General features: G+C 40.7%; 1 protein-coding gene across 1 annotated transcript; it reads left to right on the top strand.

Moving 5' to 3' along the window:
• Positions 1-15847: 15847 nt before the first annotated feature.
• On the top strand, positions 15848-69722 carry LOC144933090 (transmembrane protein 132E-like). The gene is made up of 9 exons (XM_078857607.1): positions 15848-15920; positions 20285-21203; positions 38973-39122; positions 39654-39840; positions 49779-49922; positions 61504-61700; positions 63899-64151; positions 66386-66577; positions 68455-69722. Exons 1-9 carry the CDS (start codon positions 15848-15850, stop codon positions 69472-69474), a joined length of 3135 nt encoding a protein of 1044 aa, XP_078713733.1. The 3' UTR covers positions 69475-69722.
• Positions 69723-72089: the final 2367 nt, after the last annotated feature.

The raw sequence follows: 72089 nt of genomic DNA, 5'->3' as shown, positions 1-72089 counted from the left end.
GCAGCTTGTGTATGGGTGCACATATAAGATGGAGATGTAGGTCAGCAGCCTTCATTATTAAAACAATATTGTTTGTGTAGTTTTGTTATTTTGAGCAAGCATCACTTTTTCACTTTGTTTAAAGCACATAACTCATAATTCCAGTCGAGGTTTCACTTCAACAATTTTTTTAAATTTTACCAGGTAAGGCCCACTCAGCTATATAGCTTTTTTTCAGAAGCGACCTGGTCACAAATGATAGCTCAAGTGGCTTATCATGTGGACATTTATAGCAGCCAAATACTCTAAACACATAATAATAAATGTGGAGGGAGAACGTGCAAACTCCAAATATACAGCAGGCGTCAGGGTCTGGATCTAACCCACGATCTTCTGTATACCAGGCGAGGTATTTCACATCTCACCACCACTTTATCAGGAGTCAGCAATGATTGTCGATTTGAGAATCTAGCACCCACCATGGGGACGCAGAAAATCCGTCACTGACTAAGGGTTGCCAATGGCAATGATCGCCCATTGAAAGGGATACATTTTGACTTTGATTCTTGTACAACAAAAGGAATCATCTCAGTCCCAAACATATTTCCCCATCACTTTGTTAATCCACTTCTAGATGAAGCCCTCCCAATGCCAAGTCGGTCATTGGAGATTGTTTGATCATACTCCATCATGCTAGTGAGCGTGGGTTGGTTAAGGGGTGGCCAATACTGGTTCAGATGTCACTCACCACGAATATTCGGCCAGGACTGGAAATTAAACTTGGGTAACAGGTTCATCGCGCAAGAATTCCATCACAAATCAAATCAATGAACATTCCTTCATCACACGAAACAAAATATAATGACCGGGTGGTATATCTGAGCTATGGAGTGGACGTTTGGAGTTTTGAAAGCTTTCACAAGCTTCAGTGTTGAAAGGTTTTAATGAAATTGAGCACTCGTGAATTATCGTACTCATTGATTTGTTTCCAAGTTTTAATTAATCTGCTTTAAATTTGGAATAGTTGAGGTAATTGTGATTAGATTGTGAAATACGTTTGGCTGACTTATACGCTATTAATTCGCATTTTATGTGCATTGCCGTATTCTTTCCCTGTTCCATGTTATGTGTAATAAAACAATATTTATAGTGCTGATTTGTTACTTCATATTCTGTTGAGATGCTTATTTGTACTGGGTCGAGGACACGTAGTGTTATTGATATAGTCTATATTTTAAACTTTAATACAACAACATTCGCCTCTGACCAGATATAATAGTAGAGGTACCGTTCTGAGGGAAAGTTACAACAGATATCTTAACATGTTTTCTCATGTTTAGTCAAATATTTGTTTGGTAACATGTATCTGAAAATGAGCAACCAATATTAAAGTAATAAATATCTGCAGTTTCATCAGTGACAAGGCAAGTAGACCTATATATTTGAACTACTTATCCATGTTTCTCTTTTAAAGAACAAATTCCAAGTGGCAAGCCACACACATCAATATTTTTGCTATGCCTGCTGAAATATTACTTTACGTTTTTAAAGGTTTAGTAAAATTACGATTTAAAAAAAATAGTATGGCATATTTTTTCTCTTTCTTGCTTTAATTAGATGTAACAAATCGGGGTCAATAAGATTTCAATATTGCTCAAAATTAACAGCGAATATTGATTTTGGTATGTCATGTATTTGTTATATATTAGTACCGTATTTAGTATTCTTGTCGTGTTGCCTCAAAATATATATTTTAAAATATTTGTCTTTTCTCATTACATTTTCCAAAGGGGTTATTTTTTTCAGTGCAGCATTAATATATATTTAATTACAAGCATCACTAAAGCAATTCAGGATTTAGTATTCATGAAATTTCAGAGTGCAGTCATGCTTTTATCTGAGTATATTTAAGAAGTCACTCACTTTACAGACTTAAGCATAATTATATTTTAACATGTTTTATTATTACCATTAAAGGAACACAAAGAGCCCATTTATAAAAAAAAAAATGTCATGCTTTTGCAATGTTCTTGTGGATTTTGATTAATCACAAATTTAGAATTGTCATTTAACATATATTGCTTATCTAACTGTACATACCAATTATAATAACATAGTGAGGCAGCTTTTTATATTAATTAACTGGGTTTTGAAGAATGTACTGAACAATTTGGAGAAAAAATTGGTACAGGGTTGTAATCCAAAATCGTATATAATTTACAGCCTTTTGTCCAATCCACTACTGGAATAAAGCCTCCCCAATCAATGGCAATCGTAGGCTACACTTGACCACACTAGTCAGTGTGGGATGGTGAATAACGGGCCCAGAAACAGTTTGTGAATCGCTCACCACTGGTGTTATCCGTGGCCAGCAATATATCTCGGTTTTGCTGGGTTCATAGCAGTGGCGGCTCCTGCTAAATCTCTCAGGGGGGGGGGGAAATGTCTGGATGATTGATAAGGATAAGGTCCACCCATGCAATGGATAAATTAACAGCTTAAGCATGTAAAGGCAACTTCACTTCTTTAATATTAATGAAAAATAAAGTGACTCTTACAATACATCTTGTTTGTTTCTATACTCACTATTAATATACAATCCACTCAAGTTTATTTTATTAAAGATTCCACTAGGTGGCGACAAATTATATTGTTGGATGAAACGTGCTTACGTATGATGATGTAAGCACATTAGGGCGAGCCCTCCTGGAAGCCATAGAGAATGCATTGCAGAGCCCCCGTTCGAAAAAAAACATCTTTGAATGTAAGTCTATGGGGCCACTCGGTGCGATTCTCAGCCGGAGTGAAATCGCCCAAAAAGAGGCGGTACTCCACAGAACGTGACATGACGCTGATTGGACTATATCCAGAGGCACAGTGACGGCTAGCGTGACTCTTTGGTTGAATGACATTGGTGGTGCGTCGCCCAATCGCCCTAATGAAGAAACCGCCCCTGGTTCATAGCATAGCGCGTGAACCATGGCTACGCTGCTCTACCGCAGACTTCTGAAATACCATTGCCTAACAGGCATTGGGCTGTGCCGCACAGAGCAGACCAGAAAGCCGGTCTAAATTGTTTATGCCACTGCTCCTGCAGAAATGCACAGACAGCTGAGATGAGCTTGCCCCCGCAGTTAGGCAGTATGAGTGTACAAAAAACTCAACACGTTCGTAGTTAATAATAACGCGTGTATGTGCTATGAAGAAGAGCCATTTACCAAAACGTTGCCTATTATAAATGTTACCATTGAAAGCGACAGTGTTATTGGCAAACGTATTGGTTTTTTTTGTGCTTGTGTGCCATAACAACGCAGTATCACAAAATTATGCATTTAATATGGGCAGTATATGTTTTGTTTATATGTTTTACACAAACATTTTCTGTGCAATGGTGTTCATAATCATCATCAGCCATAATCAATTCACTGCTGATGAAGGCGTCCCCATCCATCACCATTTCTCATGTTGCGATCAAAGCGTCGTAGTTATTTTCTTTGAACCTATCTACGTGACTTTACCGAAAGACCCAAGAAAATGTTAACAGATAACACAAGGAATGACAGCTCTCCTGGCATTTGCATATACGAAAATAATTGATAAAGAGATATGTGATTCAATAAAAAAAATTGCTGTGCATGAGCTCCCAAGCTTAAAATTTGTGTTTAATAACACATTTTGTTGAAAGAAAACGGACTTTCAGAAAGAGTCCGAGAAACAAATACCCTAAAGCTTCATGCGCTGTGTGGAAAAAGTTAACGCCTCATGTCATAAATTCACGTCATGGTTGCTAAGAGCATTAGTTAGTTGAATGGCAACATTATCAACAGAGAGAATATGGATTTGTGTTGCATTAAACCATAATCAAATGCAAGTCGTTAATTAATCTGTTATAATATGATTCATTGTTGGGATGCCACAGGGACACTATTATGAACAATTGAAATTGCAAAGCAGTACATATTACACTCTAACAATCGTAGACTATGGTCTTAAAATAATCCCACGGCTCGTATATGAGCTCACTATATGAGCCGTGCACCGCTACTAAAGAAGATATTGCATGGTTTCAATGGCATGCAAATTAACGTTGTGTCGTGCATGCTTCTCGTTTTAAATTTAAGAAATTATAATTAAATATTGAAATTAACACTCCTATAAAAGCACCTGGTGGTTATACAGCGGGTTTTTTTAATGTAATATTTCAGGATAAGTGCTCATGAGGGAAGGTGCATGGCCTAGTTTGTTATGTACCCTGTCACTTCTTTATTAAAATATAGCAAACCACTATTAATTTCCCAGTCATGGAGTCAAATAATTAGTAATACTTAATTGGAGCTTCCATGTCTGGGTAATTTATGTTGAGCACTTCAATTCCCATAGCAGGCAGTGAAAGGGTCTGCATGCAATCTCCTTTGCCCCAATAGTTAACCCTTCCTGCTCTCCTTTACCACTTACCACCACGAGCTGCGGTGTAGAGTACGTCAACCGCAATTGCAGTTCGGATTTATATATAGCGTCTGAATACGACCACATCTAATTATGCTGTGGAGAACTCGTGGTTATATAATGTGTCTAGAGAGAGCGAGAGGCAGTCGTGCATTTGCAAACGAAAAAACGACGAACTTAAATGGGAACAGTTGGAGTGCACAACACTGAAAGCCGGGCAAGGGAGTTCTAGGCTGTGGGGGATTTAGAGCCTGCTGGATAACTCGATGTCTGTTTAATTGCTTCACTCTTACCTTTTGCGATGCTGTTAGTGCTGATTGTTGCTGGCCACTGGACGTTTTGGACCGTTGGGTCTGTGCTCAGCACAATCTATTGATTTATCTACTGACTTGGTGGTTGTGTTTCTGTTCTATATACGTATTACATATACTATATATGAACAGGGATGGCAAAACAGAGCACGGAACGACAAAAAAAGAATGTTCTAGAATGTCTAAAATTCGTGTAATTGAATATGACATGGAAAGGCAAAATAAATTAGGCTGTAACAAAATAGAGACGAGAAAACTAGAAATTGTTTCAAAGCGTTCCAAAGACATGTTATTGTGGCAATTGGGAACATTCCAAATATATTAATAAAAATGTACACGTCTTAATTTTAAATTTTTGCATCACCAAGGCACTTTTCTTCAATCATCATTTTGGAGATTCTACAAGAACAAGATGAAACAAGAAAGAAGGTTGTAATTCCCCCAAAATCTTATTATGCTCAGCACACCGTATTTGACATGTTTAGTTGATTGATAATAAAAGTAGATTCAAAATAAGGAATCATCAAAAATATTTTTCTATAGATGCAGAATCTTAAAATATGTGGAGGAATTGTATGCAGTTCTTTATAACAAAAGTGTACAAATTCCCAGAAATGCTTTTTTTTGCACGACAGAGAGGAAGTTCCAGATGTCAACAATGCCCTTTGCAGCATTAAAACATGGATAACTGCTGGACTCGTCTAACTATGGATGTCATCAAAGCAGTGGGACCAATCACTGGAACAAAACTATCAGACGTTTTCTCTAAATGTTTAAACGTAAATTAAATACTATAATTAATGGAATGATCTCTCAAACATTTTTGTACTGAATAGGGTGATTAAAACTGACTTGAAGAATTATACACCAATTTTCCCCTTGGCACATAGATCATTGAGAACAGAATAACAGAAGATTTAGAGGCCAGCCAATCCACAGGAGGATGCTGTTTTTAGAAAAGGTTTTTCTGGAATTGATTATATTAGTACTAATTCATATAAAAAAATGTAAATGACGAATTAATATCAAATACCTCTATGCTTGACTTTTATAGGTAAGATAAAAAAAACATTTCATTCACGCAGTCATCAAAGCTCTCTCAAACCCCTCCCCATGTAACATTAATTATACTCATTGACTCATTTAAGGTCTTCCTGGGTAAGTAAAATACTCATTTAAGGTCTTCCTGGGTAAGTAAAATACATTATTATTGTTATTAACATAGAAGTACAGTCCTAACGTTACATCCCAAACACAGATTTATCAGAATATTTACTTTTCATTTCCTTACATAACATGCTGACATAACAAAGAAATATACGTTTGGATTGAAGAAATAGATGTATGTAATTTCCTGGCATCAGAAATACATTATTAAGCATCTTTATCATTTTTTTGAGCTTTTACTCTGAGACCCAATTAATAAAAGAGTGGGGGTAGGGGGTTTGTTATAATTAAGCCCTATTTTGGTAGAATTATGTTCCTTCATAATAAAAGACAAACTGGTAATTATTCTGAAACGGTTGTTCATTAGCTGCTTTTACACTACTCATGGAACTCTCGTTACCAAGCCTCAGTCTCTGCCTAATCTCTCCCATAAACATAATTCGAATCTCCCATTGACACTGCTGTTGTACGCATATGCGGGGGCGATACTCTTATGCGGCGACGGAAGCTCATTTCATGCTAATCTCTCTCCCTTAATCTCTCTCCCATTAACACAACTGACGTGCTTGCGTGCGGGGATGGAATTCCTTTCCAGCTCAGACCCCGCCTGCTTGCCCTTCGCCACGTATATAACGTCTTGTTGTAACAGCTCTCTCGCTGTGTTCTTCCTGGTTCAGCAGTTCCACTGCTGGATAATATTTTCCGCCTGAGGACGACTGCTTGTGTTGCGATCGAAACATCGTGATATATATGTTTTTCTTTTTCTACCCACACGGTGGAATGAGTGGGACGCCGGAATCGCAACATTGTCGAAACCATTCTGCAATTAAGTTTTTTGTACCTTGCAAAATTAGTAGTAAACTAACAACCTAAGGGTATATCTCAGCTAAAAGTCTGCATCGAAGTCGGCATTTTTTGCCGAGTTAGCTTCCGAAGCAGTCTTGCCCAGAGCTTTGCAGGAGTAAAAAACAATTACTACACTTTTTACGATCAATATATGCACGAAGCCTGCCTGATGGCAAAAGGACGAGTTGTTCTGTGTTCTGTTTAAACTTAAATCGGGTTTCTCGACTTGGCTCCCCAGAATCTTAACTTGTTTATTTATCCTTAAATCTACCCTGGTTCCAAAACCATGCATTTATGGTAATTTCCTTCCTCAATGAAGACACATTTAGAAGGTTCCCTGATGGTGAACCCGCACGACATGAAGTGGCCACATATAGTTGGAAACAGCCTATGCTCCAGACCTGATGGTCACCCTCCCCTTCAACAAGAAATAACAAACGTGAGGTTATATATATGGGTGCGATCTCAAACACATTGGAGTCGCATATAGTTATAAAACGAAGATGCCCCGTCCTAATGGTCACTCACTTCTACAGTTAACCAGCATGAGGTCATGTGGGCACGGAACTCACAGTTGTGTTCCATAATCATCAAAAAGACAACAATCACAATGTTAATATATGGAAATTGCACGCATACAACATCAAGAAGAGATAATCTGCAGGTAGGAGTAATGTCGTTTTGCATAAATCATAACATAAACTACTTTAAAAGGGAATACCAGTCAACCTCGGTGTTCGTAAACAGGTGTCTGAGACTGAATGAAAGCTTGTGTTTACGTATGGGTCAGAGAGATGTGCTTTAACTATGCAGGGTGCATAGGATTGCATGGTATTTGGATATAACTACTTAAAGGCGAGGCTTGGGAAGTTAGGGCGTTTGTGAGTGGCGTTTGACAAGGAAGCATTGTTTGATGTAAGCAGGGAAGAGGAGGTTGTGATGTGCGCATCACGTGTGACGGATGGCAAATGGCAAGTTACTGAGAAATGAATCGCGGTGGTTTGCCTCTGGTCATTGACGGGGTGGGGGGGGGGGCTTGAAGACAGACAGTTTGTTACTGTACAGGCAAACCTTGTAGGGCAGGTGAGGACTTTGTATTGTGTGTGGTACCTTGCAGAAGGCAAGTAGTCGTGGCAGATGTGCGTCTCGATCAACAGTAGTAGCTGTCCACTTCGACCTTGAGATAAGGAACATGCGCAAAGCACAAATGTACATTTGATGAATGCGAGTAGCACAACAACAACAACACCCTCCCATGACGTGAAATTACGGTCCCTTAGCAATAATTCTCCACGCGTTCAAGATTTTGACCATGTCACTCTAAAGAGGGCATTCGGCACTCTTTACCTTTTGCAGAATGATTCTGTGATGATTGCAGAACCATTCAAACTCTGTGTAACTTTTGTTGTTGTGTAAGCATATTCTTGAAAAGAATATGCATACAAGAGGTGTTCTGGACAATGACCCTTCTTCACAGCACATACAAGATGCCAGAGAAGTAAGTTAGACCCCAATTTTTAAGACAGTGTTGTTGATAAATATGTTGAATTGTAGTTTTTAGCTGTGCTTGTGCACCACTGCCAATTGAGAAGCAGCATCAACAATTCGTTTTTTATTACAAAGCAAACGAGACGCGCACCTGCACGAGTAGGTTCGTGCGTCTTTGTGTGCCAAACTGATTGAGTCGCTGATTGGTCATCTCTTTCTCTGTCTGTGTGGGTGGTGATTATGTCACGAGGCAACGATGCTTCAGCAGAATTACCCTCACTTTACACCTAACTTTGCCTTAGTGGGTGATTGTGGAGCAGATGTCTGTGCCACCTTTTTTTCAGCAAAGGTGTCATTATAAAGACTACCCTTGATTACCAGAACATTGGCTGTGGGGAAAGCTGTTGCCAGTGGAATGTTCATCAAGGCCCCATTTAATCCAACAAAGTAAACAGAAGTAGCCATCCACGTAAGGTGGAGCGCATCCGTTAGGTAAGCGTTGCATTCAACTATCTACATTATAAACATAGCTTTCATTTAAAATACCCCCCAAAAAAACCTGCCATGCATTCACAGGCACATCAGTTCAAAGGGGAATACCATCAAATACATTTACTATTATCTGAACAAAAATGCCTAAGCCTTCACAGACATATTATGAGCAGAGAAGTGTTTCGTTTAATGGTTTAACCAATGTTGTCCATAAACTTCGTTAAGTTTTGCATAAGCATAACACATACCGTGAAATTATACCGCATCAGTAAGTTCTTGTTTTAAATTCCCCCCGTTTTTTTCCCTTGGTGCACAATGGTAGCTGTACTTCTCAGAGTACCTTTAAATAAAATAAAAACATTAAAAGCCACTTTTCCATCAATTTACGTTACACTTTTGCCCAGGGTCTATACCATGTAATATTTAAATCCCCAATGTGCATGAACATAACATTCATATTCAAGCCTCAAGGAGAAATAAAACCAAATACCTGTAAGAAATCCTCCCCAACATTTTAAAAGCATTTTGCAGAAATCAGCTGCTTCGGACTTATATATATCTATCGATAACGTGCATTGAATATGGTAATAATTGTGATTCTGCGGAGGCGTAATAGCAAGCCCTTTTATTCTGATTATTTTTACACGCTTTTTATTAACTCACTCTGTTGTTGTATCCTCAAATCTTCTAACTAAATTTTTACCCACTTCCCAATGTGGTATCGACTGCAAACTTGGTATACGTATGTCATACTGATGACAATAGTATATTTTATCATAAAAAAAACACATAAAAAAAAATATTTTTTATATGTTATGTTTCGGCTTGGCTCTAATTGTCCACGGTCAACTGACGTTGGCTGTAATTGGCCACGCTTCCTTACGTTATGGCAAGCTTCGGGGCCACGTCCTGAAGTCGTGGGGTTCTTCCATTGCTAGTACGGTAATTGCATTAAAGCGTGTTTAAAAAAAATGTGCTTATTCAATTGAGAAGTCGCCACAAACATTCGATCACTCGGCGCAGCAGTCGAAACGATGGGGCACGTTTCTGAATCCCCCCCAACCCCCTCCCCCCTTCCCCTCCCACCCCGCCACCTCTGTTCATCATCATCACGATCTATGGGCAGATATCCCGCAGGCGTCCACTGCACATTTCTTTATTAGTTTCAACTTTCCTCTGTCTTGTGCCAATATGCTCAAGCAGTGCCACATCTTTCAGGCACCAATCTCGTGATGTCGTCGTCAAGCCACTACTCAGTGAGGTCTCGCTCTCTTTCCGGTTACTTTCATTTTTCCGAACAACGACACTTCTAATTGTCCTGTTGTTGTCCATCCCACACGTGTGTCAAAATTATGCCAGTTTTCTTTCCATCACTGCCTGCATCATCAGGTCTGCCTCTATGTGCAACCTCTGTTCACCCAGCAAACGTCCGGTCAGCGTGGAAGAGTAGGCCAAACACCCTCGAGAGAAGTTCTCTAGAGCTCCCTCCAGGGGATGCCCTTCTGCCAGCCGTGACGTAAGCAAGCGGTTGCAGGGCTGCACCTTTATACATTATATATACGGCTATATTTGAAATGTATTACCAAATTTTTCATGAGGATGTTTGCATGTTGGAGGAAACTAATGCCTATGAATAAAAATTGCATATAAGAGTGTAATACTGCCTGTTTGAAAGGTATCTCATGTAGATGATGATGATGGAGATGATGTATCTGCTACATTGTAGGTATGTGCCACGACGCCTTTTTGGGTGAAGGATACTGTGCAAATTTTAAACTGCATAAAAGCAAAGTGAACTTGTATATTACAGTTATACCGTGTGAAAAATAAACTGAATGCATTCACACTTCCAATGACAAAAGCACCTTGGTAAGACAACATACAAATACAATATCGAGAAATAAGAACTGCTTATACGTACAGTATTGTATTTCTTTAATTGAGCAGCTGATGTTTCACAGGCTCAATGGCTCTTTAAACACCATATCTACTTAATTGAAACTACTGAGGTGGCAATAGTGGTGCTAATGCTGCAATGGTTGTCACACTGCACGATGAAACAGCACAACCTGAGTTTGATTCCTGGCTACGGCTAGGCATCAGTCATGAGTGGTATGTAAACTGATGCTGGGAACCCCCACCTTGCCTAACCTGCGCAGACAAGCATGGTGAAGTATGGTCAAACAAACCCCATAGCTGAAATGGCGTGGAGAGGTTTTCATCCAGTAGTAGATTGACAAAGAGGGGTAAATAGATTTAAAAAGGTAATCAACTCGGAATGCATTATTTTCTTTGCTGTTATTGTACGTTTATGTAATGTGTGTTTACATGATGAACCTGGAAATAAATCATTGTTTATTTATTTGTTTTTAGGAAGATTCTGCATTGCATTTTTGTATTCAGATGTTTCCGCCTATTTACAAGAGTTTATACATTTTAGAGGAAACATTCTCAGAACACTCGACTCTGTGGCAATGGAATTCAAAGAAACGAACAAATATGTGTATGTACAGGGTGGACACGCAATCCCATTGCATGAAAAAACAACAATGTACCTCTCTATTGGAACAGCTCAGCGTGTTTCCTTCCATTCTCAGCACACAGCTGGATTCGTGCCAAAGTTCTCCTTGACAGATTCTTCCAAGTGGATGGCCGTATACAGTACCGTAAAGGCAGTTCCGGAGAAGCTTTTTTGAGTTCCTCAATAATCGTCAATCGTAAGAGTAAGAGTGAAATATTCTCATTGATAATTTCCCCAAGGGAATCATAATTTACCAATGGGATCATTCCAGACAGCTGTTTTGAGTTCCTCAATATTTGTCAATTGTAAGGGTAAGGGTGAAATATTCCCTTGGGGAATTTTCAATGATCATGTGTTGTTGTCAGATCTGGGCTCCGGGCAGCCACATCATATCCAACTCTCTCCCAATGATTCGTCCACTGAATCCCTGATTCAAGTATTCCTGAAATATTCCTGCAATTGCGAAGGCATAATGCGCCGGAGAACATTAATATTCCAAGCACTATGTCCTTATCATAGTTAAATGTCACAGGAATAAGCTGTCAGATCTTGCCTTCAATCAATCTGCCACAAGGTACTGCATATGGTCAATGATAACCTCTGATCAGCACGGTTGGTTACGTACGGTGTGAAAGAAGTTCAACATATATATAGTACATAACCAAGGAACTTCAAAATGAATACAGCATCAGGAAAGAGCAATGATAAACACAACTCCATTCTGTGTCACCGAATATAAGTAAACATGCATTAGTCCATCAAATATGATCAAGCATCATATGTTTTAGCAGAAATATTATGAACCGTTTTGGACCTTCTGAATCTCGTTACCAGAGCCAGACTAAATATGTTATTGGCAAGAGCACTCCGTATAAAACATAGAACCCTGATCAATACAAGGAGTAATGTAGTACACAAAGTCATTATGTGTTGCTGTGGAGCGTCATGGGTAAAAACAAATATGAACATAATCCCATTCTGTTTCCACATGTAAAAAAAAAGTACTTCATCACATTCCCAGGGTAGTATTTCAATATCTCATTATCAAAACTTATTGATACATAAATGCATATGCTTTCCAAAGCTAGAAACTCGTGGGCTCATATTGCAGGGTTTGCCTTTGAGCCAAACAGCTGCACCAATGTTTTATGTATGAATTTTGATTTATGCTTATAATATTTCCTCTCCAAAACCATTCAATGTCCAGAACATCTATTCACAAATGGCAACAAATAATAAAATACATATTTTTATTGTGCCTTCAAGAACTTGTCATACCAGTCTAATTATGTTTGTTTATTATTCTAATTATCATCAGGAAATTTCACATTAAAACATATTCCTTCTTGTAATCCTTTGGGCTTTTGCTGAAAATTGGGATTTAGCAAGATTAATACCCAGTACATGCCTAGAAAATTAATTCTGCACAGAATATATTGGCCAACAGCATTGACTCAAGGTTGCTCTTTGCATGGTGTGTGTGCTATTCCTGTGCATGGATGGGAGTAACATGGCAAAGATAGCAGCATTGTTTGGCTTTCTAGAAAAATATATATAAACAAACAGACACGACACGCAGAGTTTGCCTGCTTAAACAAATGCTGCTGTAAAACATTGGCCTTAAATGATCAGGGGCTGATGCACTAACCATTTATTTTGACATGGAGAGGATGGCCTATTGTTTTATGATGTGTTTTTGTCACAATGGCCGAGCACAAAGGTGCAAAATTATGTTGATGTTGTTGTTGCAATTTTTTTCTATGTTGGGGTGGATGTGATTCACAGCATAGGTGGAGAGGACTCTTGATAAGAATGTCAGGCAACCCAACGGCATCTGCGAAACAGGCCTGGCTGCTGTATAAACTAAAAACTGGTCTAGAGTTTGCCTTCTCTAATGCTTTATGCTGTAGATGCCTGTTAACCGTGATCTTTAATGACATCCCATAATAAATATTAAATTTTTGTCACGTCTAAAGATTTACAGCATTATGGTTTCCATGACAATTACACGAAAGTACGTGGAGCCTGCACACAGAGAAAAGGCCCTCATAAGCATTATCATCACTGCCATCTCTGTGTGAAGGCAATTTGGAGATAAAGGAGTTGATTACTCCCAAAAATGTACCATTATTCTATTTCATTGAGTGCACTTGATTTGGAGAAAGTGCGCGTTTTCCTTTAACCGAACAAATACTCATTTCAAACGGACATATACATTTGGAGAGGTCTATACAGAAATAACAAAAGCCAAGCCATTCAAAAACAAGAAAGCATAAGTTGGCCCTAATCACGTTGTCCTGATTGTGTCCCAAACAGAGCTTAGAAGGAGTCGAATGCTTCGTTTGCAGTACGAAGTTGATGCAGCACGATAACACATTTCACTGTGGCAATGAGAGCGTCGCCAAAAAACCTCTTCCGTGGAACAGCTCCTATTTGTGATGATTACGATGAGTGTAAAATTAATATGCATGGATGTGTGGCATCAGTAATGTAAAACGGAATAGAAATTATGCACTTTTCAAAAATGAAACCATTTAATGGTTTCAATAACGGTGATCACTATCACGTGTCTAAATTATTTAGCCTTAAAAACACACAGGCGGAGACAGCGAATTTAGTGCAATACAGCACGCCTATCCTTGGTTTTGTCATGAATGCAAGAATGTTTCTAATTAGCTGTTTTCCAATAGTAGATCATAATGTTAATTTTCCATGACTGTTAAAACGACATTCATGAAAATAATTCACATTAACTCAATACCTTTGTGTATGGTTTTGGACATACATATATCCATACAAACAAAGATCCCCCGTATAGCCTAAACAGACTGTTGGGGCAGGTGCTGTTAGCGAGCACGCAAGGGGGTGGGTGGCCAGCACCACGCTCGGCCGCCTTTGTCTCCCTAGTGGTAATGTTTAAACATTGCACCAGGTACTCATTTGAGGCTGAGTCGACCGCGGGAGGCCCAGGACCGGTTCAGATAATCGTCACTGATGTTGGCCATGAGCGGCAAACGAACTCAGATGGCCAGGTTCGTAGTGCAGTGCGCTAACCGCGACTACACTACCAATCCACAGACACACGAACTTAATAAATTCTTACAAATTCAACTACAGTACTCACATTTTGTTTCATTGTGCAATTTATAATATGTTATCTACCTAGAAATATAAATGTATTTTAAATACCAGTTAGTCACGTTCCACGTCATATTTTCAAATTACAAATTGGTATTCCAATGTCAAGGATCATAGATTTTGCATTGTTACAAAGTAACCGTTATTGACAAAAAGAAGCATCTTAGAGGGATATATACGATTTGCTTGTAATTCTAAGTAATGTAGTAATATAAAATTGCAGCCCTCTTTAAATCCACTGCTAGATGAAGGCTCCCTCACACTGGATCATTCATGGGGGTTATTTGACTATATTTCACCAGAGGACGATTTTTGCGCCTTTTGGCGTCCTCTGTTCTAACACCGTTTGAGACGAGGCTCAAAAGAAAGCTGTCTCTGGTGTGGACCAATCAGTTTCAAAGACAATGCCTTTATTATCAGAGATGTGTTTTTTGTTTGCAGTATTGTGGTTAATGCAGACATTATTCCTTGTTAAAGGTTTCAGTTTGGTGTTTTAACATCTTAACACCTGTTTTGTTGCCAGAAAAAAGGGGAAAACCTATTCTCACAGTACATGCTATGTATTTGTAATTGTGCATCCTTTACATTGCGACTATGGATGATAGGCATATTTATTTTTGCCAGTGCCTTCATCTACAAAGCCAATATAATCCGTATACCAGGATTGTATCACATTCGAATTGGATTCCGTCACTTCGTGTGTCGCCTACAATTGTATTATTTACATGCTTGAATTTTTATATATATATACGACTAAGCAATGTCAAAAGTACTGCTATCAGAGGAAGAGACCATTCACTGCAGAGCATTCCCTCCGACCGAGCATTGAGGACTGCCGAGCGTACTATCCTGCCATTGAAAGCTGCTGGTGCACCGTAAACTGTTAACCGAACGCTAGAGAGCAGCCTACAAAAATGCACTGCACGATTTCCCCCGTGCGCCACCCCCCCCCCTTTATTCCTTAAGCATTTTTAGGTCGTGCATATTCAGGCAGACACGCGCGTCCTGTTCTCGGGCTGCCCGTCAAGAGCGTCGAATGGACCCAGACGGCAAAGCATTTTTTTTTTTGCGCGCTCCGAGTTGTCACACGCAGCGTTGCTCGGGCCGTGCGTGTCTCGCCGTTGCGTCTCGACGTGCCAGTTTGATTGCGTCCCGTGCGACTAGTTTTGAAGACACGCTCCAGTGAGCGGTCATTGCCTTTCTGCGCGCAAGAGAGAGAGAGGAACGAGCGAGCGTCCTCCCGAGAAGAGCTTTCGCTGTTTTTCCCGTGGATGTTAGTCTGTAGTGGGGGTTTTTTTGGAAGGGGGGGGGGATTATCCTTTTTTCTTCTGGGGAAGCTATCCAAGCTGCATCTTCACCGGGTGCAATAAAACAAAAAGGGTGGGCTTTATTTATTAACTTTGGACATTTATACACGGGGGGGGGGGGGCTGGGGGAGATTAGCGCAGCTACCTTAAACATGAGAAGTGTACGCGTGTGGTCGTCTCTTTTTTGTTGCAGTCACCTACTGCTCTGCGTGCTCCTTTGCAATGGTAAGTAGCTTTGATCTCCGTTTAGCATTTCACATACGTCGTTACAGTTTTTTGGTTTGATTAATTATCACGGCAAGTATGTCTGTTATATACGGGGGTTTTTTTCCCCAAAGTTCGATCTCATTTAATGTTGCAATGAGAAATTTAATTAAATGTTACAATGGCAAAAGCAGACACGGCATGCCCAATTAGATGAAGAGAGACGCATGAAGCAGGGGGTTCAATTTTTGACACCAATATTAACCGTGAACATCAGGCTTGTGGGTTGTCTCCAGCAATGATAGTTCCATAAATAAATACGCCTGGAATTACCTCGCTCATTGCGTTCCTTCCACTGCAATGCAATAACGAGACATAACGAGAGCAATCCTCAAGTAGGACTGACCAGAGCAAAGGGTAAAAGTCAATCGAAGGTAAGCGTTCTATTTCTTTTTTCTCCATTCGTCCATTGAACCTATTTTTAGCGAAACAAACGTTCGCCCCATAAAGAAAGCAAAGGGCGTATTGCGTCATGTTGAGTATAAATCATCGGTCTTGTTTTTAAAGTGTGTATCGATTTTATTATAGCGTACACTATTTGTCACTTGACACACGGCGAACATAATTGTTTCACGCGGTTGTTTTTACTAATGTATTATTTCACGTTTCAGAGCTCAATGGTTAAATACATTTAGGGGACTGATGTATTAATAAGACCTCTTCAAATGGGATTATAATGGCATGTAATTTGCATTATTAAACTGTCGGTGTGCGCAGAATGTGTGTTAAAGTAGGGCTTTAATCAATTATCATGAAAGCACTATTGGCAGACACATTATAAACAGTGTAAAGCCCTGTCGTACATGACTAATGCAGGACAACGATAGGATATGGTAGTATGTCATGAAACTTTTTGATGATCACCTAATTGACATACTGTAATTTGCTAGTGCAAAACAGGTTATCGTGGTGGTTTAATTAACGGTAACCGTGAAATATCAAGGGATCCACCTAGTTAGTAGTCAACAAAGAGATTTGATCTTTTCACGTGTCTGCAAAGAGTAGTGTCACGCTAAGGCCATTTCGCTTTTCCACATTGAAAAGTAAATTATACGAACATTTAAAACTTCATTATTTTGACAGCAGAAAAAATGATTTTTTTCCGGTGCCAAATTGAAGAAAAATCGTAAAAAAAAATGCTTTAAATCGCCTTTACCCGTCACTGTCCTTAAATCTTGCAGCAGCGGAATATCACGTGCAAAAGATTTTCATTAAAATGCAATTGTGAGATATGCATCGTAAGTTGAGACTTGTCAAAATGTGAGTTTCAATCATCAACTTTTATTCCAACCACGAGTGTGTAATGTGCAGCCCTGTTCAATCCACTGCTGGATGAAGGCCTCCCATATATCATGTTGGTTATGAAGATTGTTTAATCCTACTTCGCGCGCACTCAGGTGCGCTTCTGTGACCGTCTGGAACGCTCTTCCTTCAAAAAATTAGGAAGCCGCTGGAGTTATGCACTTTTAAATCTCGATTGAAACTTCATTGCTTTAGCACTGCGTTTTGTATTTCATGTGTTGTCCTTCCCCTCCACCTATGATGTAACACGGTTGGCTACGTACAGTGCAAAAGAAGTTCAACGCATATACTACACACTGCCCTCGCCAGTGTGGGTTTGAAAGGGGTCGGGGGGACCCAGAACCGGCTGAGATATGTACAGTATGTATGTATGAGGATATCACTCGCCAATGATGTTAGCCGTGGCTGGGAATTAAACTCGGGCAGCTGCAACTCTTTCTCCTCTCGTTTTAATTATATTTTCATATTTTTGTTATGTATGTTTTACACATACATTATACCAGTTTGCAAGTATGGAAATGATTTACTTAGTATTGTATGGTTATGTAAAACCTTTAATAGTTCGAAAACTTAATATTTATTTGTTAATTGCGTCAAATACACAGGCATATATTGTACGTACGTGGGTTTGTTTGTCCACGTATGCTTGGGAACAGTGGCAGTGGTTAGTACTCTGTGCTACAATTCTGCTAACCCACGGTCGATATCTGGAGATGCACATCGTTGGCAATTGGTATCCGAATCCTACCAGAACTATCTTCGAGGCTGCTTGATCTGTGGATATGCACCTGGTATGATGTAAAACTATCGGCAATGTGACCAGGAATTGTGCTGTCCACAACACCCCTTTTAATGAGTGCTAGCTATCAGCACTTTCTCTCTGTGATAACTGCCGATTAAAATGTTTATCATTTAACATGACAGTGGATGTGTATGAATTTTACACTGCATTTATGTAAACTAGCATTTATCCAGGTCGCACATTAGCTAGTGAGTCGATCCCAGGAAGAAAGTTGTAAATGAAAATCTCAATTGGGAGCCAAGTCAGTGCTTAATCTCTCTGGGGCAAATGTAATGAGGACGACTTCATTGATAGTATAGTCACACCCACTCCCCAAATATGACACGTGGAATTTTCCACATCTGGTTTGAGCTGTGACCACCAATCGATGTTTGTTAGAGTGAGACGCTGCTTTTACCTTTTTTTCTACTTGGTTCATATTGTTAATAAACTCTCCACTGCTGCCAATGTGATGTGGGACACGCATCGAATGCAGCGGTTGTAACGCTATCTCATTTTTAGAGATGGTCAATGCCTCATTAACTTGTATATAAGACTAGGCCATTATGTGTTGATACCGTGACTAAGAGTAAGCATGTAAGAGGACACCAAATGCCCCCTTCGAATGGCTCTCTCGAGCTCCCTTCAGTGGAGAGCCTTCTGCCAGCAGTGGCAATGAGCAAGTAACGTCAGGGCTGCACCTTTACCTTTTTAAATCTTGACGATATTTTTATAATTACTTACAATAGTATCTCTCCAAAATGAATTTTTGGGGCTTGATGTATCTATATTGAGCCCTTTGTTACGTACCTGCGTTATAATCGTATAAGACAATATTTAGGATGAGCGCGATGATGATAATGATATAATCATATTTTATTATACGTATATTTTTTTGTCAATATATGTTTAATTGGCCTGACACATAGCTTTCTGGAGAAAAAAAATATATAAAACGCTCGCTGCCGCCATCAGCTTCACTTGTTAGAAAAGGAGAGAAGCCCAGTTGTGTTTTCCCAAACAGATGCCTAATTACAAATAAATTGAGTTCAAATCAAATGGTCTAGTGATGCGTGTAATTGTGGCGAGAAACTTTCCGAAGTCGGCCTTCCATTTCACTGGCAGTTGAGCGCCTTCTATCCAAGTCGCATAAAAAAGATAAAAACATTGAACACCACCCCAGCTAAAGGTCCAGATTCTGTTCAACAAAATGAAGCCACGTGGTTTTTTTCTCTCTCTCTCTCTCAGTTCAAACAGGGTCCAATATAAATTGTGCCAGAGATACAGTTCTTCCCTTTAAGTTGGATCTGCAAAGTGATTATCAAAGGAACACTGTGCACACATGAGCAGTCGTTATCTACTCTACCCCCAATACCCCTATGGCAAGTGCTTGATACAATTAAATATTGCTGTGATTATAAATGAATCAAGCTAGAAAGGTGATTGATTCTCTAAAAGGAGATAACTTTAAGAAATAGAGTTTTAATTAAAGCGATCTAGGTGATATTTACAAGTCGGCTCGTGTCTTCAAACGCGCATTAAGCCCCCCACTTTATTAACAGTGATTATGATCAATCATTGTGACTATTTCACGCAGCTGAATTAACGTGTGCTCGATATAATTTCCATGCATAAATAAGTGGGTATAGTGTGCTTTATATGCACTTAATCTTCAATGTGCGTTATTACTTATCTGTGCTGCGCATTGGCGTTATTACAGAAGTCATTGAGCAAAGTGTGCCTTGAGCCACGTGTGTGTTATTTTAACATTTCAAGGCATTCCTTTTTTGATTTTGTGAAATGCTTAATTTCTCACTCATACTCATTACTGCATCTGGAATAGCCAACTAATATGACAGAGTGGACGTTTAATTTTACACAACCGTGACATAATAAAGACACACTTATCATATGTAATTACCTCGACATTGTTACGCATAATAGTTTTTTTTTAAATGAAAGTAAAACAATATAGGAATACAGTAGAAGTAATAATATTACGGAAATATAGTGTAGCGTTTCATACATTTTTCAAACGTACCCGTGAGCTGAAGTGAGTGCATAACACATCTGTTGCCATTTTCTTCTTCATATTTGGAAAACTGCTGCTCAATCCCTGGATTGACAGGAATGACAAGAGTTCGTTTTGTATGCAAGTTGATAAAATTGCCTATTTGCGCGATTATCTGAAGCGTGTAAGATCGTTTAACGTTTTAATAAAAAATGCCTTGTATCATTTCAGGTCCTTTGGAAAAATGTGCTGCTGGAAATAACAATGAACATTCATTTACAGAATACCCGCTAAACTACAAACTGATAGGTTTGGAGTCTGCATTCTTAGTCAAGGACTTGAGGGGACATGATACAGCGTTCAATTTCAGCCAAAAGTCGTTGACCCAACCGTTTCTACTTCTTGGCACAACGAATGCCAATTGTGGAATAGGTGTCAGCCATGGTCCACTTTCGTCCTGGCAAAGTCTGCACGAAGACAACATCGGAGCCGGCGGCCCCACGCCGCTGCTGTCACAAATCCCGAATGCAAAGTGGAGAGTTGAAGCCTTCGTAGCCGAAAAGGACAAAATGTCCGACGCACCAAATGTCCAAGTTTTGTTTTACGTGACTGGGATCGATTGGAATGACAAAGACGCGACGAACAAACTTCCCTGTGTTAGACTTTACGCGGTTTATGGCACTCAAGAGGTGAGGGCGTCGTGTCACCTCCAGGGTGAACTAGGAATGTGCTTGGCTGAGATAGAGCTGCCTTCAAATTGGTTTAACCTGACGGATCAAGCAAATAGCAATACCGGTGATGAAGATTTAATTACGCGGCCCTTGATTAAGTCTCCGATGTTTCCTTTCGACTCTTCCCTTGTTAATTTGTATTACACCCTTCATCCGGCCATAAAGCAATACACCTGCACTACTGAAAATAATTATGACGAAGGATCAAGAACAGAAAATGGTGAATGGAAAAATAGTCATCGTAATTGGATAACCACCATTAAGCTGTATTCTTCGTCGTCGCTCAGAGCAAAGCTTGAAGTGAGGCTCGATTCAAATCTACTTATTTATTTGCCAACCAAAGCCATCACACACGGGCAACACATCAACATTCCACTGCTCATCATGAGAAATTCCACAGTGAAGGACTTTGTTCTCAGGTACGATTTTTTTAACACTAATTAACTGTAATCTGTAATGTTAATCGTGTTTTTAAATGCACATATTTGGCACTGCAAGCTACAGGTAAAAACACTTTTGTTGAAGCAGGTCCCTGACCTAGCCATCATCATTCACAATAATAATTACGAATCACATTACGGAGAATATTTGCACGTAGTGATGTACCTTTCAAGTGCATTCAAACACTCTGAAAGCAAATAATGGATTTAGAACATTTGCCATGAAATGTAAAATACCCAGCTTCATGAATATTTAAAGGGCATTTGAAGTCATGATTGCAATGTTGTCTTAATTGTTGAGAATTACAGCACCATAAGTATTTACCTGAGAGAATTATTATAATATATATATGCCATTGTGTGCATGTGTATGCTTAACTGTATAGTTAAAGGTGCAGCCCTGCAATTTCTTGCTGGGCAGAAGGGCGTCCGTTAGAGGAAGATCTAGAGTGCATCTAGAGGATAGTTTGACTTACTCTTCCACACTGGCGAGATGGTTTAGAAGAGGTGGAAGTATTGACAATTTACCCCACCAATATTCGACTAACCAATCAACTGCCTCAACTCTATATGTTTTGAAATTTCAGTGCTGCCATTTTCTTGGCCACTCATAGCAATGATTGGAAATTCCCTGTGAATTAATCTGCTTTTAAGTTGGACTTTGGTATCTGCTCAATTTTTCTAAAATAGTCATGTACGTGTCTACTTCCCACCATGCAGGACTTCCGACGATGCATACTTGTGCGTACACTGTATGTGTAAGTTAATTAATATGCACGATGGCTAATTCGAGACGGTTGGTGCTGTGGCAAAATGCCTGATATGCAATCATATCAGGCCCATCATCTCCCTGGGGTCAATGCAATGATTAACACTGTGTGAGAAGTTTTCCTGCGAGGAGACCGATCTCTGTAATATGAATATGAAACGTTCACTACCGCTTAGGGCTGCCAACGGAGATGGCCACTCCCCAAACCTCACTTCAGCAGTGGAGGCTGTGATGATGATGGGTGCCTTGGTGGAGAGATGTTAACTCCCTCGCCTGGTATACAGGAGGTCGTGGGTTCGATCCCGACCATTAAGCCTGCTGTATATTTGGATTTCGCATGTTCTCCCCGTGGTCGCGGGGATTTTTATCCTCTGGTTTTTCCCTCCAGATTTAGAAACATGCGTTTAGAGTATTTGACTCCAGTACATATCCATGTGATAAGCCACTTTGTTGAGCTATCAATTGTGGCCAGGTCACTTCTGAAAAAATTTACCCGTAAAAACAAAGTTTTTCACTATAAATCCTTTATATGCGTGGCGGCTAGAGTCCTCTCGTCCTCTGGCTTGAGATGGCTGCCACCTATGGGTCAGATGATTGCCTGCCACCATTAAGCAATTGGTAATTAGATATAATATTTTTGTCCTAAAAAGTGTAACATTTTTGAAAACAATTTTCACGAAAATAAATTGTCACGCACAACGAGTCTGTGTGCAAAATGTCAGCTCGATTGGATCACGGGAAGTGGGTTAAAAAACGACCGAAAGATTTGCACGGTCGTAAGCGCGCAAGCAAGCAAGTGAACTTAATATAAAGGATTTAAAAATAGCTTTATAGCTCAGCAGACTTTACCTAGTAAAATAATAACTAGTAATAGATTCGCAAAGCCTCAGTCACACCTGAGAAGCAAGATAACCATGAACAATTGACTGATAACCAAGATGGAAATCCAAGATGGGCAAACTCAGCTATAGATTAAATTAAATATAATGCAATGCACAGGACTACACATGCTATGACATATGGCTCAGTTCAGAAACATGATGATGATGATAATAATTAACAACAAAATTCAACACAAACTGAAAAAGCATGGTAGAGATGCATTCTTCAAATTATACCGTTGAGGCAGAAAGAGGAAGACCTGTACGAACGAACATAATTGAACCTTATGGCGGGACCCCGGGGTCCCGAATAAACGGAAGTCCAAATCGTAATTAATAAATGTATTTTTGTCGACTCCGTCCCACCAAGTACATAAACGCCTCGACCCACCTGGCGCGGATCATTCTGTTGTCATGTCGTGTCCAAGCGCAGCAGCGAGGACGAATGCGCAGAAGAGCTGAACAAGCGAATGCTGCACTCCATGCTCGGGTATGGGCAGGATCATGAGTCTTACCCAAAGCTGCTCAAACTGCCTAGGCGACTTAAGTCCTCTATTTGTCATAACGGTATGCATAATATAGTGAAATTGCTCTCTTATCTTAATTATTATTTGTGACCTACCATTCGATTACAATCCTATTACCTGCAGATATTTAACAGATGAGATGCGTTACACCGTTAATTCCTCCTGTTTGATAATTAATACTTCTCTTGTCCGTATGCATCTGTGCAGATAGGTTTTTTTTTGCGGTTAAGCCAGTCCCCACATACCGCTCGTATCAATGTGGATAAGAGAAGCGGTGACCCACTACTTAGTGGAGTGACATTGGTATAAACGTTTGTGACAATATGAACAGCGCATTGAACACGCGTACTATTTTATGTACTGTTTACAAAGTGTGTTCACAAATTCACACTAAGAAGCACGACGATTAACAGAGGGGTGTAAATACATGTTTCGATAGTGTATTTAAATAGAGGTACTGCGGGTAAGTAGTTTTCAGTTTTCAAGGTATAGTTTAACAAGACAAACACTTTACACCATCCTTCAACCCCATTCGTGAACAAGTATAACCCGTAAAAACAAAGTTTTTCACTATAAATCCTTCATATGCGTGGCGGCTAGAGTCCTCTCGTCCTCTGGCTTGAGATGGCTGCCACCTATGGGTCAGATGATTGCATTGCACCATTAAGCAATTGGTAATTAGATATAATATTTTTGTCCTAAAAAGTGTAACATTTTTGAAAACAATTTTCACGAAAATAAATTGTCACGCACAACGAGTCTGTGTGCAAAATGTCAGCTCGATTGGATCACGGGAAGTGGGTTAAAAAACGACCGAAAGATTTGCACGGTCGTAAGCGCGCAAGCAAGCAAGTGAACTTAATATAAAGGATTTAAAAATAGCTTTATAGCTCAGCAGACTTTACCTAGTAAAATAATAACTAGTAATAGATTCGCAAAGCCTCAGTCACACCTGAGAAGCAAGATAACCATGAACAATTGACTGATAACCAAGATGGAAATCCAAGATGGGCAAACTCAGCTATAGATTAAATTAAATATAATGCAATGCACAGGACTACACATGCTATGACATATGGCTCAGTTCAGAAACATGATGATGATGATAATAATTAACAACAAAATTCAACACAAACTGAAAAAGCATGGTAGAGATGCATTCTTCAAATTATACCGTTGAGGCAGAAAGAGGAAGACCTGTACGAACGAACATAATTGAACCTTATGGCGGGACCCCGGGGTCCCGAATAAACGGAAGTCCAAATCGTAATTAATAAATGTATTTTTGTCGACTCCGTCCCACCAAGTACATAAACGCCTCGACCCACCTGGCGCGGATCATTCTGTTGTCATGTCGTGTCCAAGCGCAGCAGCGAGGACGAATGCGCAGAAGAGCTGAACAAGCGAATGCTGCACTCCATGCTCGGGTATGGGCAGGATCATGAGTCTTACCCAAAGCTGCTCAAACTGCCTAGGCGACTTAAGTCCTCTATTTGTCATAACGGTATGCATAATATAGTGAAATTGCTCTCTTATCTTAATTATTATTTGTGACCTACCATTCGATTACAATCCTATTACCTGCAGATATTTAACAGATGAGATGCGTTACACCGTTAATTCCTCCTGTTTGATAATTAATACTTCTCTTGTCCGTATGCATCTGTGCAGATAGGTTTTTTTTTGCGGTTAAGCCAGTCCCCACATACCGCTCGTATCAATGTGGATAAGAGAAGCGGTGACCCACTACTTAGTGGAGTGACATTGGTATAAACGTTTGTGACAATATGAACAGCGCATTGAACACGCGTACTATTTTATGTACTGTTTACAAAGTGTGTTCACAAATTCACACTAAGAAGCACGACGATTAACAGAGGGGTGTAAATACATGTTTCGATAGTGTATTTAAATAGAGGTACTGCGGGTAAGTAGTTTTCAGTTTTCAAGGTATAGTTTAACAAGACAAACACTTTACACCATCCTTCAACCCCATTCGTGAACAAGTATAACCCGTAAAAACAAAGTTTTTCACTATAAATCCTTCATATGCGTGGCGGCTAGAGTCCTCTCGTCCTCTGGCTTGAGATGGCTGCCACCTATGGGTCAGATGATTGCATTGCATCATTAAGCAATTGGTAATTAGATATAATATTTTTGTCCTAAAAAGTGTAACATTTTTTAAAACAATTTTCACGAACATCAATTGTCACGCACAACGAGTCTGTGTGGAAAATGTCAGCTCGATTGGATCACGGGAAGTGGGTTAAAAAACGACCGAAAGATTTGCACGGTCCTAAGCAAGCAAGCGAACTTAATATAAAGGATTTTAAAAGAGTAAAGTTTTTGTTTACATTAAAATATGTTTATGCGAGGGGGCGAGGGCTCCCGCCATAAGCTTCATATACAGGTTAAAGGCATAATTCAAACTGTAAAATATATGTGAGAGCAGAGCAGGACGCATCGCTCAGAGGTTTGGTGGCTGATGGTCAAGTATAAGGATGGAGTGGCATATTCTTAGGTTTTTTCACTAAAATCACGTAGGTAAAAAATTAAAATTAATAAAAGTAAAATAAAAATCACGACGTTTCGGAGGCAACACAAGCTTCCGTCTTCAGGTGGAACCGTCACAGCACGATAGCTGTATCAAGTGAGAGACATTCCAAGAACACTGTTTGTATATATACTGGTTGAGGGTGGGAGGAGCCAAGGTAGGCCCTGAATATTATTTTTGTGAGGTTCGGTGCGGCTGAAGCACGCTGTTAGGAATGAGCCTTTGTTGTGTGGAGTGGCAGTCGTGAAATCAGCTCGTTGCGCAGGTGCTGGGTGATTTATCACAAACCAGGATCATGAGGGCTACAGTCGGCTTCGGGAGCCCTTTATCAAGCAGTGGATAGATTATTGCTGCTGAGCATGACAATAGATTATTTAGATATTTTTTGCTGCTCGACATTTAAGCCACTTCATTGGGCTATCATTTGTGGCCAGGTAGTGTCGGAAAAAGAAGTTAATAGCTCAGTGGGCTTTATCTGGTAAGATAAAACAAATCGTTTTTTATATTTGTATATTTTTTTCAGTGATTTGTTTACGTTTCCTATACTTTGTACTCCTATTGTGTTTTTGTATAGTTTTCTGTTGTCACGTTCTTACCCCGTCCCTCAACTGGATATCTGTGAAAAGAGCTTCATAGCTCATCAGATTCCTTCAGTATAAATACAGGTTCTGATTCAGAATAATAATGCATAGTAATTAATGTACAGAATACAAATTCACCCTCCTAACCAAATACCATTGATACAGTGTATAACCTTTGATTGACTTTTATTTACTTGTCAGCTGTCAGTGCTTAAACAATGTTCGTAAACATCTTTGTTAAATATGCACATTGCACAATGGTAAACATTACTTAGGACATACTGTGTATGTGTCTATTGTGTTTATTTTACTTAATGCAAAAGTGTTATATGATTATTAATATTAATTTTTAAATACTTATTGTAAAGACGTTCATAGGAACCTGAGAAAAAGTATAGCATGTAAAATATATAATACATTTTAAATTGCATTGCCATGTAACACTTCCAATGATGCATTACTAAATTCACACTGTGTCAGCATGATGCATGGACTTTTTAAATTGTGCGCATCATTATTTTTCAAGTAAGCCATATCTTTCAGCTACACATAGCTTTGGTGGGGCTTTTTTGTAATTTGCATTTCATTCAATCTTCAAACCAAACCTGGTGTGTTCCAGAGATTATAATGTGCTTTTTAAAAATTCACAACTTGAAGGATTACTGCATTTCATGGCCAGGATTTTAAAGCAACAGAACCATAATCTAATTGTGCAATTTGTTACACCTGCCGCCTATGCGATGCCATTTGATGCATGGGTCTTTTTAAGGGCCTCCCTGAAAGTTAATTGGCACAGTAATTTAAACATTTAATACTTTAACATGCAACGATGGCTCTGTGACTTAACCAGTGATTACTTAACATCAGGGGCACACACAGGGGCTCCACGTCATTTAGGGATGCATTATCAGGATTATCTACGGACACACGTTGGAGGTATCCTATTATAAAAGTTTAAGGTACAGCCCTGTAATTGCTTGCTAATGCCACTGCTGGCAGAAGTGCCTCTATTAGAGAGCCCCTCTAGAGGGTAATTTCACCGACTCTTCATTATACCCCAGCACACACGACATGGTGATCGGCTGTGTTATACCGATTTATAGTGCTGGGTGGACAGAGGCAGGACGATTTATTAAATGTGTTCAATGTTTCAACTTTCGCACTGAAATATCAAATCGGTGACGTCTGCTGATTTCCCTCCCTTGTATTTAATTCTCCCAGCATCATCCCAACTTTTTCTTATTATATCGGACCCAAAACTTGATGGGGCCGCCACACCGTGGCAAACAAGAGCCTGAGAAAACACTCAGACCTTGTGGAGAAAAGATGAATAAATTGATGAAAATATTATTAAAATAGGGGCCTGATTTATTTTCTAACACACCAGAAGCCTGTTGATTTATATGTTGCCAGAAAATAAGATAAAGTTTTCGTTAATTTTTGATGAGGTGAAAATGGCCAAATCAGCAGGGAATTTGCACAAATTTGGCCATTGTTTTATGCACAATTCAGTGGAAACCACCGCTCTACCAAAAAAATAATTGAGATCTAAGTGTTTTGTCTTCCTGAGGATTTTTAGTGAATGCTTGGGCAAACGACAGATTGTGCTCTTGTGAATCATTTATGGCGTTACTACCGTGGCATCTACATTTACTTTACCTTCATTATTGCTAAATAAATAAAAATTATTCAACACAAAATAAATAGAATAATTATGTGATTTTCTACACGTAAACATTTTTTTAATTAGCATAGCAGTAGCAATTAATTTTGGCTGTCGTAAAGGTCACGGCCAAAGCTACTGTTATAATGCAGCACTCTCCGCTGCATATAAGTTTTCTCTGAAATGCAAGCTACAAATAACTGATTTTGCAACGTGCCCAGCAGCATTTAAATGACCCAGTTTATCCTCCAGCACAGATAACCTGGAAACGATCTGGCTACATCATTTATGTAGAATTTTAATTGTTTACACAGATAACTTAAATAAGAAAATGTGAATTCAGAATGTGTTTCCCTCCTATTTATATTAAAATACATTACCGCGTGTTCTGACATTATAGTTTTTTGACGACGCATATGTGTAATATATATGTATGATATATATTTTTTAAGTGTGACATCTAAACATCAAATTGCCATGTCGCAATTAGACATATTTCTCTTTGTAAGGCTCATTCACCATTTAGCGAGTTCTAGAGATGACAAACTGGCTTGTGACACCACCATGGAGGAGCAATTACAAATATAAGTTCAAGAATGAAAGTGACAGCAAAGGAATGGAACACGTCTGAAATATTGCCCACTAAGGAGATGGAGCAATGAAATCAGCTCGTGTGCAGGTGCTGGGTGGGTTATTACATCACAGATTCATGGGAGATGACAGTGGCTTGGGGAGGCCTTCATTCAGCAGTGGGTGCCACGGTGACAAGATGTTAACTCCCTCACCTGGTATGCAGGAGTTCGTGGGTTCGATCCTGACCCTAATGCTTGTATATTTAGAATTTGCATGTTCTCACCGTGGTCGCATGGATTTTTCTTCCACATTTAGAAACGTGCTTTGGGAGTATTTGGCTGCTATACATTTTCCACGTGATATGCCACTTTGTTGAGCTATCATTTGTGGCCAGGTCACTTCTGAAAAAGAGCTATATAGCTCAGTGAGCCTTACCTGGTAAAATATATTTATATATGTATATAAATAGTTTACTTTATGGGATCGACAATGTATAGTGATGATGATTATCATCATCATCGTGATGACTTCATTAACCATTTCACCAATTTAGAGATGACAATCTGTCTTGTGACACTACCCTGTAAGGGGAATTAAAAATATGGGTCGACCCAAGCTTTCTTGGGTGAACAAGTGAAATTGCAAACAAATAAGTACAAATACGATGTAGTTCAAAAAGGTCCAAGCGTATTTCCACATTCAAACAACAATTCAGTGACATGTTGCATCGATAGTCCCAATGCCAATTTTTTAATTACGGCTACTTGTAATTAATCAGGTATATATGCATTGCGATTTTATGGCTGTATGAAATTTATAGTCATTGATAACGTGGAAATTTAAAGCACATTTTAGAAAAGCATTTTTGTGCTTGCCATACAATGGTGATTGTGATTTGTAACCTTGGCTTCACGTGACCCTATTTTGCTCATACATTGGGAAAAGGAAATAATGTTTTCAAGCAGCATTCTGTCTCTTAAAGCTCCGTTAGCATTGCTTGGTTTTACAAAATGGATGCAATTAATAGCTATAACCCAGATCACAGATCAGTGTGTAATTCAGTTAATTAACAATGGAAAATGTATTAACTTGTAGAAGTTGTCATGAATGTACTACAAAGCTACTTTTAAAGGATGATTCGATCACCTAACAATATAGTTTAACACGTAGGCTTTCGCGACCAATATCATCCATAATACAGGTATTTTTTTGGGTTAGATCGCATAAATATAAACGTGTCGTTATACCCACCACCACCCAACACAGCCAATTAGTAAAGTGTGTTACGTAGACATAGCATGCCAATTCGTTACTAGTACAGCACACCGGTGTGTTGGATTGGCATGTTCTGTTTACGTGACAAACCTTACTAATTGGCTGTGTCGAGTGGTGGCGGGTTTAACAACACATTTATATTTAGGTTATCTAACCCACAAATCCCTGTATTATGGACCTAACAATATGTACATCAGATATCTTAAAGTTAATTAAGCTTATTATAAAGGTGGTGCACTCAGATAAATGTACATTAAGGTCATGCTAAACCCATTATAGCATGAGAATGTGGGGTAAACCCCACATTCACCTACTGACCCTGTGCGGTTTTTTTTATTCGTGAAAGGTCACCAGAAGTAAAGCTTAGCATAGCAATTTGCATTTACATTGGATGACCTAATTTATTAATTTACAAGTAAGTGCCTTTATCATGCACTCCAAAATGTTCAGCTATTGCTACTTTAAAATAACCACTTGAGTGTATGATAAACATTGCATGTGTCATTCTTAATTAATATCGCCGATACATTTGTTGCAGGGGTCCATTGTTATTCTTTGCAGAATGGAACAATGCTTTAATCCTGGGACAAACTAAACACAGCAGAATTTAGCATAAAACTACTTCATTCTATCTCCCGGCATGACAATTGAATAAATGGGCTTCTCTCTTTCTTAACCCCCCCCCCCAGCCCCCCTGCAAGCTCTGCCCAGTCAGCAGTTTCAATGGGTACATCACAGTGAGTCAATCGGCAGGTCCGGGTAAAGTGTGGGTACTCTTCTTCCAAGATGACTTGCCAGCGTGGAAGAATGGGCCAAATGCCCTCTGGAGGAGATTCTCCAGAGCTCCCTCGAGTGGAAGCCCTTCCACTAGCAGTGGTGTAAGCGAGCAGTTGCAAGGGTGGCACACTTCTTCTTGGTTCTTTCGGTAAAGTCACGTAGAAGGGAAATAATAAAATAATAAAAATAAAACATAATAAAATATTATTTTAAATTTCGATTTAAAGCTTTCGTGACTGCAGGGTTTCATCTTCTTGGTTCTTTCGGTAAAGTCACGTAGAAGGGAAATAATAAATTAATAAAAATAAAACATAATAAAATATTATTTAAAAGTTCGATTTAAAGCTTTCGTGACTGCAGGGATTCATCTTCTTGGTTCTTTCGGTAAAGTCACGTAGAAGGGAAATAATAAAATAATAAAAATACAACATAATAAAATATTATTTTAAATTTCGATTTAAAGCTTTCGTGACTGCAGGGATTCATCTTCTTGGTTCTTTCGGTAAAGTCACGTAGAAGGGAAATAATAAAATAATAAAAATAAAACATAATAAAATATTATTTTAAATTTCCATTTAAAGCTTTCGTGACTGCAGGGTTTCATCTTCTTGGTTCTTTCGGTAAAGTCACGTAGAAATAAAAATAAACATAATAAAATATTATTTTAAATTTCGATTTAAAGCTTTCGTGACTGCAGGGATTCATCTTCTTGGTTCTTTCGGTAAAGTCACGTAGAAGGGAAATAATAAAATAATAAAAATAAACATAATAAAATATTATTTTAAATTTCGATTTAAAGCTTTCGTGACTGCAGGGATTCATCTTCTTGGTTCTTTCGGTAAAGTCACGTAGAAGGGAAATAATAAAATAATAAACATAAAACATAATAAAATATTATTTTAAATTTCGATTTAAAGCTTTCGTGACTGCAGGTCTGTCGGGGAGACAGCGTCTGAATGACCTGGTCTTCACCTGAGGACGGCTGCTTGCGTTGTGGCCGAAACGTCGTGAGAATTATTTTATTATGTTTTATTTTTATTATTTTATTTCCCTTCTACGTGACTTTACCGAAAGAACCAAGAAGATGAATCCCTGCAATCACGGTGGCACACTTCTACAATTTAAGTTAGACATTGGTTCCAGATGGTAGGGACTGCCGTAATCACTTCATGCCGTTGTTTGTTCATCTTGTTTTCTGAGAAACTTGTTTGCATGAAAAAAAGAATCATCATGGAAATAACAGCGAGTGACCCTCAAAATCAGTCAGAATGCAAAGCAAAATACAAACGCATATTTTTGAGTTGTAATCGCCAACCACTACTGCTGTTTTAGTTTTGTTTGTGTGGGGGGCGCAAAACCCCAGCAAATAACATCATGCATTTGCCGAGGAAAACTGCTTGATAGATCACGACTAAATTAATGAAATAAATAAAAGCATTGCTCTTGGAAGAAAAACAATCTAATTATGTCACGAGGAGCAAATGCCACCGTGAAAATAGAAGCCAAGAGAAATAATTGCACGTAAAGGAATGCGAACCAAAGTGAGGGGGGTTTGATAGAATCGGGACATATGTGAGACTGAGATGGGTTGCACACATCCTGGACTGTGGGCAGCAGCCAGCAGCTGCATCGTTTCTCTCTCGCAACGCATCTGATAAATCATTACTTTTATGGTTTCATTTTCTGCCATCGCCACGTTAGGTTCCCAATTGATGCCAATTTCATATTAAGAAAAATAGAATGTGCTTTGTATTAATGTGCTTTGTGTCAATGAACCAACAAACCACATTGACATACAGTGTACATTGCTGCAGAGGGAAAATATCAAAAGTTGCTAATGCCTATGCCAAGGTCTCGTTGAATGGTAGCAATTGGGGATGATAAAGCCATATAATCCCATAGGATCAAAAGAATGCGCATATGTCACAGTGAAAGCAAGCATAGTTGGAGGTAGAGCACAATATTATGCCAGTGGCCTGTTTTTATTTTTGCCCAAGGCAACCATAATTTCCAGTTGACATTGCAGCCCACTTTCATATCAGGAATGCAATATAATTTGACTATCCTGAGAAAGCATGTTTGGCATTTCTGTTACGAAAAGTGTTTAATCTCGACAGCAAGACATTTAGATTGCGTTTTCATTTCCCTTTGATGTCCAGTGAGTTCCACAGGACATGGCTAAAACGTGACTGATATAAATATTTGATTGTTGGACATTCCTTCTGCACCTTGTTACCCAATTATAAAATATACATAAATTGTCTTTGAGTGGACTGCTAATATGTAATATATGCAAAACTGTCTGAATGTAAAATGTGTTTTGTTTAAAATATGCAGAGCAGTGAGCTTTCTATCTAAATGACAAATGTGCTGTCCAGCTAGCCTCTCCTGACCTGCAGATAACGGCTATAAATGTAGATAAATCTGTGTACAACGCAAAAGGTGAATTTGTGTGCATTCCTACTTTGAAGAAATGAAAATCAATGTGTATTTTTGAACTGCCCTGCTTCCTTTTTAAATACAGTATTTGCTTGGTCAGATATGTTCGATGTAAGCTATTTATAAATACATAGTTGTGCTTTGCTAAAACGAAATGGTATTTCCTAAGAAAGTTGCAAAGCGTGTTCTGAAAGAGTATTAATTAAAACATAACTAAGAAATTGCAACGGCAACAACGCCGTATACAGCGTGAATATTTGACTTGTTTTATGGAACTTTTATTCTCAACACGGACTTCTGAGAGAATATATTTGAAAGCATTGTTACACAGTATTACTATCTACATTCGCATGTCTATTCCTATAGGGCCACCATTAAACACTCCCTTCCATCGCCCGTGCCAGCAAGGATGGTTTGTGCGCTTGAGTGCATTTCCCTTCATAAGCATATTTCGCTAAGGATGTTTGTCTTCAATCAACAGTTACAAATGGCATAAATTAAACTCCCATCGTCTTTGTGATGCACTGTGCTGTACATAGCTTATTTTTTATATATATGTGTGTGTGTGTTTTATAACTCTTAAAATATAATTGGACAGCCTCTGTGCGCAGTTGACTTCCAAGTGTGGCTGTTCATGTCTGCAAACCAGCGCTGCTAAGGGTCGGTTGTTGAGACACTCATCCGGCCATATTATAGTTCCTTCATGGCTGCTACCGCCTTTCAGTGTACTGTGGTTGTGTGCCAATATAGAGGACTTTTAAGGCAGACATGAATGTCCACGAATGATAAACTAGATTACCAGAGTTTGGTGGTTTTAATGTTAATTCTTGAACATGTTCGGCCCACGTGTTAATCCACTCCTGGATGTGGGCCTCCCTATTTTTCTCTATGTTGTGAAGGCAGAGAGGGGTTATTTCACCATACTTCACCATGCCCGTCAAATTGGGTTGATAAAAGTGCGAGGAGTTCAGAGCAACAATGGATTTTGTTGGTTGCTATATTAACAAATATGCCTTATTCTTGTGAAGCCATCAATAAGGATTTTGTTTATGTGTAGTGAGTCCAACTGAGTCGCAGACGTTCTTCCTTTTAGAGGCAACACATTTATTGTAACACCGTGACACAAAGAGGTAACTGCCTCTTTACCAGATACAGCTTAGGGTGGGGACCACCCAGCTAACTACCCTATTCTCAGGTTTTTTCGGTAAAGTCACGTAGGTAAAAACATTAAAATTAATGAAAGTAAAATAAAACAAAACAAAAATAAAATTCACGACGTTTCGGAGGCAACACAAGTCTCCGTCATCAGGTGGGACCGTCACAGCCGAATTAGCTGCATCAAGTGAAGCAATGATTCAAGATGTAATCCCTTATAAGCAAGTTGAAGGGAGGTGGAGAGGGGGGGAGAGCTTATCAGGCTGTGGTAGCCAATGAATGGAAACGTATCGGGAGGGAGGAGGAGCGGTGATCAAAGACTGCACGCAGTGCTCAACACAATGAATGGAGACGTGTCGGGACGGAGGGCGAGCGGCGATCAAAGACTGCACGCAGTGCTCAACACAATGAATGGAGACGCGCCGGGACGGAGGGCGAGCGGTGATCAAAGACATCACGTAGTGCTCACCGCTCGCCCTCCGTCCCGGCGCGTCTCCATTCATTGTGTTGAGCACTGCGTGCAGTCTTTGATCGCCGCTCGCCCTCCGTCCCGACACGTCTCCATTCATTATGTTGAGCACTGCGTGCAGTCTTTGATCACCGCTCCTCCTCCCTCCCGATACGTTTCCATTCATTGGCTACCACAGCCTGATAAGCTCTCCCCCCCCCCTCTCCACCTCCCTTCAACTTGCTTATAAGGGATTACATCTTGAATCATTGCTTCACTTGATGCAGCTAATTCGGCTGTGACGGTCCCACCTGATGACGGAGACTTGTGTTGCCTCCGAAACGTCGTGAATTTTATTTTTGTTTTGTTTTATTTTACTTTCATTAATTTTAATGTTTTTACCTACGTGACTTTACCGAAAAAACCTGAGAATATGAATCATTGCAGTCACGAAAGCTTCAAATCTAGAATTAACTACCCTATACAGAGGAGTTACTGCTACAAAGGGTCGGACCCTCACTCGGGTCTCCGGTTGCCTCGTAGGACGAAGAGCTTCAGCTTGTAGATGTAGTGCTTCCCGCTTGTAGATGTAGAGCTTCCCGCTTGTAGGTGTAGAGCTTCCAGCTTGTAGGTGTAGAGCTTCCAGCTTGTAGGTGTAGAGCTTCCCGCTTGTAGATGTAGAGCTTCCCGCTTGTAGATGTTGAGCTTCCAGCTTGTAGATGTTGAGCTTCCAGCTTGTAGATGTTGAGCTTCCAGCTTGTAGATGTAGAGCTTCCCGCTTGTAGATGTTGAGCTTCCAGCTTGTAGACGTGGAGCTTCCAGCTTGTAGGTGTAGAGCTTCCCGCTTGTAGATGTTGAGCTTCCAGCTTGTAGATGTAGAGCTTCCCGCTTGTAGATGTTGAGCTTCCAGCTTGTAGATGTTGAGCTTCCAGCTTGTAGACGTGGAGCTTCCAGCTTGTAGATGTAGAGCTTCCCGCTTGTAGATGTTGAGCTTCCAGCTTGTAGATGTAGAGCTTCCCGCTTGTAGATGTTGAGCTTCCCGCTTGTAGATGTAGAGCTTCCCGCTTGTAGATGTTGAGCTTCCAGCTTGTAGACGTGGAGCTTCCAGCTTGTAGATGTAGAGCTTCCCGCTTGTAGATGTTGAGCTTCCAGCTTGTAGACGTGGAGCTTCCAGCTTGTAGGTGTAGAGCTTCCCGCTTGTAGATGTTGAGCTTCCAGCTTGTAGATGTAGAGCTTCCCGCTTGTAGATGTTGAGCTTCCAGCTTGTTGATGTTGAGCTTCCAGCTTGTAGACGTGGAGCTTCCAGCTTGTAGATGTTGAGCTTCCCGCTTGTAGATGTAGAGCTTCCAGCTTGTAGACGTGGAGCTTCCAGCTTGTAGGTGTGGAGCTTCCCGCTTGTAGAATGCAGCGACCCCGGTCCCTCTCAGGGACCCGCCTTATATCCCCCTATGGTCGGGACCACTCCGCCCTAGGCCCCGCCCACCTTCTCGAGCATTCTCGTTTCCTCTCCATCCTTCTCAAGAGCTCTCCCCGGACACGTGATCACCCACTAGTCCCCCCACCTGGGGCCTTCTCTGTGTGGACATTCCAGATCACGTTTTCTACGGGGTCAACCAGAGTGCCACGGCCCGGGGCAACCCTGCCCCTGGGCTGACACTCACCCCCTCCCCCTCGGGGGAGCCCCCACCACACGCTGTGCGTGGTGCCCGCACTATCCCAGCCCCGCTAGGGCTGTTATTACACACAACCACCCCACACCGTGCTGTCCACGATGTAGGAACATCGAACGGCACGACCCTTCCGGGCCGGCACCATACAGTGACATCCCCGATGGCACTACAGTTGCACAAGGCATTGTACACAAATATCATTGATGAACAAAATACGTATAGGTACAGATATATGCATTTCCCCAATTTGAAATGCAATATTGTGCTGGACTGACATGTGTGTTTTAAATCGATGACTTCTTTTAGTTGATGGAGAACTCCTGCTGCCTTGTTTATAAACTAATATCATAAATGGCAGGAAAAGTTTTGATATTTTATTGAAACGAAAAAAAACAAGTATAGTTTTTTTTTAAACGTAAGCACATGGTGATATTTTGGAGTGCGCGAAGTAGCCCAGTAGATTTATTTCATGTGCATGTATTTATCGCGTTTAATTTCATGCTGTGTGTATTAACAGTAGGAGTTGTAAAATTGGCATGCAGTGCAATTCACAGCATCAAAAGATATCTGCGATCTCTAACGGGTTGTTTTATGCTGAGACGAATCAATCAAGATTTTGTCTGCGTATTTCGACAATACTGTGGATGAGCCAGTCAAGCCAGCTCTTCAGCTGTTAATCTGCATTGTTGTGTTTTTTGTTTGAAATATGGTGTCATTCAGCCAATGACTAAAATCAACCGGCATGTGTCCAGTCTTATCAGGTTTTGAACCTGGTAACGATGAGCTCGAATTGGTGACCGCCTTGCTCAAGAGGTGCCACAGGCTGACGTGGGCCTATGTTGTCAGCAGATAGTAGCTCAGAAAAATTCACAATTGCAATTGAATTATGCTCCCAACCCACACTGTCCAGTGTGGTGAAGTATGGTCATATAACCCCCAATGACTTTTGAGAAAGTCTTCATCTCGCATGAAAAAAGGGGCTATACACATGCGTGCTGTTATAATGATCCACAGGGTTGAGTTGTACGCATGGTCATGGAAAAGTTTATATTCTCAGTGTATATGATTAAAAAAAAAACATCGTTGGACATTACAAATGTTTACTCATGCAGCAGGCACAGACATGTGTGTGCATTCTATGTCACATACATTCGTATTGCACACACAGACAAAGCACAGCGAGTGTTGGTGAAGGTCGTGAGCAGAGTGCAGGACATTCACAATACATTTAAAAGTATGCACGTATGGTGGTTATTTCCTTATTAGGAAACAAATAACTAACATTTGCAAGCAATTGTAAAACGAATTATAAGATGTATATGTAGAATATTGTATATATTCCACTGGGGGATAAACGGTAATGGTAATTGACAGTAGTTTGTCATGCATTGTGGTGCTTTCATTCAGCCCTTTCTGCAGGGCTCGGCATACCGAGTAAATGTCAATACTACACATTTGGACACCGTTGTTTACATTCGCCATTTCACTGTCATGTCATTTGTGCTGTCAAATTACATTAACTGACCTCATTTCAGGCCAATTTCCATTTCACCAAAAGTCAATAGGATATGTATTTATCTTTTTTATAATTCTGTGTTATTTAAAAAAAAAATTGCAGTAAGAGTTGTGGTATTTGTGTGTGTTCAGTCTTAATAGGAAAGTTACAATGAGCACTGTACGAGTATATGTTAGCTCTAATCAACAATTCTACATTTAAACAAAACGTTCAAATAGAAAAACAAAGCGGCAATGCACAATTGAATAAATAATCGCTGAATACTGTGTATTTCCCAATGTGAATATCAGTCCATTCTCCTTCACGGTTATTGCAGAAATGTTTGAAATGTATCATTTATTCTGGCAAGTCAGCCCTGAAAAGGTGACATCAATCTGCAGTAAATGAAATGGAATTTGTGCAAAAACAATATTTCCTTCGGAATAGGAAAAATGTTAAACGTGGTCCATGGAACACATTACTGGATTTATGCTCTGCAATGTGCAAACATGAGTTGTACAATATTGGCACTAGCTGCTCAGCATTACATCCGATTGCAGGTTAATGGCGATTAAAACTTCAATCTGCGTAGCATACACACTTTTAAAGGCCTGTGTTATTGTGTACGTTACATCAATCGTTGTATGCGTGAGTCCACGTAAAAATAGTGTTCAACACACATGGCTAAAGGGGTAAACATTGGAGAAAATGCGACACCCTTTTATCGTGTTCAAAGCAGAAACACTCATGAAGTACAGTAGAATGGCTTCGCTGAAGGAAATAAAGAAAGAGTGGATTTTCAAAACCATATGTCTCAAAGCCAATGCCAAAAACTTGTTACCGGCCATGATACACGTTGATTAAAATGTGAGAGACAGATTTTGATTGCTTCAAATGTGGCAGATAAAAAAAATCAAGATTACTTGTTGTATGCCTTGCAGAGTGAAAGGGAAGAAAGGGATGACCCTGCAAGCGGTTGAATCGAGCAACCCTGGTGTCTGGGATGCAGCTATGGACGACGACGGGGGAAACAAACACACGACGATCAGGATTCAGCTCCACAAGAGAGGGAGCCCGACGGACACCAACAGGTACATTGCCAACGTTTCACATTTGCACGCCACCGGTTTTTTTTTTTCGCGTGAGATTTGACGGGTTTCAGAAAAAGACTGAGCATTTGGGTGTGATTGATATCGATTTGTTTGCAATGCACAGTGACATTGTGGATGCGGTTAGGGGGGGGGGGCGAAAGTGGTTCAAAGCACACTGGCATGAAAACATCCAACTGACAATGACTTCCATGAAATTATTACTGCTGTGTTACTTTGAATTAACTGAAAGTTTTAATCTGCAAAATATACACGCTGCTCGGTGGAACTGTGCCATAAACATTTGTGGGTGGGGGAGAAGGGGGATTCTAGTAATTTTTGTGAGAATATTTCTGTACGCATTACAAATCTTAATTGTCAGCTGAAATTACATAATCTCAAAGCCACTCGCTGTTGGGTTAAGCCAAATCGGCAAACAAATGGTACAGATGTGATATTTGAATGCCGGGTAAATTTCAACTCGGGAGCATTTGTGTAATGTTTGACCTATCTTCATTTCCTATGTTTGTGCAGCACGGGAACAGAGGAGATTGCACAGCTGATGTTTGAGATCAGCAGTGTGAGCAGCCTATCCGCCACACGCCGAATCCTCTGGCAGGTGGACTACGTTGACAAGTCCGTGACAACGGGACAAGTCTATGTCACAACTGAGCTCACGGTGACTCAGAAAGACATTTCTGCCATCTTGCCTATTGCAGAGGTAAAGTATGGCCTGGTTTCTTGCATATGTACAAAATAAACGGTATTACGCGAAGGGCAACATCATGGTATAGGCCTTGGCATGATCTACACATGTCCATAGAACACCTAAAGTTGCCCCAATGTACAGCCATCGGAATGTAAAAATGTCCCAAATGTGTCTGTGGTCATATTAAACGTGCGAGAGTAATATCTACCTCACATCTAATGCCTACCTAATTGTGTCACATGTGCTACACCTTTTCTTATGTATTCTGTTCAATGCTGAACTCTTAAGTGAAGTACAAAGATGTGTGCTCTGAATGGAGGGACATTGTAATGTGAGTATGATGAGATGTAACATCAACAAGAAAAGGGGCTGCGCAGCATCAGTGAGAGATATTCACCTTTACGCTGGTATATCATTCATGAAAGCTAGATATTGTACCACTGACCTCTATCTCTGTTTAGCAACACTGCCCCCGTTATTTGTTACGATGAGACCAGCGCGCATCAGAACCTGGGGACTTTATCTACTGCTAGTTATATATACAGTATAGGCCTGTCCCTTCATTGAAATATAAAACCATTATTTCGTCATCTGCTTTTAAATAATTGCTTCAATAGTGAGCTGGTGTATAACTAACGAGGATTTTTATCAACACTAAGGGATAGTTTTTTTGTTTTACAGAGAAGATATGCAACAACATGAGCGTTAGTTTTTCTTATTGCGTTGTTTCACGTACTGTAATTGACTTTTTTTGGACAATGGTTCTGGAATTCAGTAATGTATTACAGCTCGTAATAAATGTTTTGTATGGGGTTAGATCGCGTAAATATAAATGTGTCGTTAACCCACTACCACAGAACACGGCCGGTTAGTAAGGTTTGTTACTAAACAAAATGTGCAAATTAGTTACTACTTCGTGTGTTTGAGAGTAAACCCACAACATTTACAATTTGAGTGCAGCGTTTCTCTGGTGATTAGAATCAGCCTCATAAAGAGAGTAATTTGCCGGATGATGCTGGATGAAATTGCCAGCGAAACGTCGTACTCAAATTGTATATGTTGTGCATTTACTCTCCAACACACCGGTGGGCTGAAGTAGTGACGAATTGGCACATTTCGTTTACGTGACAAACCTTACTGGCTGCGTCGGGTGGTGGAGGGTTACGGCAATTTTTACTTACGCGATCTAACCCAAAACCCTTTATTATTAATAATATTGGTCGCGAAAGGCTACGTGTTACACAAAGTAAGGTGATGTCATCATCATGATCCTATCGGGTGCGAAGATCAGAGGTGGGTCAATGGTCACTAAAGCCTCCGTGTTAAAATGTATTACAAGTTTATCTCATCTGTGGTAGAACCCTCACCATCGATTACTTGTAAAGTACCACTCGAGAGATACACACGATATCCACTAGGTATCTCTATACATACACGGATATCTGAACTAACGGCTTCACAGTCTGAAGAGAAAAAGCACCAAACACAAGTTGCATATGGGTCTATTCCAAACATTGGTGAGCTTCACCAGTGCGAAGACAAGACAGCAGATTCAAATGTTACTCTTTAAGTTACATTTTTTAATTGGCGAAAGAAGCAGCAGGGGTTACCACAAATCTCTAAGCCCAGTGACATGAGTGTTTTTGTCAGCCAAGGCTAATATTAGTGGTGGGTGATATCTAAACCAGTACTGGGCCGCCTTCACCAACCAGCACTGACATGCGTGGGTCAATCAAATCCCATGACTCACACGACATGGGGATGCCTTTATCCAGCATTGGAGTGACAAAGGCCTGTAAATGATTGCTGTTCTGGTTAAGTATTCAATAAATTACATTTATCTTACTTTATCGTGCCAAAAATATTAGCTGCGTTAAATTATCACTGTATGCGGTAATGTACTTTGTTCGGTTTCTGCAATATCAGCTGTGAAATATTTAGCATAATTTAACGGACAATCGGCTGGATAAACAGGCAGATCCAGAAATAGAATTTCAGTACATAATTCCGTTCGTGAATTGCCAAAGGGATAATCATTATGGCTTGCGGGACTACATTGATCTTCTCAGGAGTGTATCAAATGAAAATGATGGATAATGTCAGTAACTAATTAAAAATGATGTGGTTCACATTCCATGGTAACCTTTAATAGAGCCATTTTAAACGTTCTTTTGCCAGGCAGCAACTCATGATTGAAGCAAGTGCCAGAAGATGATTAATAGGCGACTGCTCCAGTGTCTTGACCTACTCCCTCCCCTGCCTCCTTTAAGTGCTATTCTAGTGGTGGTCACAAACTGACGCTTTTCAATAGACCATGTTCAATTGTCTCTTCAAATTCCCTAACTGGGTTAAATTTGATGAATTAGCATTCTATCCTTAGACTATTCAATTAACGTGTAACTATTGTTATGGCAAGAGTTGTTTTTCATTCAAAGCCTCACTTTTTGCAGCATGTGCGCAGATATTTGTGTCCAAAAAATTGGGACTGCGTTGAAGATAGAGTGAAATAAGTAGTAATAATAATATAATAACATTTATTCTACAAAGCACCTGTGGGCGCACATACAGAGTGTTTATCTTGTGCATCATCCTGGCCCGGGCAGCCTGGCGCGTCGGACGCATCAATCACCGGCCATTCCGGAAGTGGGGATGAATCAACAGAGCGAGGTGGCACATGTCTTTTCAGCCTAGACGGGTGTACGATCCAGTGCCGGCGACAGAAGCGAATGCGAACACATTGCGAGCGTCGCACCTCCACGACCTCAACAGGGCCCTGCCAAGGACGATGCAATTTAGAGAAAGTCCCGACAGGCACTTGGGGACAAATAAGCCATGCTTTTTGCCCCTTTTCCCACGGAAGCCCGGAACCTTGGTACCTCGGAAAGCGCTCGTTGGCTGCTTCTCGGCTGGTTGAATTGTCAACGGCCGCTTGCCGTGCCTCACACAGCCTTTCGAGCGCGACTTTCATAGGAGAAGGCACTGCGGATCCCTTTTTCGAGGAACCCAGGTCCATTTGGACCTGAATCGGGGGTTCCGGTTCTCTGCCATACATTAAATAAAAGGGCGAGAACCCCGTCGAGGCGTGAGGTGCCAGCCTGTACGCGGCCAGGACCCCTGGGATGAACAGGTCCCAGTCGGACTGGGACGTGCTCACATGGTGGCACAACATAGATGTGAGGGTGCGGTTCAACCATTCAACCATCCCATCGGACTGAGGGTGATAGGGTGAGGTGCGAATTTTCACAGACCTCCTTGAGCAGTTGAGAAGATAAATTACGTCCCTGGTCAGTTAATAGTTGTTCCGGAGCACCCTTGTCAAGAACATACCCCTGTACAAATGTCTCGGTGATGGACGAGGCCAATTGGTCCACCAAAGGCCACGCCATAGGCCAACGCGTGAGGTACTCAACACCCACAAAGAGGTACTTGTGGCCCCGTTGGGATGTTGGGAAGGGCCCCAAAATGTCAAGTGCCATTAACACGAAAAACCCGGATAGACTGCAGTGGCACCCGATCACGGCCAACCCGGGCCTTCCACCACGCACAATCGTGGCAACCCTTCAATAGCAGTGCCACGTCACTCTCCACACCTGGCCAGTAGTAATCCCGTTTAAGGGTCAGCAAAGTCTTATGGTAACCAAGATGCACGAGTTTCTCGTGAATCGCTCGGGTCAATTTTTCTCGCAGGGCATTGGGCACGACCACACAATATCGCTCCAGTTCCGTATCCCAATGCATAAGGAGGCCGTCGTGCACAGCGACAACCGGGGCAGCCGTGGTGGTGGGAATCAGGATTCAAGTAGGAAGATTCTTACTTGAAACCTGATTCCCACCACCACCCATCTCAAAAGAATTATCTCATCAAAACGCTATACCACAGAGCTCATGGCATTTTTGACCAACACCACCTGGCCAGTGAATTAGGACATGTACATCGGGCCCTCAGGATGAACGGATACTCTGACTGCACCATCCGCCAAGCTGTTTCTTCCACCATACAGAAACAGCCACTTGAAACTCCGATCAAAACTATCACGTTGCCATACATAACAGGCGTGACCAAAAAGATCTCCAAAATTCTAAACAAACATAAGATCCAAGTCCGATTCAGTACAGTACATAAACTCCGTGATCTAATTCCAGCTGTGAAAGATGTCATTCCTGACTTACAATACCCTGGAGTCTACAAACTGAGTTGCAGCTGTGGTGATTGTTACATTGGAGAAACGAAACGTCATATCTCTGATCATGTCTGCGAGCACAAGTCAGATTTGAAACACAGCAAAATTGAGTCTTCTGCCATTGCCGATCATTGCTACAACGCTGTGGGCTCTCATGAGATTGTCTTTTCCGAGACCAAGGTACTCTGCAAACCTCCTGGCTACCATCAAAGGTTTGTACACGAAGCCATCCAGATATACAAACACAGACATAATTTCAACCGTGATGATGGGTACAAACTGAGTAATCATTGGAAAGATGTTATTAACCATGAAAAAAAGATTTAACTACACATATTTGGACCATCTTATTTGACAGACAACTATTCTTTAGTTACTGTACAGTTTACTGATAGACAGCCAGTTTTGTTTTATCATGTTTAGCTTCTTTTTTCACACGCTGGTTTCCTGCTTTAAGTTTTACCCACCAAGCAACATAGCAAGAGGCTGTTTCTTCCTGACCTGGTTTCCTGCTTTAAGTTTTACCCACCAAGCAACATAGCAAGAGGCTGTTTCTTCCTGACCTGCTTTTTTGCTTCTACCATCTACATAACAAAGGCTCAGTCCCATTAGCAGCAGCCGCACATTAACAACTCTGGCACCTCCCCCTCTCAACCAGTCTACATAACAAAGGCTCAGTCCTTTGTTATGTAGACTAGCCGTAGCTTCAGCCGCACCAACCTTATCATAATAATAAAAAAAAACTCCTATCCAGGGGCCTACCCTGGCTCCTCCCCCCTCAACCAGTATATTTCTCATTTACTTGATACAGCAAGCGTGCTGTGACGGTTTCACCTGAAGACGGAAGCTTGTGTTGCCTCCGAAACGTCGTGATTTTTATTTTACTTTCATTAATTTTAATTTAATTTTTATTTTTTACCTAAGAGTATGAATCCTTGCAGTCACGAAAGCTTCAAATCTAGAATTATATATATAGACTTGCTCTTTGAGAGTCAATTTGCTATACATGGTTTAACTACCGAACAATGATTATATATACGTGGAACAAAAAAATATGATGGGGAGTAAGTGTTCTTTTATCATTTATTTTGCCTCAAAAGTACAGAAAATGGCTATTATTCCCCACAAACTTTGCTTTTGAAATTTACCTATTTTCAATGAGAAAACGTGTGCATTTGCGTCATTCCTTCACATAAAGTCCTGGTCACAAAAACAAAGTTTATGGGGAATAACAGCCATTTTCTATACTTTTGAGGCATAAGCAATTAGAATATTACATTTACTACCCAGGAACAAAAAGGTGGCACGTATGTATTACTTTATGGACTCTTCGCATGCACCATGGATGGAATTAATGACATTAGCACTATTCTTTTGAAGTTACAAAAGTTGTTATATGAACAAAACAGTTTTCAAACTAAAATGACAATTTATTTTTGTACACTCATCAATATAAAAATGTTTTCCATTGGTCTTATGGAAATGAGCTTAAAAATTTGCTGTATGTATTTACGAAGTGTTATCTTAGGTGCCAATTATAAAGTTGAAAATGGTGTTGTGAAAAAACTATAAAACCAAGAATGTGTGTTCCTTCTTTCTATTGCACCCAATTATATTGCAATTGTGCTATAGACTTCATGTCATGCCATGAAAACAAATCAATTGTCGACGCCCAAGCAGTATATTTGCAAGCAGTGTGTCTTGCTATGTCTTAGAACAAGCCTGGAAAATTACGTCACAGAACTATTTGTGAAGTCCTTTAAATTGGCCTATAATCCATACCAGCTGGTGTACTTTTCCATTTCTCTGCAAAGAGTGTTTGTCAGATGGAACCCAAGCTAAGAGTAGTCATCCTCAGAATGGGAATACTGTGTATGGAATGGATTGTGATATTTTTTGTACAGTCAATGATGACTGGGCTGAAACGATCAACCTGAGAATCCGGTTTAATTCACGGACAATTGCCTGGATTCAAACTCTGAATCTCAGCTTCACAGGCTTTGTGTTTTGACATGGTATTATCTCCCTGAAGCCACCCAACCACCTCCAGCCAAAAATGTATCTCGATTGTGTCACTCCAATATGTTCCATTAAACTTTTCCTCTCCACTCGTCTTGCATGTTGTGCACATTCAAAGATGAAAATTTCAGGCATAGTTGTGATTAAATTAACATTACTACCTCTATTCACAATGTCCTCTTCATATTTATATTTAAATCTATATATATAAAAGGGACATTTGTGAATATTTGTTTGTTCAAAATGTTTAGCATACTTCCCGACATGCAACAAACTTTAAATTTGGAATGTGGGTACTTTCCAGACTGTACACCATGCAAAAATGCATATATTTTGCACGGCAAGTGAGATGTGACGTCACATCTGTCATGTCACCCGCATGCGGAAGCGTAACGCAGTGTGCCTGCTGATGTCACGCATCCCCACCCCAACCCTCCGCGAGTAAAGTGCCATACAAATGTGTTGCAGGTCTAAGGCGTTCTTCGCGCAGCATCGCTTTATTATTTCAGCGTTTACTGCCGTACGCACCCTGAAAGTTGTGTGTGTCTGCTGCAAGTGCGTGTATGTGTGCCTATGGACGCGTGTGTGTGTGTGTGTGTGGGGGGGGGGCGGTAGTGTAATGGTTAGCGCGCTGCGCTACGGAACCCGGTGACCCGAGTTTGATTCCCGTTCACGGTCATTACTGGTGACAATTATTTGAACCGGTCCTGGGCCTCCCCTAGGTCGACTCAGCCTCAAACGAGTAACTCGTGTGGTGTGTGAACATCGCCACTGGGGGGACAAAGGCATGGTGAATCCCAGTCCCGGGCAAAGCCAGGTAGTAAATAAAGCTAGTCTATCTATATATATAAAAGGGAAGTTTGTGAATGTGTGTCTGTTCTAAATTTTTAGCATACTTCCCGACATGCAACAAACTTGAAGTTTGGCATGTGGGTAGTTTCCAGACTGTACACAATGCAAAAAGTATAAAAAAAATTATTTTGTATTTTTTGGGGGGGGGGGGGGGGAGCGCAATAATGGATATATTTTGCACGGCAAGTGAGCGGTGACGTCACATATGTGATATCACCCGCATTCGGCAACGCTGTGCCTGCTGACGTCACGTACCCCCTCCAACCCTCCGCGTAGGCCGTGTATCCCGCACAAATGCGCGGCATAGCTAGTTTGCAATAAAGATGTCACAACCCCATTGCAACAGGAGGAGACGTCAGACCAGATGGTGGGATACTGTTAGGGCAGATCTTAGGGGTCGCTTGTCTGTTGCGCAGCAGCTGCGGTATCTGGCACAGGGTATAAAGTGTTGGCGAGGTGTGGTGATGTAAGCAGTGGCTTTGGCATTAAGAATAATAATTGGCATGTAGAAAGTGCCATTCACAAAAAAAGATATCTTGAATCTCAATCCTAATCACTGCTCGTGTTTGTTTTAACGAAGCTCACCTTAAGGCCTCATTGTTTAAAACTTAACTACAATCCCACAATAAAGGTCTGAGCTAACCCACATGCTCCACGTTCATCGGTTGCAATTGATTCATTGTCGTTAATGGTAAAAACATATGTAAGCAGGAACTCCTTTCCGTATCTCCATATGTAAATAGAATAAATGTTTAATCCATGGACTTACTGGCTTTTGAGACCACTGTTATTCAGCAACTCTGGACCTGTTCTTTGGGTTTACTTCTGTTCCCACCCCATCACTGGTTTTAGTGAACGCAGAGGTGATCGCAACAATGAAGAAAGAAAACACTTAATGAACATGGTTTAAATTTGTTATTGGTCAATGATCCTTGACATATCCGAGCAGAACGCTGACGCAACGAGATGTTTTTGTACTGTGCTTCGACAGTGATGTGCACAATACAGTCAGTTGTGAGAAGGAAATGAAGTCGTACATTGGAAATGCTAAGTATAATTAACACATAACAATAGACGGTATGTGTTAATACATGAAACATTGTTTACAGCTACCTGCAACAGGCATCCCTCTCAATTTTCTCAATTTCATGACGCTGCAAATAACAATTCTCGTTATTGTCAGTAGCCACCAACTGAAAATGGGAAGCCTCAAAATCATGGATGAGATAACTGATACTCTCATTTGCCTTTAACGATACTCCTGCATTGTTTGTGTAATTTGGTTTCCATACAGATTTTTTACTAGCTAAGATGGAAAAGGCTAATGCCAGATAATAGTTTTTTTCTGGGGTGTATAGTGACAAAAAGGTGCTCTTTCACAATTACCATTTGCAATTATAAATGCTATTACAGCCTTTGTTAAACAAACCAGATGAATTTCGATGTAAAGCTTTCGTGACTGCAGGGATTCATCTTATTGGTTCTTTCGGTAAAGTCACGTAGAATGGAAATAATAAAATAATACAAATAAAACACACTAAAATAATTCTCACGACGTTTCGGCCACAACGCAAGCAGCCGTCCTCAGGTGGAGAACAGGTCTGTCGAGAAGACAGAGTCAGACTCTGTCTTCTCGTCTGTCGAAAATATTAAAAAATATATATAATTGCTATGCTATGTAAATAAAAACAACAATTTGCTAAACCTTGACCAGGTGCGCCTTTGGCGTCATCTGGTCCAACCCATGTGAGACTAGGCTCTAAGGAAAGCTGTCTCGGGTGTGGACCAATCAACTTCAAGGACAGTGCATATATTATCAGAGTTATGTTTTTTGTTTGCATTATGGCTGCAGGTATTGTGGTCTATGCAAACATGACTCCTTGTAAAAAAGGTGTCAGTTTTGATGCCAGATAAAAGGGTAAAAAACCAATTATCAGGTTTCACTTAATTTGTTTCTATCGACGTGACTTTACCGAAAGAACCAAAGAATATAAATTCCTGCAGTCACAAAAGTTTTAAGTCAATATGTAACAGCATCATTCGTGGGGGAGGAGAGGCACGTGCTTCCTTTGAGCACTTATAAAAAAAAATGCAATTATCTTTTTATCTCCATGTTTGGAGAAACTCTTCGATTAATTTCGTCAGTTTCTACAGCATAAGTCCTTATTAGTGAAGCAACCTCAAAATTAAGTTCAATTAACAATAAATCATCTTTACAATGGAAATTGTCCCCCCCCCCCCGCCACCTCCTCCGTTCCAGACTGACACGCGGAAATAGATCATCTATTAGCACTTTAAACCTTTGTTTGAAAGTGTTTTTTAAAAAAGGTAATTTATATTGGAAGCTACAATAGCTTCACTTTTATAAGGCACACCGTACATACCGAGTGAATTGAAAACAAAGGAGATAATTGAACAGGAATTTAAACATTAATTTTAAGTCTTCCTCAAAAAAAATTAAACTTGCCAGAATTTTTCTTCATTATTGGCACTTGTTCATCGGGTATAAAATTGAATAATTGTTTTGCTTTTTTCCATGTCGAAAGTAAAATAGGTTACTGCATAGTTATTTTCATAATGCACTGCTATTTATTGCACTGAAGCACGCTGAAAACAGTTGAAACGGGTTTCTTTTGTGCGTTTAATGAACAAATACATTTGGAATCTATTACACATATGTCGAGCATTTAGGGTAGTGTGGGCAATAAAAAAGCAGCGCAAGTCACGTGTGTTATGTGGGCGGGATAATAAATTGCTGTAAACCGAGCGTCTTAAAAAGGAAATGTAAAAAAAGTAATATTGGTTGAGTGACATTGCAATGCCTTCAGCCAGGTGCCATGGTTTTATCATTAAAACATGTCCCTTTGCTCTATTTCTATTTTTCCCCATCCGTCGCAGTCCCCTGAGCTGGTGAATACTGCACTCCTGACAGGTCGCCCGGTGACGATCCCTTTAAGAGTTGTTGCCGTTGAAGCCAATGGACAGGTGTCAGACGTTTCCCAGCGAGCTCGCTGCCATTCAGGTGACGTTGACGTCATTAAGGTGCGTGCCTACCCCCCTCCCCCCCATTGTGATTGCAAAGGAAACAAATAAAACGCGGCAGCCAAGGCCGTAGCCATGGAGTCAACATTGGGGAGACCAAATCTTCCAGGGGGTCTAGGGGTCCCCCCCCCCGCAGAAATTTTTTTTTTTAAACTAATTTCCTATCCTAAAATATTTATAAAAATCACTAAAACATGCGATGGACTTTTCATTATTTTTTTACAATATTGTCTAATAGTGTATTGTATTACATTGCTCTGTTTTTTTACCTTTTCTTGTTTCACTGTATGTAATGGCAGAGATTAGGCATTCATAAAGTACAACCATAACCACAACCATATAAACAGAAATCGATGCATTGTTATATGAAGACAAGTCCAGATATTGCGGCCAAGGTTTAGCAAATCGTTGTTTTTATTTACATAGCAATTATTTTTTTTATATTGTTGATAGCAATATATTGGGGGGGGGGGACATTTTGAGCATATTTGGTGGCAGCTGTCGTGGATTCATAAGTTGGCTGCGGTTCCGCGTTAGAGTACGTTTCCTGTGGAATGAAGATTGTAAATACTTCAGCATTGTGTTCGCTCCTTGTTGATGTTATTCCGTAAATGTTTGTTTACATCGTAATGTGTCGAGCACAAACATTTAATTTTGCCGTTGTAGCTGTGACAGTAGCTTCGAAACAAAGCTGAAATAGTTTTAATTATGTATGCTTAAATTGATTTGAAGCTTTCGTCACTGCATGAATTACTCTTTAGTTCTTTCGGTAAAGTCACGTAGAAATAAAATAAATTAAATAATAGAATACGACGTTTCGATTGCAACGCAAGCAGTCATCATCAGGTAGAACTAAATTTGTGTTGTCTCTCTCTGTGCTTGTGTGTCTGTCTGTGTGTCTCCGTATCTGTGTTCTGTTTCTCTCAAATTTAGTTCTACCTGATGATGACTGCTTGTATTGCAATACAAACGTTGTATTCTATTATTTAATTTATTATCTTTCTACGCGACTTTACCGAAAGAACCAAAGAGTATGTTCAACTTATTTTACACTGTACGTAACCAACCGTGCTAATCACAATACATCTTCTAAATTAAAATATGGTGCAAGAATAGTTGACATTATATTCTGTGTTTAGTGACACGTATTTTTCTCTGGTAGCTGTGTATGTTCGGAACTTAAATGTACTGTGTTTGTGCTCATTGTACGGACGATTTTTCATCAGGAACTTTTCTCCATGTTCATTTCTTGTTTTGGTAATTTTTCAGAATGCCGTTGAAATATAAACAATCATTTTTCACGCAGGCACGGGCAATCAGTAATATAGCCCAACACGTAATGAATTTAGTATTAAAGTGCAGCTGTGAAGGTGACTGATTAAAACAAGCAATGCCTACCTCTATATAGGTACACTGCCAAGCATTCTGTTGCCCATTTTAGCATAAGTTTAAAACGTATTTTGTATCGGTGATATGCGCACAAAACATTCCTATTTTTTTAATTGTCAGTATTTGTTTTAGATTAGTATCGTAATAATTTTATTTTGCATTACTTCAAGGGCGTTTTACCACCCTTCTCCATATGTTTAAATCTATTGTACATTTTTTATCAAAGAATGTTACGATCATCACTATCTATCCTACATATGCCATCAATGACATGTATAGTGCATTGGCGCAGTGGTCAGCATACTGCACTACGAAGCTGGTGATCCGAGCCGAGATAAATTCATGGCCACGGTTAACGTGGGGTGCAAAGTGATATTAGCACCGAGTTCTGAGCACCACCTTCATCAGCAAACCCACACTGACCAGCGTGATGACATATAGCCAAACAACCCCTATGACTAACATTGCATGGATAGGCCTTTTTCCAGGAGTGTGCATTCACACGCTCCAAAGAATACATGAAATGAATATAGAATGTTATTTTTTGTTAATTGCAACTACATTTAAAAAACCCAAGTAAGCTCATGATTTCTATTACTCTAATTATTGTTAAACACTTAACGTGTCTCCATGGATAATAATGTTAAATGGGGCATTACCGTACAGAACATTCTGCTTTGCCTTTAGACACTGGCTGTTATGAATTATAAGTTTAGACTGACTGACATACAAGTTTACCGAGCGTGTGTAGTTTTTAACAAGACATTTTTTTGCAGGAATAAAACAAATGACAACCTTTCAGCCAACCGACCTCCACTATAAATATCCGTGCTACAAAGACTGTACCAATGAGTGCCAAAAGCCCAAAGTGGAAATCCATTGTAAGGCTGTTGCAGTCTATAATTAGGCATGCAAATCAAATACAGACATGTCACTCACTATTAAATAATTATAATCTGCAGTTTGAGCTATGCCCATCAAACTAAATACACACAAATACTTGGTAGCGTTGATTGTATGAGTTTCATTTATCTCAGCCTTCACCATGGTATTAGCGGAACACATTGCATTTCAGTGTCCCCAGATGTTTGTCACCACATCAGCTGTGGTTGTTTAGAACGCTGCTGTTATCTGCTTTTGAAGATCCCTCAAGGTTTTAGGAATTGTTTTTTTTGCTGAACACTTACATTTTTCGCAAAACCAACTGTTCCACCACGCGGTTCAAACCGTTGGTTGATGGCAGCCATTTAATAACTGTTAGACGTCTGCGTACACCATGTATATGGGTGTTATTACCGGCAGAATGTCGTACTCGAATTATAAATGTTGTGGGTGTATTCTCCAACACACCGGTGTGCTGAACAAGTAACAAATTGGCATGTTTTGTTTACATGACAAACCTTACTAATTGGTTGTGTCAGGTGGTGGTGGGTTTAACGGCACGTTTATGTTTATATTCCAGGCTCGATTTAACATAGTACATAAAATTCGTGATCCGATCCCATCTGTGAAGGATATGATCCCTGACATACAATACCCTGGCGTCTACAAACTAAGCTGTGTCTGCGACAGTAGTTTCATTGGGGAAACTAGACGACATGTCTCAGACTGTGTTCGTGAGCATAAGGCAGATTTTAAACACGGTAGGACCAAAACGTCTGACGTGGCTGATCATTGTTTTAATGCGGTTGGCTCACACGAAATACATTTTCCAAGACGAAGGTACGTTGTAAGCCCACTGGCTATCAACAAAGATTCGTTCATGAAGCCATCCATATATACAGACACATACACAATTTCAACCGAGAGGATGGGTACAAACTCAGCAATCGTTGGAAAGAAGTCATCAACCAGTTTAAGTCATAACTGGCTGTGATGTTCCCATCCTGCCACCTTCCGATGTTAGTTTTTTCCCCGTGGCTTCGGCTCTCCGATTTCACATGAACAGGTTGAATCTCTCGTGCCAACGTGACCACCTCCAGACGCCGACCTCTACGTCACGGTGGCTCTGCGATCTCCCATTAACACGCAAATCTCTCACATTAACACGCTAATCTCTCACATCAACATGCTAATCTCTCACATTAACACGAAAATCTCTGACATTAACACGCTAATCTCTCACATTAACACGCTAATCTCTCACATTAACATGCTAATCTCTCACATTAACACGCTAATCTCTCACATTAACATGCTAATCTCTCACATTAACACGCTAATCTCTCACATTAACATGCTAATCTCTCACATTAACATGCTGATCTCTCACATTAACACACTAATCTCTCACATTAACATGCTAATCTCTCACATTAACATGCTGATCTCTCACATTAACATGCTAATCTCTCACATTAACATGCTGATCTCTCACATTAACATGCTAATCTCTCACATTAACACGCTAATCTCTCACATTAACATGACTAGCCCCGCCCACTTCGAATATGACCCTCGAACTACACCCAATAAAACAGTCTGCATTCAGCGGCTTTCCTCCTCTTTCCTCCTGATGACGATCGCTTGTGTTGTGATCGAAACCTCGTAGTTTTTTGTTTATTTTATATTTATTATTTGTATGAATTTGTACCTATCTACGTGACTTTACTGAAAGACCCAAAGAATATGAATTCCAGCAGTCACGAAAGCTTTAAGTCAACATTTATACCATTGGAACCTCATTTGCCAGTCAAAAATATGATAATTTATTTTTTTATTGTTTTTTTTTCTGGTCCAACCCATGTGAGACTAGGCTCTAAGGAAAGCTGTCTCGAGTGTGGACCAATCAACTTCAAGGACAGTGCATATATTATCAGTTATGTTTTTTGTTTGCATTATGGCTGCAGGTATTGTGGTATATGCAAACATGACTCCTTGTAAAAAAAAAGGTGTCAGTTTTGTTTGCCAGATAGAAGGGTAAAAAAACAATTATCAACATTTATATTTACACAATCTAACCAAAACAAACCTCTATTATGGACAAGTAGTGAGGGATAAGTACATACAAAGATATATTATTAATTACGGTACATGTACATTATACATTCGCAAAATACCACGGCTGGTGGCACTAAAGCACAAACAATGTGTTTATATTACATCACTGCCAAATACTGCCTGCTCACATAAAAACTTTAAAAAATGTCAAAAAACAGACATGTTTTCTTCATAAGTGTTTTTCAGTCAGGACTCGGTATTCTAGTTCTGACTTAATGCAATGACCCCAGTTCATGACCTACATTCAGAAAAATAAACCATCCAGTGCATGGGCTACAACAAAGAAGAATGCTAAGTATGTTGTTTCAAACCCACGAAGAGCCACTATGCTTATAGTAATGCTGCTGGAGAAACCTCACTCCAATGCGAGATTAAAGCTTCAAAATGCGTTTTGGTCACTTTATTTTAGCTGGTCAACACGGGTTGGTGAAGTGTTTCCCACAAAATGGTTCAGATAATCACTCGCAACCAATGTTAACCACGGCTGGAAATTAAACTCGGGTCACCAGGTTTACAGCGCCATGCTTTACCCACTGCACCATTACTCAACGCCCCCATTTTTACTCCAATGCACCCTATCTATTTTTCATAATTGGGATATAATAGCTTAATCTATTTTTATTCAATTTGCATCTGTTTCAAAAACACATCTCTCAGTTCTCGAATGTTTTTTTGTAATGCTATTATTGTTGTTAATTCATCTATTCTACCTGATGGCAATTTTCTCATACCACGGGCACGTGTGTATCGTGAAAGTGGATACAAGAATTGGGCATTCAAAGCACATCCCAAGAAATGCAAATAATTTTGTGTCACGCATGAAATAGCGCTTGGAGCAATAGGAATTCATGAGAAGGCTCTTCTTACCGCCTTGCAGTTGAATACAGCACCAGAAAGTCAACAGAGATATCTTTTTCAGCATTTATTGAAATCTACCACTGCACTGCCTTTAATCTAATGAAATGAAATGCTGAAACTGTGGGGGCTTGACTCCATGGTGCATTTTAACCCAACTCCTATGAGGAAATGCTTTTACAATGAAATAAACTTTTTATTGTTTTTAAGCGATTGTATTTTTTTTGTTACAATGATTAAACAATCGCCATCAGACCATGAGATGAAATATCCATTCAGGGTTCTCACAAGTCGGTAGTATATCACACTGCGTTATAGAACGGCCTGCAAAAGGCATTATCATGTAAATGCTCATGAAATCCATGCAAACCGATCCAATTTACCCACATTGTGGGTGCTGCACATACACACACACACGATTTACAGACAAATGTTCGCACAGCATTCAAACTAACAATTATAATTCTCAACGCTGACATATTTGCCAATTTTAGCGACAAATAAAATTTAGTGAAAATTGGTGCAATCATTTACTTGGCAGGCTGAGACCACCGACTCACTGGACTTGAGAAATTAATCGGATTGTGGGTGGCTAGCTGGATGAGAGCTGGCGCTGAGAGTAAGTGACTATCAGCATACAAACGCAGATCTGACACCTATGGGTGGACTTTGATTCAAAGCCAGGTTTTCTCAGTGGTGCCACCTCAGTGCCCTTGATGTGTGAGAAACCCGGCCTCCTCAAAAAAATTCACATTTTTTTTTCTTATTACATTGGTCTTATTATGGCGTCATTAAAAAAATTACTGTCATTTAAAAGTGTTGATTGCTGGCATTGTATGCCACAGTTGCAGTCCAAGGTTTGTGCAAATATGATAATGGAACTAATTTTTATCAACGCAATGTTTTGCCTTACTGAAAAGACTGGCCAAAACCTTAGATTTGTGTAATTTTCACCATTGTCTCAGAGCCAGTAGCGTTCTGAGCTCGTAAGAAGAGGGAAAGCAAACCTAATATAATCTTAGATTTTTGCCTTTTATCATACATGCATTTACTGCCATCTTGGCAATCCACTGCTAGATAATGGTCTCTCCCATTTCCATGTTGCATAGAGGGGTTATCTGACCATACTTCACCATGCTGGTCAGTGCAGGCTGGTGACGGTGGAAAGCAAAAACATGGGAGCTTAGAAGTACAGAACAACAATGGGTTTTGCTTCACTGGCCACTGCATGTTATGAATGTAGCCCCCACTGCCTAATGACAGGTAGTGGTAATCCGGCCCTGTGGAGGCAGCAGGGATTGTTGGTGGATCGCACAAATGCTGTGAAACTCCATTCCCTTGGGTGCCAAGGTGCCATATCCTGACTCGCCAGGAAGGGGCAGCACAGCAAGTGGACGAATCACCATTTGTTTCCATCTAAGTGGGGGACAGAGTGTTGTCCTCTCGCATGTATGGGTTCTATACCCGGGTACTGTGGTTTCCTCCCACATTAAATAAAATGCAGAGCCTTCCTGAAAAACAATCATACGACTCGGTGTGGCTTTCCTCGATTATTAATTAATTATAGGAGATATGTGTGTGTTCACGGTAGTCACTCATAGAAGCAGGCTCAAAAACCTGCTTAGATTTTGATATCCAATGGTCAGATCTGATGATCATGTGCATTGAGGGAGATTTGGTCAAAGGCTCGTTGCCATATATATTCTTATAATATTTCATTTTCAAGAGCGTCAATAAAACAAATATATGATCCTGTGCTTGTTTTTGAATTTTTCTATCACTCCATATATGAAGGAAACCGATGCTAATATTTAGAAATATGCCACACATGTTGTTACGTCAACATTTCAAATTAAATAACACCTCAATTGTTTAGAAATAACTGTATCCAGTGACTGGTATGCACTGATATGTTTTATTCCTCCTCCGTCATGGAGGCACTGTATAGCCATGCTATCAATCGATTGTTAAATCTGATTAAATATTACAAAAAAAAACAGATTAAACTCACAGCCAGACATGTATGATTTTTTATATATTTATCTAATGATACATTTCCCACCAACGTAGACTGCTCCATAAATGGAAGTGATAGAATTTCATCCACATAAAATGCATATCCAGATGCTGCACAGAAATTGGAAACATTTATTTTTTATAGACAAAAAGAGACATTCAGTCATCGGTAGAAGAAAACAAGAAGGTCTTGAGCCCGGACTTATACAAGGTGCAGGGAGTTGATAGCATCGATGGCTGGGGGAAGGAAGTTCCAGACAGCAGAAGAGTAGTGCTGGGGGTTTTGTGACAACAAGTCACGAAGATTGCCGGGAGCAGAGAGTCCAAGAGAAGAGAGGTAGGCAGGGGTGAGTTTATGGGGAGTCTCAACGATGGTGAATGAGATCTTGACATTGATCTGGGATTGGTTTGGGTGGGCAAATTGAGGGATTGGACCACTGCAGTGGTGTAGAAGTGTAGGTGAGGAGCCTGGCAGCATCATGTTGGGTCCTCAAAATGTGTATCCAAAAATGCAAATAAAACGTTAAAATCCATCAGAATGACCGTGAAGAAAAGTCAGTGGGTTTGGGCAGCAGACTGCTTGGAATGTTGATGGTGAATGGAAGAGACCCAGCGGGCCCATGGGAAGTCGTGATGGATATGTGTGGATAGAACATGATTGATGACAATGCCTTTTATATATATAGCCAATGCATATAACGCATAGGAATATGCAACGTAACGTAATACACTATGCTATTATTATATACTCAAGGATTTTTCAAATAGTTGCACATGTGCGTGTACAATGATGTGCTAATTTATTTGACTGGCATGCTTATTTCACTTTCATTTCCTTAAAAGTTTTGAGTCTTAAAACATTCCTGTGATTAATTTGACAGTATTCTCAATTCAAGGTTTTGAACTCTGCCAAAGTGTAATTATGGATGGCTTTGGTGAGATAAATGTTACATAAATGTGTCAGTGTTTAACAAACGCTGTTAGGAACTCGTCATTTTGAGCATGAAGGCTCTAGTCTTTAACAAAGAACAAATGTATCATGAGTGTCTATGGTACTTACATTATATAAATGCGGTGCGTCTAAGAGGTGAATTGTCCCTAACAGTCGGAGTATCTCAATGTACAGGGTGATCCATTTACAGATACCACACTGATTTATAAATAACCCTCAGCGTATGCGTCATTCCATGTTGTAAGTATATTAGGACGGCTCTCTCGTACAAATTGTGCCAGGAGAGAGTTGAAAAAGACAACCAATGTTTCGAGATTGGTCGGAGACACGTAGACGCTTTGGGAGAAAATTACGTTTTCTGTATAATGTTCGGCCGATTATTTTCGTGGTGTGTGTAGACAATTGACCTTGTATAACATCTCAAAACAACACAATTCATGCATTTTTTAAATAAAGGTATGATTGTGGTAATGCATGTCATAGGCATTTCCACCAAATTCTCTAGAAATACACCCAATCGTTTTTAAAAGCCAAGTGATGTAAGTGGAGTTGCCAATGTCACAGATTGCCATATTGGATTTTTTCGAGTCAAAATTACAGCTTTCGATTTCCAAAATTGCAGTTTACCGAATATACTTTCCGTTACTCTGACAATATTTAGTTGAGCAATAATAGATTTTAGTCCAGTAATAACCTTTCCTACCCAATAATAAACAAGACATCACAGTCCATTAACTCGTATACAATGCTTAGCCAAGATATAGTGTGTGCATAACAAGCGAATAAATGCACAAAAAAACACATTCAAGCAAACACATATACAACACATACGCTGTACAAAAATGTGTTTACAGTTTAAATACGATGTGTTTTCGAGTGTAACCGAATGTTGTTCGCACGATGTCCCTTACGTATTGCTCAATGTGCTGCGAGCAACTCCGTAAACTGAATTTCCGAATTGATCCCAGAAGGTTGAGCAATGTCCGACATTTCAAAAAACGCGCCGGGTGCGCGCCGACGAAACAACACACGGTACAACCCGAAAACACGTTGGGGCACTTCCTCAAGAAGCTGCCAGCAGATGGAGCGAACCGTCGGACGTTGTTCCGAACAACACGCGGTACAACCCGAAAACACGTCGGAGCGTTGTGCAGCATCAGAACCGCAAAAAGTGCCACGCAGGTAGTATACAGTGTACATCTTCTTCGCGAAATTATAATGAGCGTTTGGATTGTTACGTGGGTGAAGTAGCCACAAATTGGTGCAGGCACTCATCAATAAAGACTCGTGCATAATTTGTCGAGAAGACTTCGCGCTTTATCACTTGGAGAATCCATCACCTCCAGTCACATTTTATCTCTTTGTTAATTAAACTTAAGAACTGCATTATTCTTTGGTTCTTTCGGTTAAGACGTGACTTAACCGAAAGAACCAAAGAATAATTCCTGCAGTCACGAAAGCTCCAAAAATTTAGGTTTAAGAACTGCACTAAAAAAAGCATGTTTTTTTTCCATTCCACTCTTCACTCTTTACACATAGCTATCTATAGTTGCTCAGGGATTCCAGTAATGAATGGGAAGCGTAGGCCCAATTATAGCACATATTGTCAAGATATTTTTTTGGAAAATATGCAATCTAAATGTGAAGGGAACTACAAAGGTTAAAGAAGATTGGTTAACTTGGTTTTTTTACCGTTGTTTAAATTAAACAGACAAAAACATATATCATAATATTCATCGCGACAGCCTACGTGTTAAACTGATTAACCTCTATGGGGAAGATACTTTTCTTCACACATGAAAATTGGAGAAACTCTGCATCAAGCGAATAAAGCGGATGTATTCGCTCTATTTAAGACCAAAACAGGATGAGGATTTCTTCTCCACAACTCTGGCTGTCGCCCAATGATGCGGGTTGTAATTACCGGTGAAACGTCATACTCGAATTGTCGATGTTGTGGGTTTACTCTCCAACACACAACCAGTGTGCTGAACGAGTAACACATTGGGACGTTTTGTTTACGTGATAAACCTTTACTAATTGGCTATGTTGGGTGGTGGTGGCGGGTTTAACGACAAATTTATATTTACGCGATCTAACTCTAAACGATAACATACCACGTTAAGTGTCTATTATTAACTGTGCATCTGGAAACCCATTTTTTCCCCGCTCGCTTGCATTTACACTTGAGAAGCAATGAGAATCATATCTCACACACGGTACACGCAATCACTCTCCTGCAAAAGATGAAACAAACGTCAAAATGAAAGGTATGCATATTTCAGAGTAAAGGATGCCCCAGAAGTTTGTGATTTATTGATTCACATAGACCTTTGATGCGCACTGCGCGCGCGCGCACACACACAGGTGTTGGTGAAATTTCGTATTGGCAAGATGCATATTGCACTTTTAAACGTAGATTGAACCTCCGATTAGCACGGTTGGCTACGTACGGTGCGAAAGAATTTAAACATACATACAACATACATGTTTATCCATGGTTATCATAAAAACACAGCACTCTATTAACATCCTAATCAAACATACTTTTAAAATACAAATGTAATGTTGTCTTTTGCCTTTCCACCAGCTAATGAGATGATTAAAACATAATTACACGTGTCATGTTTGAGCCTGAATTTTTATTAACTTTTTTCATTAACATTGCATTCACTTTCTACAAATATTTTTTTTGTCGTTGGCATACGTGCATTTGATGTGTGTTGTACTTTGATATTGTACTCTGCCGATGCATCTTGTCACTATAACCTACAATGTGCACAAATATCAATTACTATTCACCGTGGATATTTACGACCAAATCAGCCGTAAATGTGCCCAATCTTTGAAAATTTTGGAAAGCCGGAGAGAGCCTTAATGAGTGACCAGCCATGCGCATCAAAGGCGTTGCAAGCTACCACTGTGCTACGTTGTCAACAGAGGGCAGTGCAGCAAAATTATTAGTTGTACTGTACCATGCACCTATCTCTATGCTCCCCACATTCAGTCCACACTGACCTCACAACCTGCCCGGCATGGGGGGGGGGGGGGTCCTCATCCAGCAGTGGAGACAAAAAAATGCGCTGCTGATGTACACGTTAATATTTCACAGATTCAAGTGCATCTTATAAACTGAAAACTGTTTTATTTTGAAACACAGCAAAACAAAATGTTTACAAAGATGTTCAAACCCATCGGTTGATACAATTGCCTGCAATGTTCTTGTGGTTGATCAGTTCGTGTACACAGTAATGATGTCGCATCTGTCAAATGAATGGGGTGAATGCGTCAACAACAAATCACACTTTTTGGGGGGGGGGGGTGATGGCAAGCATTTATTGCGCGCACCTTTCCTCCATTTTTTCCCAGGTTTCCCCAGCCTGCCAGTACGCGTACGTGCAGGGAAACGAGAGCAGAGGCTCAATGCGGGCTCGAATCCAAGTCAGTTACGAGCACCTGCGCTCCTCCCTAGATCTTGCAGTGTGGCTTCCCAGGCTGCCTTTGCGAATACAGCTCTCCGACTCCGAGCTTAGCCTCATAAGGGGCTGGAATATACCACTGTCCAGGTACTGCACCCCCCCCCCCCCACACAACGTGCACGTTGCATAAAAAATATATTCTCTTAGTTCTTTCGGTAAAGTCACGTAGGTAAAAAATTAAATTAAAATTAATAAAGACGGAAGCTTGTGTTGCCTCCGAAACGTCGTGATTTTTATTGTTTTATTTTTATTAATTTAAATTTCATTTTTTACCTACGTGACTTTACTGAAAGAACTAAGAGTATGAATCCTTGCAGTCACGAAAGCTTCAAATCTAGAATTAAACAATATATATCCGCACTGAATTTTTAGATGGAGAGAAAATAAAAAGCACGTCTTAATCGAGGAACAACGAGGATGGGTCATTTATTTCTGTTCATTCTTGGCTGGAGGTTACGCGTATGAAGACCGCAGTGCGTGGAAAAATGAAATGTTTCGCCGCGCGATGTTTCCGCGTTTATGCGCCCACGTTTCTATTCTCTCCACTTTCACCAACCCACACTGACCCGCGTGGTAATGTTACGGTTAAATAACACGCGTGACCCGCACCGCGTGGGGAGTGCCTTCGTCCAGGAGTGGATCGGCAAACATGCTTACATGTCTACGTACACGTCTGCGCACGCATATACGTACGTGTCTGCGTACATGTCTACGTACAAGTCTGCGTATTAATCTCGCAACAAACCTGCCTCGAACTACATTTTTGAATTGTATTCAACTGTGAATAACCCAACCAATTTTAATAGATATGTCCTATTGCAATTTATATGACGACATTAACCCCGCCCCTCTGGACTTCGCACCTGATTGGCTGACAAGTGACGACATCACATTCATACCCCCTCTACGTAAGACCGAAACAGGAGGAGGATTTCTCCACAATTCTGGCTGTCGCCCGATGAGACTGGTTGTAATATGCCGGCGAAACGTCATACTAGAATTGTACATGTTGTGGGTTTACTCTCCGACACACCGGTGTGCTGAACTAGTAGCTAATTGGCTAAATGTTTTGTTGACGTGACAAAGCTTACTAATTGGCTGTGTCGAATGGTGGTGGTTTTAACGATGCATTTATATCCACGCGATCTAACCCAAAACCCTTTATTATGGATATTGGTCGCGAAAGCTTACGTGTGAAAAAATACAGCAGGCGGACTGCTGAGGCAGGAAGAAATATGCGATCTTACATTCACTTGCAAATTCCATCTCTAGCCCCGCTCACTTACCCTTGGGTTGTACCCATCTAACACCTAGAAACCTTTGGCTGCAGTAGCTCTCTCGCTAAATTTCTTCCTGCCTCAGCAATACGCCTGCTGTGTTTTTTCAACTGAAGACGATTGCTTGTGTTGTGATTTTTTAAATTTATTTTTCTATCTACGTGACTTAACCGAAAGACCCAAAGAGTATTAGTAGTACCATTAAGTTATATAAAATGGATTACAAATAAGGTAAATGACTGAACGGACGAAAAACGAAATTAGGCTCAGAATAAGCCCTTCAGGATAATACCCTTTGGTCAAAGTTAATTTGGTTATTAAATTTCAATATCTGCTGCATTATTCGTATGTCCTATGTTAACATTTGGCTATAATTGTAAACATAGAAAATATGATTAAACCACCCCAAACATGCAATTAAAAGTTGCATCTTTAAATGTAATTATATTACAATATAAATAGAATGCAGTGCAACTAATGCTTCTCACATCTTGGGGAGCATTAAAAAACATTGTCATCACAACGAAGAAGAATGCTTTCTCAGCACGTATCTGCATATACTAAACGCTTGTCACACATTCCATAGATGTAAAAATCACGATATTTATGTCCTGTTATATTTATCTGGACACATCACATACAGCCAGTACCCGAGATACGAACGTTTGATTCTAGATTTGAAGCTTTCGTGACTGCAAGGATTCATATTCTTAGGTTTTTTCGGTTAAGTCACGTAGGTAAAACATTAAAATTAATAAAAGTAAAATAAAATAAAAAATCACGACGTTTCGGAGGCAACACAAGCCTCCGTCTAAGAATACGAACGTTTGACTTACGAACACCAGCACTTATGAAGGAACCTCCGCAGGATGTTCTCATTTTTGAAACCATCCGACTTGCGAACGTTCAGTCGTACTTACGAGCCGAACCGCGGAACTCCTCCGCGGGATTTAATGAGTCCCAGCATCCCGCTGCAAAAGAGGTGCCAGTGATATTTTCTTTCAACAGACATTTAAAGGGTGGCACTCAAGGGCAGACGTGCACCCCACAGCGCCAGCACGCCTCCGTGCGGGTGTTGACGCGGTTCTACACGGAGAGTGCCGATGGCACGGATCATGTGTCCACGTTGCCTGGAGCCGATTGTCTGGCCGACGTAACCCACCTGGTGCGCAACAACCTGTGGGTGCTCGACGGACGAGTGGCCGAGCTGCGCGAAGGCACGGTGCTGAAGGGCCTCGAACCCGGCTCAACCATCATTCAGGTGAGCGCATTTGACATTGCGGGTATTTTATTTTGTACCTGGACGCAAGCCGTGGTGTAACGGTTAGCACACTGGACTTGCAATGCAGAGGTCGCCTGTTTTATTTGCCGGAGCGGCCGTTGAAATATCCGTGCAAGTTTCTGAAATCGCCTCTGTCCCGGTCCACCCGGGGGTGTAAATGGGCACACCAAAGTCAGTCCATCAGGAGGTCGCGGTTGGTGGTGGGGTCAAATGTGGGTACTCCCGACTCTTCCTAAATGTTCAGCCAGCGTGGAAGAGTAGGACAAATACCCTCTCGAGAGGCCCTCCAAGAGCTTCCTCTCTTGGAGACCCCTCCACCAGCATTGGCATGAGGCAAGTAAATCACAAATGAAATGGAAAAGAGCCTACCAAAAAATCATCAATTTCTTGGATTGTGACTACTAATTGAATTGCTGGGAGGTAAATCATTACTCATCTAAATGATACTGTAGTTTTGTTTTTTGATCATCTAAATGTCATTGTCTATATATATAAAACTAGCAAATACGATTATGTATGTTCACGTTCAAGCTTCATAACCAATCACATTAACAGCAGATGCAGGTGAACATTGCAAACTAAGATCAACCTTTCTCCGTAAAAGAAGCAAAAAAACCTGGTATTGAAAAGTAAATCACATTTAATTTTGTGTTTTATCACCGTCCTATGTGGAATAGATTATATTGGATGGATAATGTATTTTTTACACAAATGGCTCCATTCCCACAACAGTCGAGAGTTTGAGGCCAACTGCAATGGCTATAAACAACCTGATGCCTGTGCGATGACAACACGGTGCACTTATATGTATCTGGCAGCTCTCTTTATTCTCCAATCAAGCACCATGCCAAGCAACGTGTGGGAATATTAAACTAAATGCCAGACAGTAGATGATCCTCTCAGAGCCTGTTTAGATGAGAGTGAAAGTGTTCATGGAGGCCCATACTTCCGAATTAACCCCCGAGGTGCCTTTTGCATCACCATCGATTTCCTTAGTCTGACATGTACCTTGACATTTAGTCAGAAAACTGTTCCTACACTTAAACCAGAGGGCAGCAACCCCTTTGTTCCATGGGAGTTAAGAAAGGAAAAAAGGCCACTGCTTCAACTGCTGTGCCGGGAGATCAACCAGGGCGACCTATGAATCGCAAGTGCGGTGCACTGACCTTTTAAACCACGACAGCAAAGAGTTTCATCTGAGTTCTGAGAAAATCCATGAGAACAAGAGGGACCCTTGACTTTTGAGGCAGGCAGTGTGATGCAGGTTTGCATCATGTAGATATTGTGCGTGCAATGTAAAGTTTAAAAGGAAATTAAAAACATCAATCTTACTGCATATACCAACGTGTTTACACGACAATGGCTCTGCAAGCTTTGCGAACATGAATAGATGCAGGTTGTTTGCCTGGAGAAAATGTATAGATTGCAAATTGATTTTTTTTACATTTGCTTTGCAGGGAGTGATTCATTAGTAGCTGTAATGACCTAAGCTTATGCAATAACCACATTTTCTTTGCAAAATCTGTTAAATTAGATGACGTTACCACCGGCTTAACGTGATCATGCAATAGAACGTGCATTTGCTAATGTGCTGTCTAAATTAACCTGCATCTGAAGAGAGCTGTACATAATTAGGAATGCATTTTTATTTAATAGAAAGAAACGGTCATCGGCAGAGGAAATTAGAAAGGTCTCGAGTGTGGACTTGAATTGTGACAAGGGAATCCTTCTTTGCATGGCTGAGTTTGGAGGGATGGGAGACCGTAACCCTCTCGAGGATGCTACCGAGGAAAGGGAGGTTTTTGCGATGGGACGGATGGTTGCGTGGGTGTTGGGGGGGGTGTTTTGCGAGGGTTTGTTCAGGATGTGAGGGAGGGCAGCTGTGTGGAGAGCTAAATTAATGATGCCAGATGAGATGGAGGCATTGACAAAGCTGGTGAAGAAAGGGGGCCAGGGTGGGTTGGCGGTGTTGTTTGGCATGATGTCCGTTTCCACGTTCTGCTTGACTGATTATTCAGAAACTAAAGCTCCTGGCACGTGGAGAAAAAACAATCAGGCAGAATGCCAAACAACAACAACAACACGCTGTACAACCCGAAAACACACACAAACACTGCATTACAACCGCGGAAAATCGCATTCAGCAGAATTAGTATTACCTATTGACCCCCCCCCCACCACCACCTTCCAATTCCTGTCTTCTGTTGTGCCAGGTTCTGTCACCTGTGTCTGGCGGCGTGCTGGGGGAGCGCGCGGTGACGGTGAGCGAGGAGAAGGTCTCCGTGAGCGGGCTGCACGTGACGCTGCTCTCGGGCCTCTCCCTGTCGCTGCGGCCCAGCAGCAGCGAGCCTGGCGTCATCGTCGCCAGCACCACCGCACAGCACGGCCTGCACTCGCTCAAGCAGGTGAGAGGCTTCGGGTGTCCAGGCCAAAGGAAGCGAGGGGGCATAAGCTGCTGCCCTCTTCTTGGTTCTTTCGGTAAAGTCACGTAGAAGGGAAATAATAAAATAATAAAAATAAAACATTATAAAATAATTCTCACGACGTTTCGGCCACAACGCAAGCAGCCGTCCTCAGGTGAAGAACAGGTCTGTCGGAAAGACAGCGTCTGAATGAACACCACCAGGCTTGGCAGCGTATATTTAAGCTGGGTTGGAGGGGGAAGAGCGCCTTGACAAAGGAATTTGCATATCAAGAGGAATTTAGCATATTTATGGGAAATGCAGATTAGTCACTACAGCACAGTAGTTACCACAGCTGCTGCCCTGTGATTGCTTGCTCACAACATTGTATGTATGTGTGTATGTTGAACTTCTTTTGCACCGTACGTAGCCAACCATGCGAAGGTAAAGGCTGCCCCCAGGTACCACGGGCCGTGCATGCAGACCACATTACTTCCCCTTTTGAATGCTTTCCAACTAAGGTGGGAAGGTGTTCTATGTATGTAGGTTGAACTTCTTTCGCAACGTACGGAGCCAACCATGCTAATCGGAGGTGCGGGAATTAATTGGATTTCTCCGTCTGTCTCTCTGTCTGTATGTATGTCTGTCTATCCATCTACAACACGGGGTCACGACAACTCTCGTAAAAGGTTATCTAACCTGAACGAACCCGTCATGTACAGCCTACGTCGCTATTAGGGGCTTAACGTCGAGGAAATTGACCACGTTGATCAAGGGGTTGCCCAAAACATGGAGACAACACGCAAACGAAAAGGTCAATTTGCTCTCTTCGCAAATTCGTTTCACCCTGAAAGCTTCCCCATCTGCCTCCATACCGCCAATTTAATTCTTCCAAAAACAAACACTAATCGTGCACCACGATTTTTGTTCTAACTTTACTACAATGGATGTATGTACACGTTATGTGTAAACTGACATACGTAGCTATAAAGTTGTCCTGCTGTTTTTAAACAATTATAATACCACAATCTTGGCTCTTTTAAAGTGAGTCTGCACAACATGTGCAATTATGGCGATGTCTTCGAGACAGGCAAAGCATGGTTGTTATGTTTATTGTTGAAGATATATCTCTACAGATATAACCAACGTAGTGTTGCCATTAGTGTTCGTGGTGATGCTCGTGTGGACCCTGTATATTTTCTAGTCGCGTAGTATTAATGACCATTGATGCACTGTGTGAACATTGGCACATTGATGGTTCAGCACAGCCAGCACCCAAGAGGGCTGCCACAATAGGCATGGCTCACCGACAATTGATGGACAAGTTCAACGTAACGAGTGCGCAAATTCTGGTGCACGAGCCAAAGGTGGTGGCAATTTGAGCTTCATGTTTGTCATCTAGGAGAGCGGCAGCACAGTAGTTACCACAATCGGTGCAATTCGCTGCTGAGATCAGCGCCATTCCATATCAGAACCAATCCTGGCTTTCCCTCCACCCTATTCACCAACGTGCACTGACCAGCACGGTGAAGTATGATCAAACAGCCTCCATGACTGATACAGCGTGGGAAGGCCTTTATTCAGCAGTGGACTGACAAAAGCCTATAAATAATTGTGTTATTTACTATTGTATACCGTATAATATGCATACACATAACTCATTAATTTTAGTTATGGACTATAACAAAAGAAAGGGCAGGCATGCAGGGCCATTATTCACGAATGATGTGCAAAGTTATTTATTATGTTATGAAACTGGTAATTGAGTTTTTAACATATTTATAATTGCCTTATACAAGTATAATATGTGCTTTGGATTTCATGAAAAATCGGTGCTTTCCTCACTCGTAAAAACACAAGAATATTCCGTTTTCTTGCAGAAAGCATCTCTGCTCATCTGGGTAGAATTTGAAGACAACACGATGGTGCCACTGAGCCTCTTCAGCACAAAGGACTATAATCTTACCATCAACAACGTGGACAGACGAGCAGCATCTATCAACGCGGAAAATCTGTCTTGGGAACCAATTTTCCAAGCCAAATGGGATGGAAATGAAAAACCGATTCAAGTGGTGCTGCAAAATCCACAGCCCTGTTGGGATGACGATGCTGAAGCCGCTATGTTCTCGACGTCTGTCGAAATCCTCGTGAAATTTGGTCAAAAGAGAGAAGAGGGGGAGGAAGGAGGTGCGAGCAAAACTCCAGACGCCGGCAAAAATCAATACGTTAAGAACGTCAGCCAAATCAGCGCATCCTCCACGGCCATTGGAGCAAAGACTCAAACGGAGATTGTGAAAGCGGCCAGGAACGGCTCGCGGCACACGGCAGGTCCCAGGGGACACGGAGGGAAGGAGAGCGTCAGCGACGGAGGTGCTATCGGCCCGGCACAACACGGCAGCAATGGCTCATCTGAGAAAAAGCCGAGAGGCCTCTCCGATATCCAGATTGGAATGTACACCTTGCTGACAGTATTCTGCATCGCCATCCTGATGTTTCTGATCAACTGCTTAATATACGCGGTGAAGTACAGGCGCAAGCGTGTCCACCTGGGGAGTCAAGAGGTCGCTCACAGCCACGAATGGATCTGCCTCAGGGATAGCCAGGAATCGGCCGTCAGTACTCTAAACAAGGACACCGACTCACAGCTTGCCAAGCAGAAGCATAAATACGTGGGGGGTCCACAGGTGTACCTCCAGGCCAGCGAGAAGGTGTCGACCGAGGCGTACGTGATGCAGGGGGAATGCAGGAGCGGCATACCTCGTACTTCTCCTCTTCGGAAGAATTCCATATTTACAACAATCTGGGTGACGAGCAACAGCAGTAAGGCACAGGCGGCTGCTAGCCCTTCTCGTTCTGCCAGAGATGAGAGCGCGTTATCATATTCCCGTGACGTTTGTTGATAGTAACAAATATATCTGTAGGATACAACCGAACAAAAATACGTGACGTGGCATGAGAGAACTTTGGATTTTTTGGTGATGTATCATAATCAGCTTGTAAAATAGTAAAATAATGGGCAACATTGACCAGCTGTTGTAGTATGTGTATAAAATTACAATTTGCAAAAGTAACATTGTCATCTGTGATAAGCTTCTCTAAACTCTACAAATGATATCAAGGATTACTACGTACAAATCTCGGCACACAGTTAAACATGCACATTTATCTGTAAAGGTGTGTAATGTACATCGCTATTTGCACGAATTTAAGCTTTAATTATCCGTTTTTTGAAGTAAATGCTGTTTTCATTGATGTTGATTTTAGTTTAGCATACTGAAATAAATGTTTGCCTGTTACATTCCTTTACACCAACGCGTCGTTGCCATTAATAGGTGTGGACATACCATCCGAGATTGTTTAAGGTGATGTTTTTAAACAACACATTAACATAACTTTAATAATCTAAATCAACCTTCCTTCACGTCTCCCAGAGCATTCGCATTCAGTGCGGCCAGTTCGCTTAATGGAATGATTTATGGCTCTCTCTTTAATTTGTATTTGTCTATCAAAGGGGTTGGGGGGTGTTAATTAATTCCCTCGTAGACTGAGTATACAATTTTATTTTCTACCACGTTGTCGAGGGAATAGATGAGATTGAAAACTTAAATAGGGTGTTTAACTATAAATGTTTCTAAGGAGGCTTGAGCAGGGCCACCAGAGAACAGGAGCGAGTGCTGTGAGTAGGTAATAACGAAGATTACAGTGTTCCTCAAACGTGATGTAGCCGTTGCAATTTCGGCAGGAACCAGGAGAGCAAGGCAATTTAAGTGTACCGACATCCAGTCAGCAACGCATTCGTAAATCACCATCATAAGCAGCCATTTTCTATCCACTGCTGGAGGAAGGCCACCCCCCCCCCCTCATAATATTGCTATCCCCTCGCGGTTCTACGAGACCCACAATCCATCTCGCTCCCATCTCCATGGTGGTTCTCTCCCCTGGGTGCATTCCCTCGCTATTTGGCTGTCTTTCTGTCACCAGCGTCATCCATCGGCCCTCATCTTGTCACGCGTCTTGCTCCTTAATCTCGAATAACTGTCCACTGCAGTCATTATGTTGTCTCTGAATTTGATTTTGTTCACTGATCGATGTGTCCCTCTTTCTCTTTCTCGGTGTAATTCCCAGAATGGATCTCTCGATGCTTCTCTATGTCACTTCTTGAGGATTTGTTTAATGTTCTTTTACGGTGTTCCGTGCTTCTGATACGTTTGTAATCGCTGGCAATGTGATCATTTAAAATCGTTTTGGTATGTGGCATTTCATTTTCGGGTTCAGCTTTTATCAAGATCTCCATCCTCACATATTCACCTCTTTTTTAAGAACTTGATTCTCACCTGCATTAATTGTTTGCCCGAGTTATACACCCACACTCTACTGTTTTCAAGTTTCAAACTTGTTGTACATGATGTACATGATGTACAACATGGCACCTTTAGAAGAACATCAAAATTGCATGGTAATTCGCGAAACTGCTTTTAAAATGTATTCAGAACACAGTTTACTCCCAAGACCATGTTTAATATATGGTATGCATTAAAATCCAACTTAAGCAAGTGCAATATTTTTGTTTTCTCTCACACATCTGTCTTTAGTTTCCAAAAGATTGACTTCATTTCCAGAGAACAGATGTCCTTGGGTAAATGTGTTCTTCTATCAAAGATAATTAAGCAAAAATAAGGTGAGTGTAAACGTGTGCAATTAAACGCCTGCATATAAAATGTGTTTGCATCAAGGGGCAGCGCAGCATTAATTGGTTTTACCAACTAGAATCGCCAACACAACTCGCCAAGGACAGCAATGATCAATCCACTGCTGGACGTAAAGGCCTCTCCTAAACCTTCACAAACCTTTCACCTGCAACTGTGATGAGTACAGGGACTCCTCTGCTTACGAACGAGTTAGGTTCCAGAGGTCTGTTCATGAGTCGATTTGTCCAACTTTCCTCCTCCTGTCGATTCCAAACATGTTGTACGGCGTGTACATTATACACGGGAAATGAGTTTTAAAGTTGTATCATCTCCTATAGATATAGATGCCACTGGCTCTTCATGTTCTGCAAATGTAGATGCCACTGGTTCTTCACGTTCTGCAGATGTAGATCCCACTGGTTCTTCACGTTCTGCAGATGTAGATGCCACTGGTTCTTCACGTTCTGCAGATGTAGATGCTACTGGTTCTTCACATTCTGCAGATGTAGATGACACTGGTTATTCATGTTCTGCAGATGTAGCTGACACTGGTTCTTCACGTTCTGCAGATGTAGATGCCACTGGCTCTTCATGTTCTGCAAATGTAGATGCCACTGGTTCTTCACGTTCTGCAGATGTAGATGCCACTGGTTCTTCACGTTCTGCAGATGTAGATGCTACTGGTTCTTCACGTTCTGCAGATGTAGATGACACTGGTTATTCATGTTCTGCAGATGTAGCTGACACTGGTTCTTCACGTTCTGCAGATGTAGATGCCACTGGTTCTTCATGTTCTGCAGATGTAGATGTCACTGGTTCCTCATGCT

Source organism: Lampetra fluviatilis, chromosome 6, assembly GCF_964198595.1.
Source record: "Lampetra fluviatilis chromosome 6, kcLamFluv1.1, whole genome shotgun sequence".
Taxonomy (NCBI): domain Eukaryota; kingdom Metazoa; phylum Chordata; class Hyperoartia; order Petromyzontiformes; family Petromyzontidae; genus Lampetra; species Lampetra fluviatilis.
The sequence above is the reverse complement of the archived record's forward strand: the minus strand, read 5'-3'. Positions and strand labels throughout refer to the sequence as shown.

Bases quoted from the DNA above. Each gene is read 5' to 3' on its own strand.
- LOC144933090 (XM_078857607.1), top strand. From the start codon at position 15,848: ATGAGAAGTGTACGCGTGTGGTCGTCTCTTTTTTGTTGCAGTCACCTA. The intron at 21,204-38,972 runs GTACGATTTTTT...TATGCCTTGCAG, and splicing joins GTGAAGGACTTTGTTCTCAG to AGTGAAAGGGAAGAAAGGGA. The intron at 39,841-49,778 runs GTAAAGTATGGC...CATCCGTCGCAG, and splicing joins CCATCTTGCCTATTGCAGAG to TCCCCTGAGCTGGTGAATAC.